This window comes from Solea solea, chromosome 3 (genome assembly GCF_958295425.1).
Source record: "Solea solea chromosome 3, fSolSol10.1, whole genome shotgun sequence".
In the NCBI taxonomy this organism is placed as follows: Eukaryota; Metazoa; Chordata; class Actinopteri; order Pleuronectiformes; family Soleidae; genus Solea; species Solea solea.
This window is the reverse complement of record NC_081136.1, coordinates 31,062,147-31,129,365: the sequence shown is the minus strand read 5'-3', so window position 1 is coordinate 31,129,365 and position 67,219 is coordinate 31,062,147. Positions and strand designations below refer to the sequence as shown.

At 41.1% G+C, this 67,219-nt stretch overlaps 1 protein-coding gene across 1 annotated transcript; it reads right to left on the bottom strand.

Annotated features, from left to right (window-relative positions):
• Positions 1–11,954: 11,954 nt before the first annotated feature.
• gpr37b (G protein-coupled receptor 37b) lies at positions 11,955–31,867 on the bottom strand. The gene is made up of 2 exons (XM_058625900.1): positions 30,109–31,867; positions 11,955–16,868 (listed from the first exon to the last, which is right to left on the bottom strand). Exons 1-2 carry the CDS (start codon positions 31,135–31,137, stop codon positions 16,050–16,052), a joined length of 1,848 nt encoding a protein of 615 aa, XP_058481883.1. The 5' UTR covers positions 31,138–31,867; the 3' UTR covers positions 11,955–16,049.
• Between the last annotated feature and the right edge of the window lie 35,352 nt (positions 31,868–67,219).

Below are 67,219 nucleotides of genomic sequence, written 5' to 3'. Positions count from 1 at the left end.
GAAGGTAGCGGGGAATGATTCAGGGGGAGGTAGAGGGGAGGGGGCAGGCAATTTGCCTGGATCTCAAAGGAAGGGCAATGGGGGGTTGAAGAGGACACGAAGGAGAGGATCACATGGCTCTAATGATCAGTCTGCAGGGTTCATTGTGTGTGTGTGTGTGTGTGTGTGTGTGTTTAGTAGGGTTGCCATGGTAATATTTGTCTTGATTAGAGAGGGCAAGTCAAGTAGGCAGCAGCAGCAGCAGCAGGTGTCTCGGTTAGGGTGACCCTCCTACATACACATAGCTACATATGAATAAACCTGTAAACAGTCACATGATAGATTTTTGAGTTGCTGCTTCTTGTCCATCCTTTTATCTACACGGTTTATATTTTGAGGGTCTTGGAGTGGTTGTCAGCCAATCAGGGTCCTCCAATGGTGTGTTTGAGAAAAAACAATTACATACATACATTACATTTAAAGGAAATGAGGTAGAAGAAAATGTTTTTATGTTGTTGTCTGTATCCTGGTGTCTTTTTTTGTCATGTTTTATTTGTGCTACTGCTGCTTAATTTGGCCAGGTCTCCCTTGAATTTTTGGGTGTTTTTCCACCCTGACTTGCATCCCAGCAGTGTTAGGCCACGGATCACCCCTCTGCTGGATGGGAGAAGACAACACAATGGCAAAAAAAACACAAAATCAAGCAAGCAATGCAAGTAAATGCTAAATAAAGACACTAAAGCCAGAAATAAGGCAAAAATTATAAAAGGGTAATATTGCATACATGCAAATATGTGTAAATAATTCACTTTTAGTTATTATTTAGGAAAATGCTATTTAATTGTTTGCATTCTTACATTTACTTTTGCATTGATACAAACTTTTATTGTTCGAACTGTCAGGAAATGATGAGTGGTACGACTTTAAATGGGACAGGCGACCATAAATCTCCTACATGGCTGCACAGTGGTAGATGCAGATTTTCCTGCTGTGAGAACAGACCCAAGAAAGCTGACTCTCCCTCTTTGGGCTGAAAACATTTTTTTCTGCAAAGTTGCTTTGTGCTGAAAATTAGGTTTGAAATCATGTAAATTCAGCAACATTATCTGCTTTGGGCGAGTGTGTCCTCACACCAAAGCAGGTAGCTGTCACCGTTCGTCAGTGTGTTACAATCATAAATGCACCATGTCAAAGCTCCTCTTAACAAACTGACAGAGGCTGATTTAGCCACAGTCCTGCCATCGCTCACCTCTTTCTCTACGACCTGCAGCCTCACAGTAGGAGTCGGATCCTTTTCTGTGCTTCATTTCATCATCTTTTGGAATTTAAAATGAAGTGACAGAGTTTCTCTACGGAAGTGTATTCAACTCGCTTCAGATTTTAAAAAAAAAAAAGGCTCTGATTTTACAAGATCTTTTTTGTCAGGTCTTCTTTTTTTAATGACTGGGGCACAACGTGTGGCAACAAGATTTGTAATTTCCTACGATGGTCTGTGCATGGAAATGACAAATCTCGTGGCCACGCATTACTATATCGGGGCTCCATAATTGAGCTATCAAGACGGAAATGGAAGCTTCTCAGTTTTCTCATTCATTGAAAAAAAGAAGAAGACATACCTGGAAAAAACATGTCGTAAAAACAGAGCCTTTTTTTATTTATTTTATTTTAAGTGAATGCAATACGTGCCCGTATTTTTCTGTGCGTTTCTGCATTGAGGAAAGACGCCATTTTGGGGCAAAGGTGTCTCATCTACGTTAGCTTGCAAACCACAGGCAGTAGCGCAGGACCAGGTACAGTTACTCATGAGTTACTGACTATATCATTACAGTACAGAGGAGGAGTTATGCTAAATATGGCTCTGGTGTGTCATTAAGCCACATTTTTAAACACGCCTACAACAGAACCCTGGAGAAGTGCTGTTTTTTTTATCTTTATTCCATGATTCTTTACTCCACATCTTTGCATTTGCACTTTAAAAGCCATTGCACATCACTTGCACCTTTTACATATTGCTCTAATAAAGGTGGATTTGCTAGGTACTGAGAGAGAGAGAGCTCTTTTTTTGTGCCAGATGTTTTTGTGACAAACCTCAGAGTTGACACTATAATAGCAAAGTACCTGACAACATGATTTATTTGCCAATACAGTAGCTCAAAAAAAATATATAAATACCAGCCCGCTGTGGTTCTACTGTACTCATTGCAAGTGCAGTGTTGCAAGACTCACACAAAAAAAACAAACAAACTCATTGCTGCAGTTTTTCTGTTTGTTCCATGTTTGTACGAGGAACACAAATGAACACAGAAGTCTGCCCTTTTGTTTGGCAGCCATACGTCCTATTATTTTTGGCAGGCGCCGAGTGGATGGACGAGTTACTTGCTCTGAACTGCACCTGTCAGACCAGCCTTGTTATTTGTCTTAACAGACAAAGCAAATGAGAAGTAACTCCCCGTGTTATTTTGCTGCCAGTTATAGTAAATATTACCAAGTTGTTTTCTTCTTACAGTAATGCCTACCATCAAAAACAACCTTCCATCGTTTTTATTTTGCTCCGTATTAGCCTGTATATGATCGTGTTAGACTGTGCGATATCTAATTTTCAGAGGAGACGTGGAGCAACAGTGAGATCTGGCTGGGGAAAACTGTGTGTATTAACAGCTACGGTATCGCTACAATGCAATTAAAGAACCCTTCAGGACTCATAAACGGTCACATATTGCTGTCGCTGCATTTATCTTAGAACTCCGCAGCATCTACGGCACATCAAAACAAACTTTCCAGACAAACAGCAATTTTTTGACTGCATGTTGATAAAAATATACGGTACATTTTCCTTGAAATAGTTTGTTTTTTTATTAAACCTTACAACAAAGAATAGTTCTTCAACAGCAGAAGCCAAATCCACAGAAATACTGTACCTCCCTCTGAAATAATACTGTTTTGATTTAATAGTCATAGCACAGCAGAAACTCCATGTACGAGCAATAAGTTGCGTTTATAATCAGACGCGGCTGCGTGTAAATCCCGGCTGCAGCCTGGTATGTGACTGAGTTGCGGCGCCGTAAGTAATGAACACAGCAGTTTGTCAAGGTCTGAAGTTTTGTTTTGAGGCTCAACATAAGACGACTGCTGCGTGTAAAGTAATTATTTCTCGGAGATGAGTGCGTCTGACAGTGTTTGTAATTGTGTCTCCTGCGACTCTGAGCTTGTGTGAATGCGCGTTTTGCTTTGTAATCTCGGCGTGCTGTAAAGCGATAGTTCAGGATGTTTGCAGTGTGACACGTGGTCATCACTGAATAGCAATTTAAAAAAAATACTACCCCTATTCTAGTAACACAAAGCTAAATGCTAATCGGTGAAGTATTCCTTTAAGTTTCCAGTTGGTAAGAGGCTCTGTAATGATCATATGAAGGTAGCTGCCGACTCATCAAGTGGAGAGAAAGAAATTAAAGCTATTTTATTTAATTGGGTTTGTTTTCCTTGAGTGTTTGACTGAAATGTAACTGCTCACAGAAGTTCTGTCCAGGTCTCCTCTGCAAAAGACTTTTCAATCTCGAGGGACTTCCTAGTTAAATAAAGTTTGAATGCAATGAAAAATAGACATAATGGGCCCAAAGTGATCAAACGTGTCTCTGCACTCGGCTGTCTTTAACTTTTAAGAGGCTTTCCAGAATCGTTCTCCTTTGTCTGAGATACTTAATGTGCAGCCAAGAGAGCCATTGACATAAAACCTGGAGATATTGGGAGAGTTTCTCTTCTCTGATGTCTTAATCTCGAGTTGGACAGCCTAATTGGAGCTAAGCCCAAACAAAGCTCTCACAGTGCCCGCACCATCTGAGCTAACTAAGAGTAATCTGCAGAAGAAAAGTTTAAGATAATTTGTTTTAGAATTTATTGCGATAGGAATGGCAATAACTGTTTACATAATTAAAATGCCTTTTTGTTTTTTCTCCTCCATGATAAGAATTCATCAAATATGGTTCAAATATTCTGATCGTGTCTGTGCGCTTTGCCAAATTCATTACAGTCTGCTGAAAGATTGCATAAGTAATTTAACTGCCGGCCTTCAGTCATTTGCAGATACATTCAAATGTGGTTTTGTGCCTCGCTGAAGGACTGGAGCACATTTAATTGTCCTAAACTAAAGTAAGTAAATGATCATGCGATAACTAATGCACGGGAGCATGTTTTTATTTAAGATTTTATGAATCAATAACACATATAAACTAAGCAATGCAAGCTACAGCTACATAAATAAATACTAATATGTGACTGTGAGACTTTTCAAAGTCAAACTAAAGCTCTGTATATCCTATAATAAAGTTGATGTAATGCAGTTTGTTTCCTTATAACAAGTAGAAAACATTGAAAATGTGGAGATTAGTGAGCAAAATGAGGCAGGGAAAACACAATCTAAGCCAGAGCTTTCATTTTGTTTTATTATGCTGCCTATATATTATATTTTGCTATTGAATCGTTACGGAATAAGCAAATAAAACAATAAGTATGGAACAGCCAAAGAAATGCACTATCACTGATAAAAAAAAAGAAATCCTCTTTAGATGAACAAACACGTTTGCTGTACAAAAAACCGTTGCACTTTATTCAGATTCTTCTGTCCATCGTTCATTATGGGACTTTTTTAACAGCTCTGAAGTTCTGATATGCTGACATGCTCTTCAGACTTGGCCCCTGAAGGAAGAGGAGGTGTGAGGGGAAAATTGATTCTCATCAGTTGCAGAGCTTTAACAAAGTAGCAGCTCAAAGCACTGAGGTGGAAAGTGACGGCAGGTAAAGAAGGGCCACTTTTTTTGTGGCCCATTTTTTTATTGCACTCAAAGCCGATTTCTTCTCTCTGTGTGGACACACACAAGTGAGCTGACCCGCAGATGTAAAAAAGTGAAGACATAAATGTGAATCTGGGAGATGTGTGTGTGTGTGTGTGTGTGTGTGTGTGTGTGTGTTTGGGTTTCGGAAGAAGAGCCTTTGCTTCACTGCCTCCACTTGCACACACGCCCATGGATCCATGCACTCATGTGGATGGTGATGTGACAATCCTTCGCTGAGCATGTCTCAAGCTCAGCCAAGCATCCACTTCATCCAGTGACCTAGAAATTAATGACAAGCTACACAGACACTGAAATAGCCCACTCCTCTCTTTAATGTTCACAGACTTCAAGCCTAGCATCTACAGTATATGTGTAAAAACATCCATCTGTCCATTTCCTACCGCTTTATCCTCCACATGAGGGTCGCGGGGGGGTTTCTGTGCCAATCTCCTTTGACATGGGATGATAGACGGGGTACACCTACGGCCAATGTTTTTGGACGGGGTACACCTAAGGCCAATGTTTTTGGACGGGGTACACCTACGGCCAATGTTTTTGGACCGTGGGAGGAACCCGGAGAACCCAGAGAAAACCCATGCACGTACACACGGGGAGAACATGCAAACTCCATGCCGAAAGGCCCTTGTTCTGACCGGGTCTCGAGCCTGGCTTTTCTTGCTGCAAAGATAAGAGTTCTTAGGAAAATAAATTTTTCATTCACTCCTTTAAAAGAAGAAGAAAAAAAAGCCTCATGGTAACCACTGGCAACATGGGAAGCCTTATAGAAAATATCATCAATTCAGTACTTGGAGCATGAATGCTTGAAGGTCCAAACTTTGTGTTCCCTGAAGAATTAAACGGATATGTAAGCATGTTTGTGATCTTGTACTGTACTTCACTGTCTTCTTGTGGATGGCGTTATTCAGGTGTTTACACGTTTGTTGATGAGACGGAGTGATAAGACGACCAATGACAAAAAAAAGCCTAATGGGAATAGAAAGGTGACCTATCATTTGAGTGCAAAGCTTGCAACTGTTTACTGAATGTCAGCAAAACTGTGGATCGGCTTGTTGATTTTGGGACTGAGCAACAGAGCAGCAAGAAACTGACATGTTTGGATATGCTCTGTGCACACAGACAGATCGTGCTGCTGCTGATGCTGCTGTGGACAGCATCCTCAGACAGGGCATGTTCTGCTCAACTGAATGTCTTCTATGATGCAATAACCCGCATTCACTTCTTGACTGGTTCTTACTAAAAAGTCCAGTTAAAGCTTACTTTCGGATTAACTTTCACCTTTTTTGTCATTCTTTCCAAAACTAAGCGACAACATCATGTTTGTACTACCGTGCACATGAATCCGTGTATCACTCATTTTTCAAAATAAAAAAGTTGGAAAGATATTCACAGATTCAAACTTCCACGATCAGTAACATTTAAACGCAACATTGCTGAAACCCATGCAAGACAAATGTTGAACAATAGCATTGAGAAAACAAGCTACAACCTCGTTTTCATCAAAAAGAGCCGTCATCCGAGCTGGAGCAGCTACATCAATCTCTATGTGCGGTCATCAGTGAGGCCTGAGCGCAGGGACCGTCTACAATGTGCAACACGCGAAAAAGATATTTAAAAAATATTCAAAAATGTCACCATAATACAGTGTAGTGTCATTTTTGTTGATTTGTAGACATTTTTATCATTGTCCGATAGAAAAAGATAGATAGAAAAATCAAAACTTGATGATTCTGGAAATGCTCGTTTCCTTTTTCATTTTATTTAGAAAAACGAATGAACGAATGATACATGGATTCACATGCCCACATTTTACATATTGACATTTTTAGGCATGTCAGTGCTTAAAAATGTACAGGAAATAGTGAATTTGGACCTGCTTTGTCAGAGTTACTTGAATATATCCTTAAGTGGCATTAGATAAGCACTTCCTTTTGTGTGGAATAGTCTCCATGGCAATGAGAGTAATCAGTAAAAGTAGGTGGTTGCACAAACAAAGGCACTGTGATTATGACTCATCTGTACCGCTCTACATTAATGGCTTTAGCAAAAGGTTTTGTTTCTCCTCAGTTTTTTCTGTTCATCCGGTAATGATGTGACCATTCATTGACCAAGCAGCTGCTGGACAAAATAACTGAACATTCTTTCCCCTTTCAATCCAAAGTATTGACGTGGAAAATGCTCACAAGAAGTTCCAGAACCACTTGAGGAGATAAAAACCACTGCACATTAAGCAAAGTTAAGTCGGGACTGCGTTACCCTTTGAAGTCTGTCTTTCAGCTTAAAAGGACAAGATCTCTTTTAGCTGTACAAAGAAAACAATCAAAAGAAATGGTACGCAGAGCAACGCAACTCGCCCTCACTTTCTAACTTGAATCTGAGTACCATGTTGGCTCACAGAGCCTGGTAATATGCAGGAGATGAGGTTTCATGCCACTGAGTCACATCTCAACTCTTTCTGTCTTTCATGTAAACATAATCAGTGGCAGTTCTCTTTGTGTGTGTTCTCATCTGTGTAAGGCGCTGCTGCTGCTGCTTTGCACACTAAATACTGATGTTTTTCGAAATGTGTTTTGCATGGTGCATTTCTTGGACAGAAATGCAATTATGGATCACATACATAGAAAAATTTAGTGTGTAACTGTCTAAATAACATTGATCAACCCCAGTGTAATTGACTGGAATAAAGGCTTTTTCGTGAGTTACATTAAAATAGAAGCTTTTCAGAAATTTACCTCAAACAAACCAACAGGATGGAGTTCCTTACAGGCGATGGTGGCTCAGTGGTGGAGCGAGTTAAATGTCAATGGGTACGAAAGTAGTTTTAATAGAAATGCACTGTATGAATGGGTGAATGGCAATACTGTAGTGGAGACTAGAAAAGTACTATATAAAGAGCAGAGAATCCCAGAATTCCCTCTCCCCGGGCCACTTCATCCAGCTCTTCCGAGGGAATCCTGAGGTGTTCCCAGGCCAGCAGAGAGACATAGTCTCTCCAGCGAGTCCTGGGTCTTCCCCGCAGCCTCCTCTCGGTGGGACAAGCCCAGAACACCTCACCAGGGAGGCGTCCAGAAGGTTAACCAGATGCCAAAGCCGCCTCATAGGCCTCCTTTCGAGCAGCGGCTCTACTCTGGAAATGCTTAAGATCCTCCAGGAGGACACTGAGGACATGGAAGCATTGACCTCCATATGCTCTGAGAAAACGGATGGATGGATAAATGCTAAATGGCCTGAATTAATATGGCACTTTTCCAGTCTTAACGACCACTCGGAGCGCCTCACACTACAAAGCACGTTCAAACGTTTTCCATCATTTGCTCATCATTCGACTCAGCCATCAAAAAGAAATCATCATTCAGCTCAGCTAGCTGAGGAAATGTGTTTTTTAGGCCCAAGGACACTTGGTTCAGGCAAGTGGACGACTCTCTCGAACCTCCTAAGACGCAGTGTCTATGTTTGAAACACAGCTTGACAGCAGTGTTGTGTGTGCTGCAGTTACCGCTTCAGTACGGCCTTTTCTTCCATCAACCATATGCTCGCTTTTTTTATTTTCCAAAGCAATTTTCTTGCACCTGCCAGATAAATTGTGCACACGAGTCCCGTGGTGAGCTGTCAACCAGCAGTTGGTTCTGTGCTGCGTTTTAAACAAGACCAAAATATGTAATGACTCTTTCAGAAACAGTACTTAAATTAAGCATTGGCAGCCACACACAATTTAGCATCTCATCTCCGACTTAATCCCACTCTATGTTCTGTTCAGAAATTGAAATATTTATCTTATCTTTTCCACAACGCTGAACAGGACTTGTGTTGCTAAATTATGTATTTATTCAACACAAGTGGACGCATTTGAATTAAATTTTTTTCTCTTGACCAGCAGGATCTGCCATTAAAATGTATGAGAGGGCCAGAGCAGTGCTCAGAGAAGATGAGAGATGAATGGATGGTGGAGCAGGAGACAGAAGGGGAATTTTACTGAGCAGTTTCCAGTGAACCATCTCGATCTATCTTTGCACAATCTTTAAAACGAAAAATCCCACTTAGCCAACAGTGGAATGTAATAGTGTCTCTTAAACTGCAGTTTATCGTGTGTGTGTGTACGTCTGACTGCTACTGCTGCTTTTTTTTCCATGATTACATGTTTATATTGCACTGCATAGACAAATACTGAAACTGTACTATATAAGTACTGTACTGTACATATTCGCTGAGACAAGCCTTTCAGCAAAGAGCAGAGTTCAGCTTATTTTTTTTCTCTTTTCTCATAGCATCATGTTAAAAAGTAAACCACTATGTGAAAGATACAAACTTATACACTCGAGCAGCAATTTAATCATGTCATTCACTTCACAAACTTCCACCAAAGCTGCTCCGGTTACCACATTAAAACCAAAAATGTAATAACTCCGTGGATCATGCACCCCAAGAAGGTTTAATATAAATCTTGAGTTATGTATACATATTATCAGGTGTGGTCACCTGTGGTTTGATACACGTTGTTTGACAAACACTTGATGTCTGTTTGTGTGTCTGTTTGACACACCAGGCAGAGAATGTTGTTGAATTTTACATTTGCAACTCTTTGAATCATCTAAGTTTGGTCAGTCAGAAGAGATAAATACACTTTTAGTCTTCTAGCTATTCTGGACACCCCTAACTATAAAAAAGGGAATATCTAAAATAGACAATTGGCTGCAAGTATTACAATCTCTTGGTCTTGATCTATTTTTGAAAGACAAAAGTCACAAAGATGGTAATTAACAGTCTGGTTAGCTCGCAACTATTTGTAATGCACTGCCAGCAAAAGTCGAGCCAGATTGCTTGGCTGGGACTTCCTGTTTTAAATGAAAGCCCAGTTGGACTTGAAAAAGCAGAAAAGGTGGATATGCATCACAACAAACTTAAAAAAAACAAACTGCAGCCTTGGCTTCCCAATTTGATTTTCAGCAGCCGATGCTGACGAGACATTTCTGTTCTCTTTCTTTCCCCCCAGGAAGCAAATCAACATTTCTCTTTGACAGACAAATAAAATGCCCATCAAACATTTAATGTGACACAGCTGTCAGTATAATGGGGAGCGGTGCAGTATGCTGCTTTATATCGACGTGTATTTATATAACCAGGGCCTACTTTAGGGCCTCCAGACCTGAAAATAGCAGCACGATAAATAAGATAAAAAAAGTGCCAAAACTGGATCAGAACTTCTCAGTGTTTGATCATGAAAGGGCTGCATGCTTCAATAGGAAGTTAAACTGGAGAGAGGAAAAAAAAAAGGCTTTTGAAGACAATTGTGAAAGAACAAAAGGACAAACAGCCACAATGCACTGTGGCACACAGCTGGAGCTGCAGACACTTTCGCGAGTATGACGCTGATTGAGCATGAGCGAGTGCTCACGCAGGAGGCCAATGTTTTTTGAGGAAATTAACAGAATGCCTGGCACATCGCCTGTCAGCTTTTTCTGGGATGACACTGTCACACACACACACATTTTCTGAAGACTTACTCTTACTCTAACCTTATTTTACTACTACTTCCTACCAATAACCACGTAATGACCTTAACCTCTGATGGGGCTGAACATTTTGGGACCACAAGACCATATTAACGTGACCCTGTAAAAAGAACTAGCTCCCCACAACGTGGGTAATATCCACACTCGCGCACTCGCACACATGTACCAGGCTTTTGTGTTTGACAGGAGAGAAGAGACAGGGGAGACAACTGATAAATGTGGCACATTTCAAAGCCAACACTTCCTCACCATCAGACGTTTTATAATTAGACTTTTCTCTCTCTCTCTCTCTCTCTCTCTCTGTCTCAATGACAGATCACTGGTGGATTTTATTCACAGCAAGATATGAGCAGATGACTTGACAGTAATGGGGCTAAAAATGTACATAAATGCACTTAAACTCAAGTATAAAGTTTTACTTCCACAACGTTTTTTGTTCCTTAGCAGGATTATGGAAAAAGTACTTGAGAGAGTTTTATTAAACTTTGTCGAGGCATGGTCTATGGGCTGTGGAAACTCATTAAATTTTGGTGTGGATCCAGAACAAGGGTGGCTCTAGGAATTGGCCGGATAACAAGGCTTATTTTTTTTTTTTGCCTTAAATTAAACTATAAAGGTTATAAATTAAGCTATGAGGCATAATTTAAGGGAGCTGCTGGGCCTCGGCGGAACTATGCTTTCTTTTGCCTGCCATTGTGGAAACACGTAGGCGTCTGCTCAGTGTTCCAGAACAACGTTAATTCTGTCACTGGAGGTATAAACAGTTCTGTTCTGCGGCCTCAATGCACACACATTGGCCACTGTCGTCAATGCTGTACAACACTTTCTATGCAACAGACAAAGAAATGAAAGAGAGAGAGAGAGGGATGTGTAGGATGTGTTGGAAGAACGGCACAGTGATACATTGCAGATGAATATTTTAGAGAATTCTCCATTTTGTGAAGAGGAAGAGAAATTACAGCGGTAGTAGGAGGATCTTACGGAAATCAGATCATGAGGACATTCTTTGAGACTTTTTGCAAAGACGGAACGTATTTCAAAGGAAGACAAAAACAACCTTTCATTACAGAACTGTAGTAAAGCCAATGGTGGAGATTAGATGTAGTACTATGCAAGTTGAGCTTGTTGCATCCTGGGGTCATTTTGACTTAAAATCCTTCCTTTATTCAGTTGTTTTTGTTCACATCACGTCTCTCCACATGCACAAAAACTGCTAACCTTCCTTTTTAAAGTCAATCTTCTTAAAAATATATGCTTTCAGGGGCATTTATTAAAATCAGCACAATTTCAGCTTGAGTTGAGAGATTTATCAGGACCTTTTCAACTCTACTGCATCGGTTTTAAACAGTCTCTTTTATCCAAATAAACATTGCTTATAGTATCCACGGTAACGATCCTTTGGCAAGGTGACAAAAGACTGAATTACAGTATCTCTTTGCTTTGGAAAGAATGGGGGGGGGAGTTATGGAATTATGGAGAGTTCTCTTTCAATTGTGTCAAACAATGAAAGATAAATATTGTGCCACTAAAACCTTCCATTTTCCTTTAGCTTACGCTCAACACTCACACACAAAAGTATAAGTGACCCTAATTGACACAAAAATCCACATTACACTCATTGCACATTTAAGCTTTTAATATACAGTTTTCAAGATAAAGTTCTTTGATAAACAAAGGGACAGTTTTGGCTATTATAAAAAGCTATTTAGAAACCAGTGACGAGACACAACAGTGGCCGTGTGCTTACATTTTCAGCAAGTTTTTCCGGTACAGACACATTTTGCTCAGAGTGACGAGGAAGGATACTCACAAGGTTCTGAATAAATGTCTCACGGACTGATTTACAAGAATCACTTCATCAATAGTTTGAACCACGTTACGACACACTGAGCCATTTAGAATGATCTACACTCCCAGAATCATGTGGAAAAAAAAGGATGATTAGGTGAAGGAGGTCAGTTTACAAAAAAAGTGAGAAGTTAGTTATCAGCTAATGGGGTTTAATGAGAAGAAAAATGCTTTTTGTACAAGAACATAAACTAATATTTGTGGACAGGTTTACACGTGGGCCCCTGACAGTGATGCTAATAGAAAGAGTTGTCAAACAGGCTGAAGGGCATTGTGTTACATTGGTTTGTTTCTTGCCCATTTCCTCCGAAGTGCTGCAGGCAGTGCCAACATTTCCAACCAAATCTCTTGAAGCTCATAAACAGGAGTTTATTAGAGGTGGCTGCTGCTCCAAGCTAGGACGAGGCTTCTCGCTCAACTGCATGTATACACTTTATTTTTTGGACTGGCTCTGTGTGGAGTCAAAGCTTTGATGTGTTGTGGTAATGTTGTATTTTCCCTGTACTGATAGAGTCAGTGGTATAGTCTACATGATATGCAGTCTACAAAAGGGCCAGGATTTCTGTATAACCACTTAAAAAACATATCAACACCATTCTTTGACAGAAGTTGCACTGAAACTTTTTGTTTTTGCAAATAAAGGTGGGGATATTGGTCATTTTCATTAGAAAACGTGTTAAATATAATACAATTCATCATGTACTCTCATACAGTGAAGTAGTGGTTAGTGTTGTTGCCTTGCAGCAAGAAGACCTGGCTTCACGACCTGTTCCAAACAAGGTTGGCATTTTCCCCCCGTTCGTTTGAATTGACTGTAGGTGTCTGTTTGTGCAACCTGTCCAGGGTGTGTACAGGTCGCCCTATGTCCAGGGCCTTATGTTGGCTGGGATTGGCTCCTGTGGCCCTGCGACCCTCATGTGGAGGTTTTTTGGACAGGGGTAGAGGATGGACTTGACATGCAGAACCAAGGTGAAATGAAAAAAAACCAAGCAACTCTTTTGTTCAACAGCCTGGATCGGAATCTGTGGCCACTTAAGAGGACAATGAGTCAGTAGAAAATGATAATAAAAACAAGCTGTTAGCCTGATTCTAACATTACTGGTAACTGAAAGTTTCAGACAAGTCAGCAGAAGTTGGGTTTATGTGTAATGATTTTTTTTTTTGCTCTTTTTACTGAAGAGCAGCACATCCAGTGGGGGTGACAACACACTCACTACAGTAGACCACACTATTCCAATGGATAGAGCTGAGGGCAAACTAACCTTCATGCTGAGACACCCAGCGATGGTGTGCTCCTACCACAAGAGCACCAGAGACAGACACAGAGAAGGTGTTTGGCAGTGTAGAATCATACGTAAGATCCCAATATACAGTATACCAATGAACATCACACCTGGGTCATCACAGGGTTCACCGCTATGTTTCATACAAATTACATTTCAACAAATTACTCTTTTTTTTTCTCCTGTAGTACACCTGTTGATATCAGATGTGTGGTCTTTTTTGAGTAATACTGTGGTTTGAATCTTGTTTTGACCCAGGTCTGATGAGTAGGATTAAGAAAACAGATTTACAGTACAATACACTTGTAAATTTATACACTGTGAAAAACATTTCATTGGTTCTCCTTAAAAACGCAGGTAATTAACCGAGCTAAAGCTAGCAGCTAGTTGGCTAATGACGCTAATATTAGCAGTCTCAGAGAGACGTTTTAATCTTTACCCCTGACTCATTTCTTTTCAAAAGGGTCTTAAATGTGGACAAGAGGCCTAGTCTGGTGTGTTTGGTAGGTACTAAGTCGTTAGCTACACGTACTAACGATGACAGCTTATGTGCTCGACTTTGGAACAGATTAGCGCACTGATTAAGCCTACGCTATATGAAAGTAAGTTTTTGGTTTGAAAATGTATAAAAACTCTTACATAAAATTGCAGTTAGAGCCTGTTTCGGCTTCGTTTATAATTGTTGTAAACTATTAGATTGGATAACCACAATTCAGTACACGCTGATATTGTAAATTGTTTCGTGCCATCCATTTGATTTATATAGTTGTGGTATCACCTTGTTTTACAGTTCAGAAATCAAATAAATACTACTCCCGCTACTGTGATGATTGGTACAAATCTATAATTCCACTTATATTTACAGGCCAGTCGTAAAAAGTATTTACATTTTTATCATGCTACATTGGCACTTAAAAATAATAATAATATAACCCTAGTTTGTAGTAAATGATTTCCTACGTTGTATAACCAGTAAGTAGCACTAATTAGATTTTGTTCCAACAAAATAAAAATATGGCAATAATGAAATCTACTCTACAAATATAAATTATGAGTGATAAATAATTTTATTTTTTCATTAGTTAGTCATCTACTACACATAAACGTTCTGTAAAATAAAGTGCTACCATACCTGTAGTGTAGCTGTCAAACAACTATCAGTAAGGTGATCCCTTTAAACTGTCTGTGGATCAGTGAAACTCCACATTGATTTTTTCTTCTTGTCTTTTGCTACTCTATCGTTTAAATTTTCAGGAGTGGCAGACACGGGTAATCTGTCTTCTTGTCCAGAAACATAGTACGCAGCTCAATTACTTGTGCCTCTAAGTCAAACCAATGGATTTGTTGTTTACAGCGCATTCATCATAAGAGCACCAAAAAAGTGTACAGTATATATATACAGCCCAAAGTGTAAGGCATAACATGATACAACAGTTGTAGTGCAGATATCCATTTTCAGTCCACTTTACACTGGGTCCGTCCCCTTCAATAATGATCTACTGTGTTATCTTCCATTACTTTTCACTCTTTTCACCGTCACTTTGTCCAATTTAATCAGTCGTGTTTCATCTGATTCCATTCAACTCTAATGTGATTTGAATTAGTTCTCCGAAAGTGTTTAGTTCCGCTCAAGTCCGAGTCTGCTGTTGTTGTTCTCTGAGACCAGCCCAGTTATGTCTGAGTCAGCTGGATATTTTTCCACATACAGTGTAAAAGTTTTGATTTGGGATTCTCCAACGTCGTCTTTGTGTTTTCCTCTTGCAAACTGTCACGAGACGCACTCTGGTTTATTTTTCAGAAGCCTTGTTCCCGTGTGAGCGTCATTACATCAACATTTGCAGCTGATGTAGTGTATACAGGAAAGCCACATCTTTTCATTTATAGGCAGCTTCTGCCCACCGTATGCTGAGTTTGTGAATTATTGTATGAGGTTTTCTCTGATTAATTAGCTTAGTCGCCCTCACTTCATCAGTGACACATTTAGAAGGTGATTGAAGATTTGCAGTCCACTTTTCCTGTACATAAATAATATTTATGGTGGCCAAACACATTTATCGCCAAAATGCTGTGACAGATTCTGTGCAATAATTTGTAGATTGTACAGCATAAATATTATTAACTTTGCGTCACCAATACCATGAGTACCATGAGCCTGCAGTTTTTTTTCCGCCTCAGTATTAGGATAATTAAAAGAAATTCACTTGATTCAAGCCTCTAGTTCAGACAGATTAAGAGGTGTCCAGAGATATTTAGGCATACAAGGTCAACAGAAGGGAGGTTTGTAAGGTTTCAGGCAGGTTTGCTAAAAATATGACCCTGTTTTTCAGAGCACCACAGGTCATGAATGTAACAAAGGTTTATCTTTTGTTAGCTTTCCTGGGAAATAAGGGTTACACTGTAAATATCCAGTCTTAGTAAACGCTGGGGACATAGGACACTGGCTGAACATGATTATTCAGTGTCTAACTCCCTTCTGTGACTAGACCAGGTAAGGCAAATGTCTCGTAGCCTAGTGTGCGAACCACTATCCACGGGCTAATAGCAGGGTAGTGAAATCCCCAACCCTAATACGGAATGTCACTTTAGCAGTTGGAGCCAGCAGGTGTGTAGTTACTCAGCTCCCTGCGGATGGTACTGAATGGCGACAGCTCCAGCTCGGTGGTGCACTCATGTTCGTTATCGTCACTGCCTGTGGCTGAGGATGGCGCATAGTTACAGCAGCAGCAGCAACAGCAGCAGTCTAGAAAGGCCCTGCCCAGTGGGCGACAGAGGAGAAGCAATAGCGCTGGCGTCACAGCGGCCCGGCAGAAGAGCAGCAGCTGGGAGAGAAGATGGAGTATAGACATGGTGTGCTCGGGAACGCCGGCTGCCATGTAAGCCGACACTATGTTGCAGATGTTTTCAGGCACGACACAAGCACCGTAGACAATTGCCAGCGCCACAACAGTGCAGTTCATCTGGCTCTCCAGCCGGATCTGCTTCTTGTTGCTGCGCACACTCGCCTGCTCCGCACGCCGGATCTTGCGCGCCGTAACCAGTGAGCACCCAATGGTGAAGAGGGTGGGTAAGCAAAAGTAGCAGCCAAAGCACCACCACAGTCGAGCGCCTTCGTAAGTCAGGCCCAGTACGTAGAGCATGTCTGGAAGTGAGGTGGATATCCTGATGATACAGCGTTCCTCGGGGGGCTCGTCTGGAATCCCTGTGTCCTCTGCCACCAGCTGACGAATGAGGAGCTCCGGCAGGGCCAAGAGAAGGGCACCGATCCATATGACGGCCAACTTGGCAGTAGTAGATGTGCAGTTCTCGATCATCTCGTAGTACATCTGGACATTAGTGGCAGCCCGGAAGCGGTCAATGCACAGAGCACACAGGGTAAAGGTGGTCACACCTAAAGACGCCACCTGAGGAGACAAGCAGAAATCATTCATCAGGACTGGTGTCGCTTTAATCAGGAAATCCAATGAGTACACAGGCAAATACTCTTTAAAGATGCACACACACGCAGGTCGTATTATGGTGATGCAAGAAAAACTGGCAAGAGCAACAAATGGAGCGCTCCTCTGGTTATCGTTCCCTTTATCGCTTGCATCAGGTAAACTGCTGTGGCCTATGCCTTCCGGGCAGGATATAAACACTCCTCCACAACCTTATCCATTTATTCATTCTCTGCAAAATGCAAGCTCTGTGTGTCTTGTCCATTAGGGCTGCTGTAGAAACGTGGCTTCACAATAAGACAGCCCCCTGAAAGCAACCCCTTGACTAAAGTACATATGAAAGGTTGATTCCATGGCTAAAAAGGCTAAATAACTTTCCTAAACATTCCGTAGTTCTTTGTCTTGCACATGCAACGGCTCACTATCTGCACTACCTTTATGCTCTTATGTGTATAAACTCTTCAAACTCTTCTTCACCATCTGGCATATCTTTTTTAGGACGGCAAAATATGCCAGGGAGCTGGAGTGTGTGTGTATGTGCACCTCAGTTCTTACATGAACCAGAAAATCTGCCAAACTGAAACCGCCACTCATCCCTCCTCATTCAACATCATCAAATCTTGCTCTTCATCCCTTCCTCTATCACTTGTCATCTCCTCCTCTCTTATTTTTCCTCCCTATACATATCCTTCTATTTCCCCTTTGTACACCACCCCCTCCTTCCCACCCTCTCCCTCCCTTTAGTTTAAATTTAATTAAAGCCAGCTTTCCAGATGGCCACAGTGAGCTGGGGCTTTAGTTGCTCTAAACACATACTTCCTGGACAGATATAGATGCACACACACACGCACACTCTAACATTAATGAAGGGTGACCAAACAGAACAGTGAGGGTGTAAGTGGAGCAGATACACCACCCACAGACTCCAGCAATGAATCGTAATCGTGATCAATCCGACTGCATCTCAAACCAGTAGGGTTTACTACCTGCCATCATGTCACAAATTTGCAATTTAATTGATTGCGTAGGGTTTGAAATCCGGACTAAAATAGGAAATCATTTGTAATTAGTTATTTAAGTGATGTATTTTTTGTCACCGGTAGACTCGATTTACGTTAATCACGTTTGTGTGAGCGGTTTCTTCATACTCTTCAGATAAAATGACTTGAGCTGAATGAGTGATATGTGTTATCACAGCATTACAAATGCCAGCCACCAATTGAGCACAGCTTATTTTCATCAATGTATACAGGTGTTGTTTCTAGTATGAAAAATGTTTGAAAAATGTTGTTATGACTGAAATACAGGAGTACATACTGGATACTTTTTTCAAGTAACACATTTAACATATAACGTGTTGCTGAAATAGACAAAAGAGCAACTCTGTTCACATCAGTCTCTGCCTCATGTGTCAGTATGAATACCATTTATTTCTCTATCATACATAAACCACAATTTCCGCACTTAAATGCCGCATATTTAATTTTAATGCTGAATGCCTGACAGACTTGATCAAAATTGAGAATAAATGTCTCCATTTGCTCTTTGTATTAACTTTCAATCTCTTATTTTGTTATGGTTTAAAGCCTCAAAACAGGCTCCATGTGTGACCCACTTTCTCCATGCACACCGAGCACACCTGCGCTCACACATGCGGCGACTGTACATGTACAGCAAACAACACACAGAAACTGTCAGTGCACATGGATGCTTGAACGTGGTGAATATTTCATGGCTCGAACAACACAAGCCTGGAATGGCTTTAAAGGCTGTCATGGAGGACTAGGAATACCCGGCTTTGATCAGCTTGCCGGGGCGGAGAGCAGGGGCAGGGCGAACAAGCATAGCTTTGTACTAGAGGGGAGATGAGAGAGAGAGAGTGCAGGAGTCAGGCAGGGTGGGGTGATGAGGATTCGAGTGTGTGTTTGAGGAAGGTGGTTATGAATCTGACGTACGGTATGAGAAACAGGGACAGAATGGAAAAGGGAAAAGAATAGGTAATGAGTTAGTGGGAGAAACAAAGAATTGAGGCTTGTGTCTGGATTTTGTGAGGTCGCTTGCAATATTTTGCGTTCTGCCTTGTGTCCTTAATGTCTCGCGTCCTGTCTTGTGTCTTTTTAACCACTGCTGCAAACCATATTTCCCCCTTGAGGGACAATAAAGCTCTGAACTGAACGGAAGGCGAACAGACAGTGAAGTGGAGAAAGACCAAACTTAGACTTGACTAGTTAAGAATTGTTATGACTGTAAGTAGCCATGAATGACCCTGCCATGTTTGTTTTTTAAAAAAGCTGGAAACTGCTCGTCTTGACACTGAGAATTTACTACTCTTTGAAAATAGTAATACAATGATCCGAGAAACTTCTCTTCAAGAGAGGAAAATAACCAACAGCACTTCCATGTTTAAATCTGTAATAAACGTAAATAAAGGTAAAAGCCCAGTGTAACATTTAGAAATAGAATCAACTACCCATAATTAACTGTTTGTAAAAGTGGAATGATATTTATTTTTGGGCCCTAACATAAATAAGAGAGAATCAACAGTCCTTGTATAGCCTTAGGTGTTGTGTATTATCTGTTCATTTTGAATGCTAATATCTCAATTATTCACATTGACCTTCTGAAGTTATTCAAGTAAAATGAGAAGAAATGCATATATTAATGTAGTCCACCTCATTATACCAAATTCTTCTCAACCTTGGACCTCAAGGTCTCAGAGAGACGAAATCGCCTTTTATCCATAACACGTGTTTTTCAGGGTCTTGGCCGATCTGCAGCAGCAGGTGAGAAAGACATTTTCCCCCGGTGCTGTTTTTTTAATAACGGCCCATTAACTTCCTGATTAAAGGTCCTGCGAGCTGCTGGCACACAGACCTCCATTTATTAATTGGGTTTTAACAGGTTCTAGTGGAGCCTGTGCAGCTGTACTGTGACGACAGCCACTGTCAGGGATAATGGCTGTTATCTGGTGATGAATGGGCCAAAGAGGAGACACAACAACACAAACCCACACATCGTCTTTGTCGTAATGAGCCAGGGAGACAAAGGGTTACTCCTGCTGCTGTAGTCCCTTCTTCTGGGTTGAGTGTGCGCCCCAGTGCAGGCTCCTGCAGACCATAATTCTAGGCAAAGAGACCGCGCCGGTGACAGCCGCCATCCGTCTCACAGCTAAGCTTTGCTGCGTGTCTGAGAGAGTCGCCGTGCACACCCATATGTGAGCATGCTGCATTTATGCCAGTGCATGTGCACATTTTTGCAGCATTATAATGTTGTGGATGTTGCTTGTGGCTGGCGTGTGTGTGTGTGTCTGTGCGTGGGGTTATGGCGGATGGAATCTTTCATCTGCAGATCCATGTGGGAGGAGGAAGATTCTTCTCTAGTGATGGGAACGCACAGAAAAGGCCACGGCCAACATCTCTGTGTGGCAGCATCCCGTGCTATATGTGGTATAATCTTCTATTTTAAATGGACAAAAATACTTTTTTTAACACAGGACTTGTTCCGTTGAAACCAAAACCTATTCTATTCGATTTGATTCTACTCTAGGCATGCAACAGCTGTTTATGTGGATAGTTCAACATAAAATCATGGAAAAATATACCCCTGGAGCCAACACCAACTTTTATGAGCACAAAGACCAGAAAGCAGAACCTCTAAAATCAATAATTATCATATTATGTCTTTATTGAGCTTTGTAAAAAAAAAAAAAGGAAAGAATATCTACTGTTTCCAAGGAGACGACAATACAGTCTTTTCCATTTTATGACCAAAAAAGAGGAAGAAACGAGCTACAGAAATTGGGCGAGCACTCGTAATTTTTTTGTGTCTTGCTCTTGTAATTTAATTAAATTAAATTAAACAACAATCAATCACACAATTCTTTCCTCCATCCTGTTGCTTTCTGTCTCAGTCCTTTACGGTGTTTCTGAGGCAGTTAATTCCGGACAATAAATTCCTCTTCCATTAAATTATAACCTGACCTGTAGAGTGTACAATGGCCGCTGGGAAATCTTATTCCGGGGTCGTTGGTTCCTGCCTATGGAAGTGTTAAGTTGGCGGCAACACAGTGCAATATCTTTTATATCAATCCTTTTGTTTTTCAATCTATTAAGGCGGATCGAAAAGTGACACAGCATTATTCTTTATTTCACCAACATATCTAATTCATACCGTCAATCTATGAATATTTCATATTTCCATGGATAATCACCAATTTGCTTAATTGCAGCCAACAGCAGCCGCTCATCTCCGACTCATACAAAACACGATCAACTCATCCACAGACAAAGCGCTGACTTGTCGTTGTGCAATATGTAGAGCCACTAATTATATACCTTTAAAACATTTACATATCTACCAATTAGCTCTCATTCGCATGCCTGGTAGACAACAATGAGGGGCACAAGGTCCCGTGTGTGAGTTGATGTGCTGCCGCAGTGTGTGCACTCTAAATGTGGGTATGTGCATACGCCAAAGATTTCATATTGTAAGTGTGTGTGTGTCGCCCCTTAAGGCTCCCCTCTAATCACAGATAGCTGATGCAGAGAGAGAGAGAGAGGGAGAGAGAGAGAGAGTGAGAGCCGTGGGCAGTGATCAGTGGAGAGAAGGCCATCCCACCCATCTGGAAGATCAGCACAACCTACTGCTTTCATGCACGGTAGCAAGTTAACTGAATATATAGACAGAGAGACAGTCTGTGGGTGTATGCACCTATATGCAAATTGACTACTAAAAAAGTGTTGAATTGTAAAATGAGAAAACAAAACTTATTTTTACTTGAATAAACCAAAACAGACCAGTGATTGTTCCACACACGGTCACAGGCACATCCACAGCTCGTCTGTGACTCAGTGTGTGTGCACTGCGCTCACACAGTGCTTCCCTGTGTGTGTCCGACTCTCCGAGTTGTGCATTTCTTTCTCAGAAAGTATTTATGTTCATGACAGAAAGTCAGTAAATTTGTCGCTGTTCGTGACTTTAATTTTGAAGAAAAAAAAGTGGCCGGGCGTCTGTAAAGTCGCTAAATATGCACAAGGAAATGGCACGAAAAAGCAAATGTAAACAAACAGACATCACTTCCCTTTCTTTCCCCTGGCTTTCTGGCATTCTGTCTCCATTTCTGTTGTTATATCTGTGTGTGGCACCATTGTGTCACGCGAGCGATGAGACTTGACATCTTTCCTCTGATTTTAGAATGTTTACTTAAAAAACTTGGAAGTAAATTTACAATTTAATGATTTGTTTGTGACCTGTCATGGACAAAAAAAGTAGCACATTTTAATTGGTTTATAAGACGAAAGTCTGGTGTAGGGCTGAACAATTATGATATGATTTATTTATATTTATTTATTATTTTTATTTATTTATTTAAATTAAAAAAATGATTCCTGTGTGATATTTGTGCAGAACCGTGAAAGAACAACGGTGTTTTCTTCAGTCTGTAGCATAAGATGTGTATAGGTCAGGACAATATTGAATCTAAAATGGTAATTTGACAAGCATTTATTGCGATTCGAAAATTGCAGATTTGGATTAAATTTCGATCAATTGTTCAGCCCTAGTCTGGAGTATACATATACATATAACCTGTTGGTCCCCTGAAAAGTATAGAAACACACACGTAAAAACGAGTGTCGCACATTGTTCAAATAAAATAAGATATCAAACTCATTAATCCAGGGGTGATTTTTTTGTCAGTTAGTTATAGTCATTGATAATTTGATATTCTTATTTTGCAGTGTGAAATCCTATAAATAAAAGTGTGGACTGGGCTCTCAGCTACATTTTCTAACCCTGATTGTTCCTTGAAAGTGTGTGCATGTGCGCATGTGCAAGTTGAATCACTGAATGTGAACGTGTCGGGGTTGATGTATGTGCTGCCATTACCACCAATTTCAACACAATACATGAGTCTTCCACTGGCCCACTGTGGCTCCATGCAGCCCCGTGTGCCCCTCTTCATCCTCTTTCTCTGTTTCCTCCTATCTTCCTGTCATTTTGCCTCCTCCCTGAGCTTCTTCGCTGCTCTGCGCTTCCTCTCTCTCTTTCTGCCTGCTGAAGCCCACTCTACCACAGCAGAGACGGCACAGCTTTTGCCTTCAGGGGATTGTGTAGCACAGTAGAGACACAAATTAAAGAGATTCATACACCGAAATAGTTCAGGGTTGAGTTGAGTGACAGTTGTAAAATAATGCAAAGGTGTGCCAACCACATACATGCATATTAAGTTTTGTGCAGCAGTTTCTGTTGGTGGGATTGTACAATATGACACTGAATAAGAAAATGTGTCTTTAGGGAGTCGCTAATGTCCCAAGATGATGATTGGCATTAAGCTGTAAATCTGATTTATAAAAGTGTGAACACGGCCATGTGTGCTCACTGATGGGAGTGGTCATTAGGCGTCCTTAATGAGAGAAAAACAGGTTTTTACGGGGATCTGTTGAGCTGTTGAGGCGGAAAAACAGATCCACAGAAACTTCATAACCTGTGAATTCGCTGTAATCCTAACTTTTTGGATTATACACCAGCACAGGATCACCACAAAGGCAGAGTTACAAAGCACAGAAGCCATAATTAAGAAGGCACTGCGACGTCAGCACATCCTCGGTGAACTGAGATGATCCAGTGTGTGAAAACATCACATTTGATAGAAAATATAGTGCATTTCTTGCACTGCATTTTTACAAAAACAGAAAAACCTGTTCTGAAATCTGTGGCGTGCCTTGCTGGAGCCTAACCTCATTTGATCGGCGCAGGTCTGGGTGTAGCTCATGACATCACCGAGGACATTAACCATGCTGCCTCACAGAGCATCGTTCACAGTTCAAGAGGACTGGACTTTGCTCTATGAAATATTAAAATGCCTTGGACTATTTCTCTGTTCCTCCATTAATCATTTCAATTTCAATCTTCTTTATTTCAATCAACTCAAACAGTATATACAGTCGTTCCACAGCTTTTGCCTTTCCGTCTGTTTTCTTTCGCCAGTACGATTTGATATAGTTGCGTTTACTGATCGTATACAATAACTGTTGGATTATGTACAACAGCCTTGTGACAATGACATTAGGAGTTCATCTTGTTCTTTCTTTTTTCGTCGTTGTTTAGGGTTTAATGAGACAATTTCTTCAAATCGCCGCTTTACAGCGGTAAAGCTTGTTAAAATGACTCGCTTCCCTATTACAAAATAAGCATACGAAACGCTTACTGCGCTGGTTATTTGTAATTCCAGCCTACTCATCCAATCAACTGCCAGGTACGGAAAACACAATTATTGCCCATTAGTTTTGCTTGAATTTGCTGCTCTGTGCACCACCGCCTGGAGAGACCGTCTGCAGCGACAGCACCAAGAAAACGGCAGCACGTCTGAAATAACACAGCCTCCCATTTTATTTTGTGCAGCAGTTTCCTTACAATATTTTTTCCCCCTGCCACTTTAGCTTGCATGTCATACCTTCAATTGCCCTCTCATCGAGGTTAGGAAAATTCCACACTCTGCTAAATCCAGAGTAATACAAGGTTTAGTGAAGACAGCACCATGGGTGCTACTCTCCCTCTGCACACAGCCATACACTGAAGATTTGATCATGTATGCACACACACACACACACACACACACACACACACACACACACACACACACACACACAGTGAAGTTGGCTGTGTGTTGCATATGGAACTGAACGTTGATGCCTCACTGTGACTGAATTTGAATTAGGAGCCACTGCATAGGGTGAACACATACTTGTATCTGTTGCCTTTAGGACATTTTCTGACGTAAACACTGACCTTGTCAAGACCAGTTTTCTGGGGAAGTGGTTATCTTTTGGGGTTAAGATTTGACTGATATGGTTAACCCCTTAATGCCTGAATATATTTCAAATTATATATATGTATATACATATATATGTATATATGTATATATATATATATATTTATATATATATATATATAAAAACAATAATTATGTGTGTTTTTGCTGTCTAGCTAAATTATGTGGAGATTGTTGTTGTTTCAACCCTTACTGCTCACACGACATGGATTTGTGCCGCAGGCGTACTCTTGGTAAATTGCTGTGGGAATAATGCACAACTCCTTATATGGATGTCCTGGGGGAGTGTGTTTATAGGTCACATCTTCAGGCTTTACAAAATGTTGTGATTTATTTTTTTTGGTCTTCTAATGTGTTGTCAAAGTTATGATTAATTTTATATCACTTTTTTTTTTTTTTAACTTGGAGTAGCGGTAATTGTGCAGAAATCACAAAATAGATAGATTTTGTAATTTCTTTGATCTGTGACGGATTTCCAAATTTCAATATATTGCACGTTCTCTATATTGCCTCTGTATATACATTTTAACATAGTAATGGAAAAAAACAGCCTAATCGCGACATTTAAGGAATCCCCTCTGTCCTCTCCACTACCCGAGCAAGGCACTCCTCTGCTGGACACAAGTGCCCCATGCAACCCCACCCTCCCTGGAGCTCCACCATGCTTCAGGGAGCTCTGTGCTCTTCCACAATTTTCGTCACATACATTCTATTCTAGTAAATCAGCAGAAGAAGCAAAAACACTCCGACCACTAGATGGCGTGCTTCCAAATACACATTAACCGGCATTAGTGGGATACATACGCTACCTCAGCTGCGTTCATACCGGAAATGGTTTGAGGCGAATTCGGGGGATGAGACTTTGAGCAGGATGTATGGACGTAAATGCAATGTCCTAAGAAGAATGGCTGTGCAGACCTGTGTGTGTGTGTGTGTGTTTTTCACTGAATGCTCCACATGGAGAAAGTGATCCCCAGGCTGCATTATTCACAGCCTGATACATGCATGCGCGTGCACACACACACACACACACACAGAACCTAGTACTCAGATCCTAAAAAACTAAAAATGCATAGTCATAAGCTATCACGAATGCTCAGAGACAAGTGAATGCAAATCCTAAACACACACACACACACACACTAGAGCTCCTCAATAAATCATTTTGCAATTATTTCAACATGTATTGCAATTGTGGTATGATTCATAATCGGTGTGACTGATCATTTTTACAACTTAACTGTGAAAGTTATGAGAAAAAAAAAAGAAAGAAATTGCAGCTGTGTTTGTTGACTGTGTTACTGTCAACAAACACAACTTATGTCCTCATTTGAAAAGCAAGATTTTTGTTTTGTTTTGTAGTTTATTTCCTGGAGCACTGCATGATTTCATCATAATGCTGCTTTGTCACATGCTGCTTTTATCTTTCTCGAATAACTACACTATATTTCGAGTGGGATGTTGCACTTGGTTGTGTTGCAATTTTGATTATTTCTTAAGCCTTTAACACCGAGCGTATCCAAGACGGCACGTTTGCGCAGGCACACTTAGCATTACTGAAATTACACAACGGTTTGTGCTATTGGAAAAATTCCACCGGTTTCTGAAAGCTGAGAAGTTGCAAGTTGGTTATTACCGTAATTTCACTTGCGCTGTTGCAGGAAGGAAGCTGGCGAATCAGCATCTTTCTCACCAGAGAGGAGAGAGTTGGAAAAATGTCTATACTTAGTTTCCATTTTTTGTGTGTTTTTCCGAAATAAAACTTTTTGTTTTTCTTCATTTTAAATTCTTAATATACTATTATAACATGCAGTTAATTGTAAATATCCGGAAAAATGGGCGTTCTGGCCGTTTTATGGTTAAAATAAGCAAATAGACTTAGGTTAATCAAACTGTGTGTGTGTGTTAGGGCTGCACAACTATATTATAGCACACACACAGTCTTTGCAGAAGAGGTTTGCTATTAAAATTTATTTAATAACATCCTGTGGTTGTTGAGTAGTTCATATGCAAAAACACAAGAAGGAGGTCTGTTTCCTCTTTAATCCTCGATAATTAAAACATATGCACTCACAAGGTGTTGCTAACACACACTGTGCGACAGACAAATGGTAATGCATGGTTCCAGCGCGTGATCAATGAGGCAGGTGCGGGACAATATACTCTATGAGCTATGTAATTATCAATCTAAATGATAAGCATCAAACAAATGAAACTCGGAGAATCAGCGGTTTCACCGCAGGCTTAGTTGTAGAACACAGTTATTGGTTGGCTTTGAGAAATGTATCTAAAACTAAAGCAGTTTTTTTTGTTTTTGTACATAGCGGGACTATTTGGAGAGACAGTTTGAGCATTTGGCTGGGGTATCGCCCACCCATGTCTACGTCCATGTCAGATAACATGTGTCGTTGCCAGCTGTTTTCATCATTTCTAATTCTATGTCAGTTCTGATTATTGAGCCAGGCCTGTACCTAGGGACAGCTGTGCAGGCTTTTCATTCTTTGTTTTTTTTTTGGGATCATTTTGTATTCATGCATATGTCCTGAATTTTGGCAAAATTGTGTATTTTTATGTTGACCTTGTTATTTCCAGCTCAGCTCCTACAGTGAGGCTCAAATACGCTGTCCACAAACAAAGTGTTACACTCATAGCGTTGAGTGCAAAAAATGTCCCATTGAAATCCATTCAAACTGCAATGTTTGCGCTCACTTTCATAACAGTATAATACACGCATTTGATTATATCTGAGTGTAAATCCGGGCTTTTGATAATTTTTTTTAACTCTCCACCAGAAGGCGTCATTTTGGCCATATTCAGCTTAGTTGCTACTAATCATTCACATATCCCAGGCTGTAATAATTCAAAATAGAATAATCTACTTTGGTGATTTTGGTGAAAACATGGTGGCATCGTGACAAAAATCTGGCATTTGATATAGAATATAATAATGTATATTTGTCACAGCTTGCTTTTAAAAAGCACATTTTTTGTACTTAGCGGTATGAGTGTGACTAATATTAGAACTGGCACTAAGGGTTCTCTTGACCCCTTCAAAAGAACAAAACATCAACTAAAACAGTTTCTCTCACAGGTTGACACGAGCTGATACAATACTGAATCTTGTCAAAATCACCGGATTAGATATCAAAAAAGAAAAAATATGAAATCTCATATTAATCACAAACCCAAGATGTGACATACATGCTTCACTTAGCACAGTCTGTCAAACAAAGGTGAACATGTTCTCCTCAGTCAAAGCCTCTAATGCTATTTGTGCGTTTGTGCTCGACAAAGCTCGGCAACCACAGCATGGAAACTCATCACAGAGGCAGTTTGAGGACAATAGCTTAGTGTCGACCTGCTCAGATTACCACCTCATTATGTGACGGCCCTCCCTGTCTGTCTGTGGGCTTCTCTGGAAAATGGGATCAAAGTTGAAATCACCTGTTCTGGCGTCTTGCCCGTTTACAGAGGCTGGAGAAAGTCAAACTCATCCTCCTCTCGTATTTATGTCTAGTCTGGGTCTGGTTACATTTGTTTTTCTCTGCCACACCGCACGGTAAATCTCTCTTATCGACCACTCACTCATGCGCCTCAGATACCAAGCATTTCTTTCACTTTAGACTGATGTAATCTAATTTATGCATTAATCGGGCCCCTCCTTGTATTTTCTTTCTTTCTTTGTGCAAAGATTTGACAAAGACCATTCCGTACAAGCTTAAGACCCCAGAGCTTGAAATCCCTGCTCTATATAAAAGACCCTTTTTGGGGCGAATGTGACACTGGTGTTATTGCAGTAAGGGCACAGAATGAAGGTATTAACCTGGTGTTAACTTGTCAAGCATCCCTTCACTGCTATGTGAAAGATGGGTGTGTATGTGTGTGTGTGTGTGTGTTGTTTGTTATCAGTCAGAGTGAAAGTGAGATGGTGAGCATGGTCTTACATCCTGGTGTTAATGTGTGTCCTGTTCACATGCCTTGAGGGTGGGGTGAGGTTGTCTGTCTCCAGTAGCAGCAGGTGTACAGGTTACAAACTGAGTGTACTGGTTGAGGCGACACTATCTGATGAACCAGTGCTTTGAAACTCTTAATTTAAAGCTGCAGCGTGTAACTTTTAGGGATCTTCGTTGTTGTTGTTGATGTTGAATTCCTTTGTACACTGCTTCCTTCATCATCTCTGAGCAGTAGAATTTAATACTTAAACTTTTCGTGGGCACTGCTTTGTGTTTTCAGTCCTATGCCAACCTGTCTTGATTATAGACTGCGTCTAAAAATAAAACAAACTCTCTTTCTGAGGCATTGAGATTCACAAGGCCTCAGTGACCAGTGCAATGACCAGAAATTTACAGATACTGCAACCATTTACCATGGGATGACATCTATTCTTGAACGCATCGCGTTTCAGACGTGGGCCATTCTGAACAAATTCACAAATGTCCAAATTCCGATTCCTTAAATGTTAAATAGTGTAAAAGAGACGGTACAAAAAGGCGGAACTCCGAAGTGCAGTGCACAGTCCCACGGACGCATTATGGGGAGCACATACAACAAAGAAGCATGAAGCCGAGATACAGCGGCTTTCACTAACACATCGATCACGACACTCGACAACAAAACCAAAACAGAAGTCATGGCCTCACGGATGAAAGGGGGTAGGATAGATATGACATGTGATGCTTGGACGTCTGTTGCCACCGTATCGTACGTCACTATAATTGCGCAGTGCGCACATTATCATTCAAGATGTTACTTTTTACTATGCAGTTGTAACTTTCCAGTTTAGACATTTCCTTTAGTTTAATAAATGATAATGGAAATGAATTAAACTCTTCTTTCTCATTACAAATGCACTGTTGTTAAACATAGCGGTGGGTAAGTCTAAGACTTTCAAAAGAGAATCATTTCATAATGGAATTGTGGCCCCTAAATCGTAATCGTTATCGAATCGTGAGGCACATAAAGCAAACTCCTACTAACATCCTGCTTCCTTGGATTCAATTTTCAAACCGCAATGTCCATTTTTACGTACAGTTTAAGCTCCTGGCATGAAATGAATCTCCTCCTGTGTACATTTTAACCCAAGACGATCTAAAAACTGTTATGTGCAAAATACAGTGAGAGTTGTGTGGAGGTGACGGGCTTATTCAGCTTTGTGTGAACTTATTTGACGCACGACAGTTATGAATTTTAACATCCATTCACAGCAGGAGTGTGAAAGCTCATTTTCTAAGTGCAACAGATGTCACTGCTGGGTGATGACATTCAGAGAAAACAGGTTGAACCACATTAATCACCCGGCATCAAAACATCCCAATACAAAAACGACTGCCAATGTGACCTTCAGAGCAGCGTGACACAACACAAACACACCATTACCTCCACATAGGGCACCACTTTGCAGGTGAACTCCCCCAGCAGCCAGGACTTGGTCAGCTCGTGGAAAACCACCATTGGCAGGCAGAAAAGGATGAGCACAAAATCCCACACAGCCAAATTAGCCAGCAGAGAGTTGGAGATGCTCTTCATGTAATAGTTCTGGCACACGATGCACAGGATGGCAATGTTGCCCGCTATGCCCACAAGGAAAATGACCCCGGACACGCACGTGATCGCATAAGCGCCGTAGGTCTCGCTTGTCACGGGGTAAAAGGGGTTCTTGATCTCGTTGCCGAAATCCTGCGGGCTGGGTGGCGTGATCGGTGTGGCGTCCCAGGGGTTCTCCTCCCTGAAAGTGAAGAACTCGGGCCTCCTGGTGAAAAGGTCAAAGGGCAAGTCGGTGGAGGTGAGAGCCGCTGGTTTGGGGATGGGTTCCCACGGCGACTCGTGGGGTTGAGTTAGAGGTACTGCGCTTTTGTTCAGCCGGTTTCTCCCCCTCCTCCAGGCTTTCTTCTGCTCGTCTTTTGTGCCTCTCTTGAGCCTGTCACCCTCTTCGGGGCCCCCTCCCCCGTCTCCCCGGCCCATTGATGAGGACTTAGCCGCATTGTAGTGTCCACCTGCTGGCGTCCTCATCGTACTAAGACCGCCAATCAACTTTATCCTCCTATTATGGTGGCGCGTCGCGTCCCAATGTGAGACAGCGTTGGGATCCTCCATGGATGTCACGGTCCTGTTGAAGTTGTGTCCAACTCGCCTCGTTTCACCTGCAGTGATTCGTTTCCAATGGTGAGTGAAGTTGAAAGTCCCTCTGGAACCGGTCGACGACGCACCTGTGGCGTATCCCGGCGAGAGCGCACGGTCCCTGGCTTTGTTTTGGTGACTCTCGCGGAGTGACGCATGGAAACTCCTGGCAGAGTGCGCGTCAGTGTTGCCCTCCTCGTGAGTTCGCACTCCAACATCATTCCTGAGTGACAATAAGACATGTGCGTGTGCAAGTAACACAAACAACGTCCCAGGCTGCAGAATCATGGTCCTGGAAATATTAAAAAAGAAAAGAAGAAGAGATTTAAATCCTCACAAGTGCATCCTCGTTGCTTCTGTCGGCAGCGCGGGGAGACTCTTCCATTCAGTCAACACCCATGTTGGTTGCAAAAACAGCACAGAGTGAAGCGCCACACTCAGGGAGGGAGCTCTGCAGACTTGTAAGTTATAAAAAATGTAGCCCAGTTTCACGTGTGTGCTGCAGCTGCACAAATATCCAAGCACAGTCCGAAATCTGTATGCATTACCGAGCAGGACGCACCGTCAGGCTGCACCGAGAGAGAGAGAAGGAGAGAGAGCAAACAGGGAGAATTGTTGCATATCCACGCTCACACACACAATCCGTGCAGCATCCAGTTTCCAGCTGTAATTAACAGCATCCGACAGGAGTGTGTTTGAAGACTGGGTTGGGTCGATCTGCAGCAGCAGCAGCGGCAATGCAGTGCAGTCCGGGGTAAAGCGCAGCGCACTGTAGGCTGTGATGCGCGGGAGTATAGCGGAGGGAGAGAGAGAGAGAGAGTGTGTCAGAGAAAGAGGAGGGGTGGAAACCTCTCTCCTCTATCTCTTCCTCGTCCTCTGCTTTCTCCTCGGGTATGTAGGTCCGCGCGCTAGAAGAAATTGGACTCCCCTGGCGGCTAACCCCGATCTGTCATTCCTCATCCATCACGGAGCATCATCCACAGCAGACTCCAGCTCCGCCAACAACAGCCGAGAGGAGCCAGCCACGCCCTACAAGACGTGCTAATAAATACATCACACAGTTTTAATTTGTGCGCACAGGCGGCGCTGTGATATCGATACAGTACTGTACTTATACAAAGAATTTCACACACTCTACTCAGATGCAATATTAATAGTGCTTAGGGCCACAAATGTTATCAGATACTAACATTTTCAAGTCAGACATATTGATATTTATGGTGATAAATGTCAAATTAGGATGAGTTTTTGTACATTTCAAACTTGGTAATGGGCAGAAAATGATACAAACAAGAACAATTATGTTATGTTTCAAAGTGTTAGTACAGGCCAAGTACATTATATCAATATGAACTGAACTTCTCTGGTATTGATATTGGAGAAATTTACATTGTGGAGTCTATCACTGGTATACTATCTATACTGCTGCAAAATACAGTAGAAGTACATTTTACAGTACTTTATGTTTTAAAAGTTTCTTTTGTGAGGACAGTACAGACACATTTAGTAGGGACTTTTTTGTGACCGATACTGATATCAAAACTTGTGCCGAGTCATTTCAAAGACATAATTCCCCAACCGTGTATCAAATATTGTTCTTCCAAAAACGAAGAAATAAACAGCCCGAACGCTGTGCATAGTGAAGCATGCAATATATATATATATATGCCCCGTCAATGGCGTGTGGAGATATCTGACCATAAAATGTGTTAATCACAGTTCAGGAATATGTGGCTATACTGTGATTAATCACACAGGAGTAAGACGCTAAACCCACAACCTGTGACTAAACTACTGTAAGTCCGGTTGCCTGATCAATAATTCAAGAGGCTCCCATGACTAAATGAATTGAGCATGTTATTTCTTAAGTGCTCTGTAGCGCTATACTGTCAGCAGGCCCTTCATGCTGCTGACACAGTACTGCTCACACTGTAGCCTCTACTTTCAATCATGTGAAGTTTTTTTTTTTCTTTTTTTAACACCTGCTCATGAACAAACAAGTATGCATGCAGAACAATTTTAAAGTACACGTTTCTACACGTGTGCAAGACTCAAGCATGTGGTTATGAACAGACGTGTGTGTGTGTGTACCCGACATGCAGGTACTGGAAGCGTCTGACAGAGGACAGAGGGAATTGGCAGACACAACAGACGTCTCTAGCTGGTGACCTTCTACATCAAATAGGTGAATGGAGCCAATTCCAGCCAGGGGAGCACACACAAACAACCACACACACACACACACACACATCATATCTCCACAATATTCCCACACAGCCAAGATTCACCACAGGAGTAGAGTGCTGATGATAGATTAAGTTGAGTTGCTGTTGCCAATATCTTCATCCGACCTTGATCCTGACTTTAAAGAGAAGTTCTACATGTAAAGTATTCATTCATTCATTCATTCATTCATTCATTCATTCATTGGCTACCGCTTTAATCCTCCACATGAGGGTTGCCGGGGCCGCTAGTGCCAATCCCAGCTGACATAGGGCGAAAGCCAGACTCCTCTGTTAAATGATGAGATTTTAGACCTTTCCTTGGTAATTGATGGAGATTAACACACATTTTTTGGATTGTTAAGTCTTTTTAACTGATCTACAGGTCGACATTGCCTCTTCCTGTGACAGCACTCCGTGGCCGTGCTGTGCCGTGCCGTGCAGAGGCGAGGCATGTCACACTAGTGGAAAAGGACCTAAAGAGTGTCCAATTAACCTCTGCATGTTTTTGGACAAATTTGGATAAATTACACTTTCAGAGCAATGGTGGCATGGAGAAGTTGCTGAAGGAGAACAGAGGATTATTAATTCACTCGTTCTCCTTTGCTTCCTGCACATGTCCAGCGAGTCATCTTAGGAATTAATCAAAACATTTGACTTCTCCCCTCAGCACCACGTAGTGGGTCCTAAAGCAAATCCTGGCAAAGCTAATCACTCGGTAAACATTCAGAGTCTGTCAGGCTTCACAAGTTCAAATTACCACCGTGTGAATATATGACCTTGAAAATGCCACCGCAGCAACCCCTGGTGCTATTTTTTTAATCAGCTAGGAGGCGCAGAGCAACACTTCACATGTAATTATCATGTCTTTTGTATGTGCAGTCCAGAGAGACTGTGCTGGTTGGTGCGTGTGTGGGTGGAGATAAAGGAAAGAGGTTCTCTCACTGATGTAGGCACGCATGGAAACACTCCACGGTTCAGACACATCAAGGGCATAAACTATGCGTGTGTGTTTGTACATGTGATGGCTGCACAGCTACACACACAATCACAGGGCAGAAGCCTGAGTTCATTAGTGCGCAAAGAGTCTGCGGGAAGAACGTGTTAGGGCCATGAAGATTTCATGGAATTGCTGAGTGGAAAGTTAACATGTGTGCACACATACATATGCACATGCTAACCTACAAAAGAGAAATATGCAAAGACGGAAGCAAAATACGTTGCAAATTGTAACCACATTTTCAGATTTGGTAAAAGAAACTGCACATTTATCTGTGCTTCCATTAGTTCACCTTGATAAGCAGTAGGCGTCACTTCGGAAGGATCACAAGCTGTGACTGGATGATGGAATTAAGGAGTGCTTGATGTGTGGTCACGTTTTGTTGACGCGATAGGGACATTTCAGTCGCATGGTTTATAATAAACATTATTTGGATCCACCAACTTTTCCACCAAATTTTTTCCTTCTTCATATCTATACCTGATTTGTTTATTCTCACTCTGCTGCCCTTAAAGCATTTATTGCACTTTTTTGTATTTTTTTTGGTAGATCAATTATTAAATTGTTATTTTTGATTTATGTTTCTACATAGTTTTTTTTTGTCATTTCCACTAACTAATATTTGTATAAACTAAGCTTCATTTAAACAAAAACAAACATAAAAAACCCTTTTTTGAATTATGACATCACTTCCTGTTCCAGCCTATTTATTGTGCTGCCACTTCCTGTTTGGGCACAAACAAGGCAGCCATGAGACATGCTCTCCACAAATGTTTGTTCTGGTGAAATATCATAGAAGCAGTGCCGTAAATTGATGAATTAAATGTTAGAAAAGTGATATTAAGATTAATTACTCTTGATTCAAAATGTTGTTAATTTAAGAGATTTATTTACAATTCATGTCTAAGTGTCTTTAAGTTGAAAAAAACAATGGTAACAATCACACCAACAGCTAATTACACTGATTATTATTTATAAATGACTTTACTTGTTTTTCCATCATAGTACAGTTTGGAATACTGACAGCGAGATACTGTACATAGTGTGACGTTGTACAACACAACTGACAACAAAGGAGGACATCCATTAGCTTGTTTTTATTTCTGCACAATTTGTGGTTGTTTGTCTCAACAAGATGTCAAACTTTGTATGATAATAGACTGCGGAGTGTTGAAACACCGGTGAGTGACGCTTCTCGCCCAATCAGCTGACTGTCTTGGGTCTAGCTCCACCCATACCGTACTGTACCATTACTCTGGTACCCCAAGGGAAGGGTACAGAGAAATGGAACGGTTGGGGACGGTTATTTTGGTACTTTTCCTAATGGAAATGCAAACCTAATCTGATACTGGTTTTGCATTGTTTGTTTGTTCAGTTTTCGCCTCATGCTTCAGCCCTGTATGATGAAGTCTTCGTCGGCTAAGGCTTTTTTTCTCAGAGTTCTTACACCCTGCATGAGAACACTGTGTGCACAAATCCAGGCATACAGGCAGATGGAAATTCACCTAGATACAAGCGAACCCAGTGACTTCACACATGCTAAACAAAACAGGCAGCAGACCCACTCACACAGTCGAGGCCACATCATTGAATTATAGATGCATTCCTTTTGATTAAAGAGAAGGAAGCTGCAGTGGGGAAAATAGGTTTGGTTCTAAGTCATTCACTCCTCCATCTGCCCGTCTGTTTTCTTATCAAATCATTGACAAATGAGTATTTTCATGGCACTAAGTTCAGAGCTGTAATCCTTTGCATCATTTCACTCTAAAACAGAGGTGTCAAACTGGCGGCCTGTGGGCCACATGTGGCCCCCCTAATCGATTGCATGTGGCCTACCACTATAATAATATCACATTGCAGTGAAAACACTGCGTGTTGGCTGAGACACAGCTGCCAGGGAGGTGATACTACATATATTTGTAATAAGTAATAATAAAATGATAAGATGCTTTTATTGTGAAGTATACACCCTCCCATTATCCAAAAAAAAAAATCACTTTTACTTTGGAGTTGTGTGAAATCTCCTCATGATTGGAATAATGTGTTATATTGTGTCATTGTGTCCCCCAGGTCGTTTGAGTTTGACACCCCTGCTCTGACGTTATCTGTCATATTACAATGCAAGATCGACATTACAGGAATATCTGAGACTGAAAGAGCGGTTTTTCCTCTTATCTGTGTTATCAGCGCGCCACTGTGTCCCTTCTATCGTTCAGTCTCGCACAATATTGCCGTGGCTCTGAGTGCTTCTCACCAAATGCACTGTCATCCTTTCAGCTCCAACACCTTATGATGAATTACATTATCTTTCAATGGTGTCAGCACATCCTTAGGAGGCTCTCGCTGTGCATCTCTGTGAAGCACATCCTGCTGCTGCCATCTGATGGTGGCTGACGGAGACGCAGGAACATAAGAGTTGTAAGGGAAGAGCAGAGACGTATGCAGGGATTGGACTTAGTCTCTTGTGATTTTCCTCAAAATATTAACTCATTTACTAAAATATTAATAACTTATGTTTTTAAAGTTTTCCCCCTCAAGCTACAGAAACTGAATACGGAGAAAGTGGATGATTTATTTTGTAGCACACCCAAAATATTGCTTTTATCACTGTAGTTACATATTTTTCTTAATAAAAGGAAAAATCAATGCATCTGCTACACTTTCACGAACCCAGGCTTCAAATTACAAATTTATGTTGCGTTGAATTCCTTGTCTCGCAGTAATCTAATATTTGGTCTCTTCGGTGGTTACACTCCTTACCTTAAATTTATATTCTCTGAGGAGTTGGCATACATTGTTTTCAGAAAACCATCTCCTCTTGTCCTAACTTATCCCTCCTGTGAACGAGAGTATAATTTATACATTAATCTGAGATGGAAACATGATATAATTTAATATTCTCATGGAGCTCGAGAGAGAGAGGGGAGATCCATCCATCTTGATTATTCTTTTTTGGGCAGCCTACACTCACCGGTCAGTTTATTAGGTACACCTGTTTAATAAGACGGGTTGCTGAAGTTCAAACCTGTAGGCTTTGCTAATGGAATGGTTGCTACTGTATTTCAGAAACTGCTGATCTCTAGTTTGTTTTTTGTTTTTTTTTACAGTGAATGGTCCTAATAAGAGAAAATATCCAGTCTGCACACACACAGTAGGAAGAACATGGATCTTGTTTCATACGGCTGTTTGCAGAAACGACCACATTAGTTGCGTGATTGCAGTACATTGCCGCACAGTTACGTTAGAGTGTCTCATCTCCATGCTACAGATCACGATATTACGCATTAAGTGGATGAATGAGTCCCATTGAAAGTGGAGCCGCCGCGGAAACACTTAAATTTTGACCCTGACATTTAATCAGGCGGCAGTGTATTTACAGCCATGCACTGGAGGTCGAACAGACTGCGGGCCATTCATTATTGCATAAATAGACAGATATGCACATTTATGGTGTGAAGTCCCCCGAAAAATTGGTAGGCACAGCTCGGTAGAGTTGTGATGTTTGGAGGTTTGAAGCTGCTGCGTGTATTTTAAGATTTATGGACTGTTCATAAAAAAAAGTGGATGTGGGTGTTGCAAAAAGAATTCCTGTTGTAAAGCCTTGATATTTTATTGTATTGTATTGTAATTTACTTCTGTAGAAGAGCTGGAACTTGTGACTGAGAGCATTTACCCAGCAGTGGGGTGATAGTTTGGTGGTGTGAGTCAATATGGAGTTGCTTTGTGAAGTTTAAGTTGAGTGGAGATCTTAGCAGTAGTACTAAGTCCAGGTTCAGTCACAGCATCCAGTCTTGTTTGAAGGAATACGTGAAGTATCTTAGGAGAAAATGGTGTTGTTCGACTTTTTTTAATAATATTACTTAAGTAAAAGTCTTAAAGTATATGACATTTACTGTACTAAAGTATCAAAAGTCATTTTCTGATATAAAATGTACTTAAGTTTTAAAAGTAAAAAGTGAGCAGTAAGGATTGGGCCATGGTAGCTCAGTGGCAGGGCGAGTTGTCCTTCAACTGGAAGGTTGTGGGTGCAATTCCTGGCTCTGCTAGTCTATATGTGCCCTTGAGCAAGACACTTAACCCCATGTTGAAGCGTTTGAATGGGTGTAAAGCAGCTCATAAAGACTCGAAAGCACAGGCCATTACCAACTCTTCTGCAACAAAGATAGTTAGAGGAAATGTAGTGCAGTAAAAGTTGCTAGAAATATAAATAAGTTAAGGTACAGCTACGTGAATGTTGTGCTTAAGTACAGTAACATAGTATTTGTACTTTGTGACATGACAACACTGATGGCTTACAGATAAAGAAACCAACTTGGAAAAAGAAAGTCATTTTGAGAGAAGTGAGAGATTGGCATTTGAGGAGGGTCAGGTGTGAAGGCTGATGGTCGCGATAGTCATCTCTGGAGAGAGCTCAAAGAAACGAGCTGAGTTCACAGCTCTGGCCCGAACAACAAACCCGTTTCGGTGGTTGAAAGTGCATCGCCAACAGGTTGAGCTGTGCTACGGGAAAGTGCTGACAAGTTTCAAGTGCTTTAAGGAGCCTCTTAATCATCTGATGGCACCGAGAGCGCAGAGGAAATCAATAAAAAGTGGCCTGTTAAAGAGAAGAGTGTTGAAGTGTGGCGTGAGTGAACGTGGGAGACAGACTAATGCATCATCTCTGCCAGTTTTGTTCTCCTGTGAGTAAACCGGAGTGTTTTCCAGCGCTTAGCGACAGAAAGTCGAATTATGTTAGAAAGTGCATTTAATGGTAACTTGATAATAACTCAGTTTTCTTCCTTTGTTTACTCCTGTAACTCAGATTATGGCAATGGTGACATGTTATCACTCTCAAGCACATGGAGACCAAAGCGATGCATAAAGAAACTGAAGAGTGAAGATTTATGGCATCACTGAGTTAATGGATTATTTAGCTGTTGCTGTTAATTTAATGACATTTGAAGAGTCTATTCAGGAAAGCTATTTTCTGGCAAACCAAGATGTTTTTTTTCCTCGAACATTAATATTCTTTTGAAATCTCTTTTTATTGAAGTGTTTGTTTGTTTGTTTCCCCCTGCAGATTGTGTCTGTCAGTAAGAATGAGTGTGCAATATGCAACATTATTGGAATCATGCGTGTGATTCCTCAGCCGGTCAGCAGATGTCACTACATCCCAAAGAGAGACAGACAGACAGAGAGAGAGAGAGAGAGAGAGGGAGGAATGTGGGCTGTGGGGGTGGATTCTTATTTTTAACAGCTTCATCTATTTTCTACATAATCATTGCAAAATGTCAGTGATCAGGATGATGCACCCTGCACTCTGGCATATGTTTTTAATGATATTTGCTGATTTACAGTCATCCCTACACACGCACAGAAACTGAAGCCAGGGCTGCAGTGGATATCATTTAGGTGTTTATGGTTAAAGTGATTCTGGTGGTTACTGTTTACAGGATAATGTGTTTGGTCTATGCATATACCATATAGTATAATTCAATTCTGGCCTACAGTATCTGTGTGTGTGCTCCCCATAGTTCCATCATTACCAGCACTGGGGCTTAAAGAAAGGAAACCAAATATCACTGATTTGACTGACGTGGTCATAGGAGTTCAGCTAATAAGCACCCACACACTATACATACTGTGCTGTGACTGTGCACGATTGAAAAGCCAAGTAAGAGGGGGGCAAAAATATGGAACGAGAACACCATCTACACCCACTATCTGTAATATAAATCAAAATGTCCGACTCCAAAAATACTGTCACTTTTACTCTTTTGTGTATTATTATTATTATTGCCTTCACCTCAATCTGTCTTGATAACAGAAGGGGTAAACAAGTGAGGGTACAGGCCACAGACTGGCAGAGAAACAACACAGCAGCAGAGTCGGACACACATGTGCAGCCCTAACACAAATAAATGGAAAGGGTAGAAAGAGCTGCTGTGGCTCTGTGTGGCCTTGTTTGCTGCTTCATTAATCCTGTCGCCAAAGGACTGCGCCTCATCATGACGGGGCACACAAACACGTGCGCACTGTGTCTGCGTTGTTGTTTTGTAGCACCTACGAATAAAACAGGCAAATTCATGGATTGTACCTTGTCCTTAGACATCAGAGGGTGTGTGTGTGTGTGTGTGTGTCTGTGTGTGTGTGTAGTTGGTGCCATCTCTGCAGCTCATTACAGACCACATTGTGAGTCCTGTGGCCTTCAGCTAGTGAGTAGGAGGAGGAGGGAGGGAAGTCTGGGAGCCAGACATTAAGGAAGGTGCTGGGATGCAGGAGCTTACTCAGCCTGCATCAGGCTCTGCAGCAGACTGTCTGTGACCTGACAGCTTTTAATTGCGAACTCAACACTTCTAACAAACTTTGAGTTCAGGTAGGAACAGCTGCATGGACGGATCCTTGTCTTGTGGCGGCAGGAACCGGGTAATTAAGTTACATTTTATCAAGTTTTCATGTAACCCCCACGCGACAACAACAACAACAAAAAAAACCCCACAACAGAATAGACCGTACTGGTATTCTACAATAATAATGTACTTTTTTTAGTACGTGGGAGTGTACATTTTATGAGTTGTGATTTTGCATGTAATGCCCTCATTTTGAGTTGTGCTGGCCTTTTTAAGTGTATTCCAATGAGTACAAAGGACTGGGTGAGGTATAATCTGCCAAATACAGTATTAGCCTCATGAATGAAACCAAGTGATTTTGAAGAAGAACAAAAGAAGAACAATAAAACCTTTAGGTCACAAGGTCACAGCTACAATCACTTTTTGGCGAGTGGGTAATGTCCATTTTATGAGTTGTGATTTTGCATGTAATGTCCTCATTTTGAGAATCAACACGATACAGAAAAATATTTCAGCGACCATAGCAGTACATTTACCTCATCATAGCGCATCTGCAATACCACAGGCATAAAAGTGATCCCATGATGTCTTAAAATAAATAATTCAACGATCTGCCTAAGTTTCTCGGGGTGGCGTACTTTTCCAAAGTCTAAGAATCAATCGGGTATGATCTCCTAACAGGCACCAGCCTCGGTGACGCACATGCCGCCAGGGTCCTGTAGTATCTCACTTCCCTATCGGGTGGCGGTACAAGTCTGGACACAGGGAATAGGACGCGTTCCTACCAAAAAAAGAAGAGAACAATGCTACAGCTCCCCCGGACACGTCTAGTTCGAGCGGCTCACAGCTGAAAGGCCCATCAGACCGGGGAGTTGTGGTTTCAGCCTAAACTCCAACTACCGGTGAGGCGTAAATTCAGTTTGCACATGTGCTGTCCACGCATGCCCAATGCTCTCTTTGTACACGGTTCCAAAATCTGTGCTGCTTTAAAATCCATCCATGAATGTAATTACATGGAATAACCCATACATCTTTTATAATTATGATGTACTGTAAGAGCTGCATAGTAGTAGCAGCTGTTGTGACACCAAACTATGCCAAGCTCACTTAGTCTCTCCGTATATAACAGTAAGGCACAAGGATGCAATAATGTCTCACGTACAGTATACCCCACTTTGTCAGACTCGTCTCGTCTCGCTTCTCGTTAGCGCAGGCGTCTAATTAGCCAATCACATGGCAGCAACTCGACGCATCGAGTTCAATCTGTGCATCAGACAGGAGAAGAGAAGTGATTTAAGAGGCCGTGTGTGTGCGCGAGTTTTTCAGAAACTGCTGATCTAGTGGGATTTTCACACACAAACATCACTAGGATTTACAGAGAATAGTCAAGAAAGGGAGAATATCTATTGAGCAGCAGTTTGCAGTTCAAAAATGCGTGACGCCAGAGGTCAGAGGGGAAACACCAATCTGGTTTGAGATGACAGAAAAGCATTTGTTTGATATTTTCAAGTACAAGCATTAGCTCTAAAGGAAAGAGGGTGACGCGAAAGTGTATACTTGGTATAAACTGTTCCTCCCTTTCATAATGGAGCTGATGCCATTTTCCAGGACAATGAAAGACCTCGTTTTTCACCCGTTTTGATGACGAGGAGCTGGTTTTAAGCACAGTGTGATCGATGTTTCCGTCGTCAAACGTGCTTTTATTCAAGTAAGATTATCGTTTGCTTTTATTTGAAAAGTAAAAGTGCCGGCCGAGCAGATATCAGACATTTTTACTTCTATTCAGATGTGTGCAATGGCATCACTTACAGTAAACTGTTTCCTATTTGGAGAAATTGCCTTTACACTGACTTTTTATAATAGCATTTCTACCCCACAAAAAAAATACAGAATATGTCTGGTGGGCCAATTTTGTATTTAAAAATAATAATCCTCACTACATTTTAAACTATGGTAAGATGTAGTGTACTATCTAGTTAATTTGTAACTGCGAGGGATAAAACAAATGAAATGTGTATATATATATACTTAATTATACAGTATACATTTATCAATTAGTCTTTACTTAGCTCTCTGTAGTTGAGTATAGATGTTAATGGGACTGTTTTCCTTCTGTTGAATAAACACAATATAGTCCTTATAGAGTCATTTCCTATGGTCATTTTATAGCCTCAGGTGTGTCTTCGTTGATTAAACCACATTAGGAGTTTCATGAAAGTGGTGATTAGTCATTTTATTTGTTCAGAAGCTTAGACGACACAAGGCTTCGAGGCAATAAGATAAAAAAAAAAAGATAATAGTTTTGCTTTAGAGAAGTTACAATATCAATCAGATTAGACCAAATCCTGGAGGAAATTTAATCAACGATTCAATGTTTTGAGCTTGTTGAAATGTGGACTGAGCAGTTAGGGATCAGGCAGCTTTTGCATATTAATTCTTCCAATATTTATTTCTTCTTTAGCACATAAATATCTTCATAGCCTGGTTCTAAAATTACAAAAATACAATTACAGTTTTTACAAGGTCACCTCATTGCATCAGGTTTGTGGAAGTGTATGAAATTCCCTCAGGTGTAAAAAGTAACTCAAATAACTGCGCTGGTGTTCATTTGTGTTAAAGTGGGGAAATAGCGTGCGTGTGTGTGATTTAGGTGTATGGCAGTTTTGTGACAACCTTCATCGCATTGTGAAAACAAGCATTTGTATGCTATGAGAAAATGAGCGAAACTACGGCGCAGATATTAAATTTTGGAGTGAAACAACATTGTGGTTTCATGAGTGCTCACATGAGTGCTCACGGATGATACGACACACATACACACACACACAGAGAGCAAAAACATGGATATGAGGCTGGAATCATTTTGGCTGCCACAACAACAACCCTACTACTGCTTGGTATTATGTGAGAACTATTATCAGATTTCTATAATGGGGTCTCAAGAATGGATTCATACTGAGCTGAAAGATCCCCAAATTGCTCTTCATCTCTCTCTAAGCACAAGAGCGAGAGGTGAAGAAGGGGGAAAAAAAAGGCAAATAACACTCCAATATTTCAGCTGCTTCTGTAATGAAACCAACAAACAAACATATATAATTCAACCAGCCAGTCACTTCTGCATTGATTGGTGGGAGAAAAAAAAACCCAACAGACCGATAATTAGTGCTGCGGGAAAATGATAAAGTACCCCACTCAGACCTAAAGGGTCTTATTTACACTCATTCATTAGGAGCAATTCAGGAGGGGAAACACTTGTGCTGTGTGTGTGTGTGTGCGCTGTGCAGTGACAATAACGGTGTTTTCTGCCGATCTGAAAGTGTTTGTGTCATTTTTTTGGGAGGTAATGAACAGAGTGTAGTTTGCAATTAAGAGATGGGAGTAGTGATGATGTCACAACAGGAAGTGCATGCGAGGACGGGCCGTTCACTGTGGGAAAACGAGTAACGTAACCGTCATATTTCATCTCTGAAATATGATGAAAAATGGAAGAAAGGAAGACGGCAAAAGATGAAAAGAAATGGCAAAAAATTAATAAATAAATGCAAGAGTAAAATAAACCAAACTTGTGAGCAGGGGAGCGTAGATGACAAAAAAAAGATGAAGAAAGAGAGCGACAATTAAAGACGAGGAAGCGGGCGGCGACATGAATTATGCATCCGTGTGACTCGAGGGCAGGGGGAAACCAATCTGGAGGGGAGGAGACGGGCAGGCTGATACAAGCGATACACTTATCGCTACAGTGACCTTCTCTACTTCTCCGACTCCTCTGCTAATGCTGATCGTCCAAGTGCAGACGAAAACAGAGGTGCGGGAGCGCATGACTGCTTAAAATATGTCAACGTGTGAAAGGAAGGATACAAATACAGAGAGAGAGAGAGAGAAAGAGAGTGTGACTGAATATGTCAAACGACAAGAAGCTTTGACTGTAGAGGTGACGGTGAAGTCGATTGGAATTATTCTGCGTTTGACATTTCACCTGAAAACATTACCAACGACTTCATGGAATTGTGACGTCGCGATAATGAAATCAAGAACATCCACACAGTCCTGAAGAGGTAGATTACAGGATGTAACAGTATGTCATTTCTGATACTATACGGTCTCTAAATTAAAACAATAATAAAAGATCTAGTTTAATGATGTTGGAAAGCAGCGTGGCATCATGGGAATTATTGTCTTGTTGTTTCCTGATTTGATTCCCCTGTGTGTTTGGGCTTTACGGGAGAGACGTGATAAAAACAGAAAAGATGACGTCATTAATAGGTGACCAAAATGAAAGGGTTCACTTACTTTAATAGAAATTCTGTTTCTATGGATCTCAAGAGTGTCGAACATGTTTTGGCCGACGTAAGCGTGACCAGAGGTGGAAAGAGTTCTGAAATAATCTACTCAAGTAAAAAATACCACTATTTTTGATAGGATTTGACTAAAGTACAAGTAAAAGTACTGGTCTAAAAATGTACTCATGTTAAAGAGCCAAAAAGTAGCTTGTATAAAATGTACTGAGAGTAAAAGTTACTTTTTTTAATGTAAAATCGTGCAAAAAAATCTCACATGAATTGTTTTTAATTAAAGTGCCGACAAAATAAAATATGTACACGCATAATGTGTCAGTCAAAAAGGTCATAAATGCTGTAACTTTCTCACTCACTCAGGGACCTTAATTAACGCCAACATTACAAGGTACAGTACTTCCAAAAACACATACTTAAGTAAAAGTAAAATTACAAATTGTAAGTACACAAAAAACCTACTCAATGACAGTAAAGCGAGTAAACGTAATTCATTACTTTCCACCTCTGCACACTATTTTATCTAGTAGATAAATAACAACTTGACTTATCTTTCACCAGATCCAAGAAAAAGAGGCTGTTTCAGCTTTTAGAAAAACATCACCTTACACAATGACAATAAGTCTTAACAGCTTGTTTTTGCTGCTCCCAAGTGGCCAAAAATAAATCTAAAAACACTTTTAAATATCTAAATGAACCATTTACCATTGTGTCTCTGTGATTCAGTTCACCCCATAAAAATGTAATAGAAAACCGGGCGCTTGTTAAACACATAACACTCTTATGGAGAACTTATGGAAGAAAAAAGTTCTGCCAGCTGCCGCTTTGTCAAAATTTGAACTGCAGTCGACCCGGGACAGAACCAAATTTCATGGCAAGAAGAAGTGTGGCTGGTAATGGAATAAGAACACTGGCAATCTGCCTGGATGTCAGCGACCTCTGGCGGGAAACGGCTTGGCGTCAGTCAGGTCACTCACTGTGTGATCCGATCAACTGAGCTGGAAGATCATGACTCGGCAGCCTTATCGCGGTGGCTTCGCGTCCTTCTCCAGCTCAACGACAAAACCAGTCCTGCAAGACGAGTCAGCCGGTGGCTCGCGCGGTTAGATTTATATCCAGTCCGTCACTCTGTCGACAAAGCAGACAGTCAATCTGCCCGTCACTCTCTCTGAAAAGTAGCCCGTCATTCAGCTGTACATAAATCAGTCAGATAGGCAAATAGTCAGCAAATCACTCAGCTGTTCACTCACACTGTCAGCTTTGTCACAGCACAACATTTCCTGAGTGACACGGGGAGAAGGCAGTTTTTCAAACTGGCGCCGACCATGTCAGTTTGACAAAAATGTTTTTAAACTAATGAATTGGAAAAAAAGAAACAGCTAGATGGTTGACATAAGTCACCAATTTTATTTAATGCCATTAGACACTTGGAGACTTGGAGAATTAAAAATAGTTAACCAGTTTCTTGCGTCTTGTCACTATCCAAAAAGAAAAAAGAAAAAACGTGCTTTATGAAAAAGGAAATACAGATATGAACAGTTTTTAAACATAACCCTGTACAAAATTAAACATACACAAGTATTTAGAGCATAAAGATGTGACGTGTGAAAAGAAGCCCTGTAATAATAATAATTGTAATAATAATAATAACAACAATAATAATAATAATAATAAACTGCAATGTAGATATTTTACCCAAATTGTAAAATCAATTGAGTTGTCAAAGAACTTTAAATGTTGAACTGGCTATTCGACAGTTTATCCTCATCAACAGTAATCTTGGCCCGAGAACTGTAATATTAGACAATTTAGCAAAAGAAAATTATTTCTATTTTCTTTTCAAATGCGGAAGCAGTAACAAGGGGTTAGGAAAATAATGTCAGGGCAAGCAGACTTTTATGGCTTTATAGTGTTATTAAGTCACATTTCAAGTTTTGAAGTTTTGTATATTGTGCAACTGCAGCGTCAAGGCAACTTTGTGATTCAAGGACACATACAAGTGCATAACTTTTTAAAGTCTAATAAACATTGAAACTACTGTCAGATGAGTTCACATAAAGCTGATAAAGCCTCTCTCTGTGTTTCTCCGTACCAGTGTTTTGGATCCGGTGTCGCAAGGTGTCATTCCCTCGCTGCAATGAGAAGTGGCTTGTGTTACGTCAAGACAGACACATCAAACAGGTCAGAGTATCACTGACAACACAAAGAAGTGCCCTTAATAAGTTCTGGAAAGATGCCACTGTATACACACAAATGCCCCCCTCAGTCAGGTCTGGTAGTATTGCTTGACAGAGCCTGTTTTCACATAAAGGACGCAGCATACATTGTAAATAAATGGAGGCAAATATCACCGAGTTACACACTGTAACATCGGTTTGACAGAAACTTCATAAGCTGAAAAAAATAAAAGACACAACTTGACCGTGAAACCTCCTGGATTGGATTTGTGCATGCTGATACCACAGACTTCCAACTCACCAAAGCCCTCGCCCATCTGACTTTTCCCCCACCCTCTTTGATCCTTTATATTGTTGGCTGTCTCCAGCTTCTCTCCTTATCTCCATCTATCTATCTTCCTCTTTTGCTTTGGCTGCAGACCTGTTTGGCCTGCCCTCGCTCTCCTCCTCTCTGAGATCTCTGCGGAAATCAACATGTGTTGATGTTGCTTCCATGGCAGACAAATGACCAAACAGTATTCCTGTGTTTACACTGTGGCCTGTGTCAACTTCCACATCATAGTGACATCTAATCTTTCATTTATCTCAGTAATGATCGATATTCCTATCCTGATGACATTTTTTAACAACACGCAACATTATGGTGATCTTGTGTGTGTATTTCTGGCCCATCCATTAGTCATGTGTGCACTGATGAGAACAGGAGGTGTGATGAATGAGAGGTCAATCTGCCCTCAACTCACACTCCCCCTCGTACCGCTGCCCTACGCCGTCTGCGTACCTGAAAACATAGGGTTACACACGTGCATGTGTAAAAAGGACACACTCCTTGTGTGAGACACAGAGACACCTGGTTTTTAATCATCAGGAGAAAATTATAGTCCCAGAGCAAGCTTGTGTTAATCTCACAAAGTGCCGTTTTGCGTTAATTTTGACAGCCCTATTTTTTTTTATTTTAGCCATGATTGCTAGACCACCTTTAACTATCCGGAGTGAAATACATTATCACCTATCAAATTTGATATCCATGGTGCTTAGAGGAAGAATTGTAATTACTATAACCACTGAGCTTGGTATAGACTCACACTCTTAAAGGTAGGGTTGGAGACTTTTTGAATTAAAAAGTTTTCCAGTGAAGTTTTTTGGATACTTGGATGAAAAACAACAAATACTCTCAAAAGATCACAAAGACATAAAGTTAACCTACCGGTCCAGTAGAAACAGAGCCACCATGTCATCAATTGGCAGCCCTTTCTGGGCTTTCAGTTGTCACCACTATTCAAACGCAGCACCGATGTTCACTCTGGTCTTGGATCACTCTGCATCAGCCATTTTCTTGGCGGTAGCTTTCCCAAAAAACGTCTTTTTGATTGCGACCAGCACCTTTTGCTGCAACTCTCTCATTGGATTGGATTTTTACTGCCTTAATTCATTGGTTACAATCAAGTTGTGAAGAGCAATACAGTAAAAAAAATGCTCCAGAAAATGATCTCCCACCTTACCTTTAAGTGACATTTGCTCATGCATGTGAGAAATCTCTTGTCAGATAGTTTGCAGTTTGCCAGAGGAGGTTCAACAGAAGGGAATGTTGTCTCACGGCCAATTTCCATCAATTTGGGTGTTTCCAGCTTGCCGTCGCCTCAAAGGTCAGAGCTGTCGAAACAGCTCGCCCTCATCACAGGTGTGATTTTGTATGTCAGGGTTCACCATAGTTCGCACATATTAGTTTGTCCGTCCTCCATTCCATTCTCTCATTAAGAAATTCCCCTTTTTGAACCTTGTTTTTTTGTTGTGTGTTGCTTTTTGGTTTGTTAGCGACTCTCTCGATCTGCTTGCAAAAGACAAAAAAACGCTCATTAGTGCATCTGCACTATACAATCTCAAAGAGAAAGAAGGAAGTTAGTTATTTTATTAATAATAATAATAATAATAATAATAATAATAACAGTTCAAGCTGCCGCTTTTCAAATATTTATTAAGACGAAACACCAGGTACTTTGTCGCACTGTTGACCAGCCTTCAACCAGCCAGCACACACAGTAGTCAGAGAAACTGAAAAATGTGCCTCAGCTCTGGGAAACCTTCTCTCCTCTGTGGAGCATCTGTTACTGCATTGCAGAGGCTGGGTTCCCCCCCCCCCTCTAACTGAAAGTTATTTAGTTGAGGTAAAGTGTGAAAAGGTGTGGGAGCCCTGACAGGCAGGAGGTGCCGGGGTCAGAGTCTGAGGACAGGAATCTTTAAAGTATCAATGAAGAAAGATGGAAAGGGAAAGAGACACCTGAAGAACTGCAGTGTAAGCTGAACTGCAGAAAAACTGAGAGGATGAGATAAGGAGCGGGAGGAGGGAGGTGAAGCCGCACATTTACAATTAAGGTTTGCATCCAAATGAGGAAACAAGCATCTTGGAAAGGAAGAATAAAAAGGAAAGAGTGGAGGAAAGACAGAAGGTTGAAGTGCTTTTATGGCCACATGATATTGTTTCATAAACTGAAAACGAGTGAAAAAGAGAAAAAGAGTGTCACTTCCGTTGCGACCTTCTGGAAAGTCTGCTTTGTTTGTGAAACACACAATGGAGCTGATTCACCGTCTGCGTTTATCAATTTAGATTTAGCGGTAACTGTCCTGACACACTCAGTTTGCCTTGGTGGTTCTCTACAATCTGTAAATGATTCATCCACAGACACTGATTAAAATGAAATTTCCCCTTATATGATGCTTAATTCTTTATTATTAATTCAAGCGATTCAAAATTTGCGAATCTTAAAGGTAGGGTACCTTTAAATAACGTTAGGTATAATTCTAGAACCACAGCTACCACACTGAATGGTAGCTGTGGAAGGCAACACTGACATCAGTTCATGGCAAATTATAAAACCAAAAACTTTTGATTTGAGTATAAAACTTGGATTCTTAAAGCAGTAGAATTCTGCTCGATGATTCATATTAATGTATAAGTTTTATGTCCCATCTGCATGGCGGAGTGTCATAAAACACCGCGGTGCTTAAAGCCATCCTCTACTGCTGGAGAATGCTGATTATGTTGTTGATGTCCTAGCAGTGTATTCTGGGAAATATAGTCGTCAGCGCTGAAATGCTGAATATCAATAGTTGATACGAGTTTGGCTGATGATTCTATTCCAGTGTAAATTTGGCAGATTTCTGCTTTGATTGGAAGCTAAATTGTGGTTATATAGATTACACACCCAAGGAGATCAATATATGTGAGATCGATAGAAGACAAGATAGTAAATGTCAGACTAAGCAACTTTCTCCACCCCACCGTTTTTGAAGAAAGCGTCACCTAACAATTGGGCGTCGGTAATATGAACAGGAGCGCTTGAGGCACTAGAATGACTGAGAGAAGAGGAAGACAAGGACGGCATAAAAAGGATCAGGTGGACGCGAGATAACGCGAGGGATGGAGTGTGAATGAGAACATCACAGCCAGAAATGACAAAAGGAACACAGGTGGTGATAAAGACATGAAAGTGGAGGGGAAAAAAGGAAAATGTGAGAGCGGAGTGTCACGTCTGGAGCGGGTTGTCTTCTAAAAGGTCAGATTTGGTGGGTATTTAGGGATAAGTGCAAGCCGAGGTCTTTGCTGCCTTCAGGTGCTTCGCGAAAGGCGTTTGTCATCCAACATTTATTCCTGCCACGGAGACAATGAAGCGTGTCACCGAAACAAGCATATGGCTTTTTTACGGCACATCAGCATTTGTCATTCCTCACAAAGCATCCATAATAGATGGGAGGACGTTGCCAGCGGTGTGAGTGACTCAGATCCTCCCCAGAGCGCGTCGTATGTGGGAGGCCAACGTGCGCCAATCGGGCCTAAGTAGTCATCACACTGAGCACTTGTCCTTCGTCTCTCTGTTGCCGTGCCTCTCACCTGCGGGAGGAGTTCTGTGCGTGGCATTTACTTCCCCTCTGGAAATGGCTCATCAGGAATGGATCACGAGTGTTGATGCGGATATCATTGGTCCACATAGTGGTTGTGTGTGTGTGTGTGCAGCAGCTGCATGACAATTAAGTACAAGTGATCATCATGTTGAGTGCGCTCTCTAATTCATCCACTTTACAGGTCTGTTGTTGTTTTTTTTCATGTTAATGCTGTTTACACCGTGAAACTTCCAAATGGTCGAGTGTACTTACGTGCGTGAAAATAACTTCTTATTTACCTGATATAATATTTACCAGGTTTACAGTATAACCTGGGGAGGTGTACCCACAATTACAGCAGCAGCAGTCAGTGCCAGTTGTATCCATGAGTGGTGTCGGGACACAATGTGATTGGCTGCATCCTCCTCATCTCCCAATGAGGCAGCCAAAGGCTGTTTAGCGGGTTAAGTGGTAATTATGTGGTGTTAAACAGACACGCCATTTTCCAAACATTAGTGTCGGACGGCGGCGCATGTTTCCGTTCCAGTGATTTCCAGCACAACATTCAATAACCAAAGTTTGACGCTCTCCAAACTGCTCTGTTGTTGTTGTTGTTTTTTTCATGTTTATGTACACACCTCTTCTGTGGTTATGGCTGCTGCACACAAAAGGCTGTTTGGGCCACTTCACACCAGGCTTGTTGATCTAATACAGCTGGAGGACAAATCCCTGATCACGCGGCGAGTGATGGGCAGCATATTGTCCCGTGGTAATTACTGCTTATGGCTGTTATCTAGCGCTGTGGTGAGGCTGGAGTCTGGCCACTCATACACACTGAAAAGTTCCCCGCAGTGTCTTTATTTTAGCCATTTATTCTCGACGAGGAAGTTTGTGTGGGCAGCTCGAGCAGATACTCGTCTGCTTGTGAGTCGATGTGTTTAGCTGAGAGCTTGGAACAAAAATGTTATCTGTTCTTTAACGTATAACACTGCGGTTTTAATGCTGTGTGTTTGCTTGTAGCTCTTACCATCATAGGCCAGTTATAGACCAGTGTTTCCCAAGCTTTCTACATGGAGACCCACTTTTTAAAGTTTATTCAGTGTCTTAATGCAACAAAGTACAAATTCTTTGCTGCTGTACTCAAGTACAAAATTCACATATCTGTACTTTACTTTGTTATTTGTATTTCAAGCAACTTTTACTCCACTGTGTTGGTATTATGGTCTGTATTTATAAAGAGCTTCTTTAGTCTTGGTGAGCGGCTTTACACTATATTTTTGCCATTCACACGTCTTTCATGCCCAGTCACACGCTGCAACATGAGGTTAAGTGTCTTGCTCAAGGACACATAGACTAGCAGAGGCAGGAATTGAACCCACAACCTTCCAGTTCAAAGACAACTCACCCTACCACTGAGCTACCATGGCTGAACTCTTAAAATACTCAACTCAATCAACTACTTGTACTTATCCCTTTTAGGTACTTTTTACAAGACTGTCGGTTTTGAATTGGTAAACAAATGTTTTCCGAGTTAAAATTTCCTTTTATGCGTGTTATTTGAAACATATACACATACATCTGTCCTAAAAAGTTGGGAAAATTCTGCTGATTTATAGTGTTTGAGGACCCAAAAATCTCCATCGCATCTCCTCCGACCCATCTGTGGGTCCCAAACCCAGTGTTTGGAAACCATTGTTTTAGACAGTATAATCAGGGGCTTATATGCTAGTTATACTGTGTGATGCAAAGTAAAAATCTGGGAAATTGAGTGTGTTGCATTGATGCAGTGTTTTCAAAAGGAATATTCCATCTCCTAATGTGTCAGAACTGTGTGTGTGTGTGTGTGTGCGCGTGCACGCCTGTGAGATGGGGATAAACTAAAGATGTTGGCCTTTCATGATGCAGTCTTGTGACCGTATGACATTTGGAAGAAGAAAAAACTATTAGTGCCTGTGGGACTCGCATGAGTCGACGCTCACACGCGTGCCCTTGTGCAGCCACGTGCACACGCACATGCTTGCAGAGGCCTAGTCTCACTCAAATGAGACATGTTATTTGAACTTGGCTTGTCTTTCCTAGAGTAAAACGCGGGGCGCTACCTGTAACAACAGCTTCAGAGTTTGTATAATGCATAAAGCGACTATCAATAATTAATCATTTCACTGGGACTCAGCGGTAAAAGTTTTAATAACTGAAGCCTCACTGAAATGGTGTTGGTGGATAAAACAGCCTCTGTGATTGCTCACTGGAAATGGCTGAGAAAACTTCAGAAATGAAAAACGCACTTCCACTTCTGCTGTGATTTCAGATTTCAGAGTGACGTTGAATCCTTGAAGTTGAGTCGCGAACACAAGTGCAAAATGTGCCAAGCAGATTTCAATAATCCTGTTTCTTCCAGCCTGGGTGCTTAGATGCTTCTACTCTCTTGGGAGAAATCATCTGAAAAGAAGGGACGCGGCGGTCATGGGTCTGTGGGTTGGTGGGTGTAGCTCCTATTTAAGTGTCGAGGACATTCTGAGTGCCTCTGCCTTGCCTGATAATAAGAAAAGGAGGGAACTGCATTGCACTGCATCTGATTAATCAACTGAAATCAACTGGGTGCAAATGTTCAACTCATTCTCCTACAGCTATAGTCTGCATTTTCTGTATTTGTGTATGGTTATGTTCGTACGTTTGTTGTGATTTGTTTGTGAATTTTTGCACCAAGGCCTCAGTGATCTCTGTTAGGCATTTGTTTGCTGTGCAAGAAAGAGTAAAAATGCAATAAAGGCGAGATGGGATAAAGAAAACAGTGGCAGATTGAATCATTGTTAAATTCAGGGTGTGATTAACTTAACAGTTTAAACGGCGATGTGGAAGAAAATACATGGAAGGCAGCTCGGTCGAAATGAAAGAAAGAGAGAGAAAACGAGCACTTGCAATGTCACAGCGATATCATGTAGCGATTTTCTCTTAAACCATATTATGAGGCGTTACTTTGATATGAAACAATGCTGATATCTGTACGTTGTTCAGTTCCCTGATTCGGTTTTTAGCCTGAGCCCGTAGTGACGTGGTAAAACAAAGTCAAATGGAAACAGTTACTTTTGTAAATAATGTTTTTGATAGACGTTGTGAACAGTGGCGGAAATTGACTCTAAGGGATACGAGACAGAATTTATTCTTTCACTCTTGTTCTCACAGTTTTTTCTTTGTCAGAAACCTCACCTGCAGGCACACCTTCCACATCAAAGTGCTGCTTTTATTGTATTGGTTTATTTAGTTTACATTGTTTCATATCCCGTCTATTTCATGTATTTTTTGCGATGTACAGCACTTTGGTTTACCCATTAACACCTAAGCTTCAAAAATGTCTGTCTGGACTTTTTTGCTTGTCCTGTGAGTCCAGAATAACCAATTTTACAATTTACTGCATGTTAAAATAGTGTATTAACAATTTAAAATCAAGAAAACATAAGGTTTTATCGAGAAGTAACGCTGTAGTTGTACAAGAACACCAGATTGGGTGTTAAATTTGAAATTTGAACAGTATAAAACATATTTAAAATAACATTTGTTTGAGTTTTTGTCTCAATGTCCAAAAAATGGAAACTGTACAGGCGTTTTTCCAACTCCTTCCTCTCTGGCGACAAAGACGCTGATTCACCGGCTTCCTGCAACAGCGCAAGTGAAATTACCGTAATAACCACACATTGGCTTTGATGTGCAACTTCTCAGCTGTCAGAAACTGTTGGAATTTTACCGATGGCACAAATCGTCGCGAAATGTACGGTAATGCAGAGTGCACTTGCGCAAACGTGTCAACGGTGGTTAGGGTTAAAGGGTTAAATGTGCTATAGAAATAAAATTGGATTGGATTGGACCAAGCGAAACAAGCTCTTAGACATTTGAGGCAAATACACACAGCTGTTGTTCGTGAAGTTGATAGAAATGTGTAATGAAGGCATCATCATTCTTTACATCACTCAGTGTTTCACTTAGTTTAGCTGGCACGTCGTCCCTTCTGAAATGGGAAAACAAGACGTTGTGGATTAACAAGCAGGCAGCTGTACAATTTGGAAGGATTTCCTGTCCGTCCAGCAGCGAGTTCAGCCTCGGTGGCTGCACACAGTCTCTGTGTAAGCCTCATATTAGCTGCTCGCCTCACACGCCCTCCGGCAGGGAACCGAACAGGTGACTCATAATTTCGTGTGCACCCATGGCTAATGGCCAAGATCACACTGCATGTGAGTAACACAACTTTAAAACTGCACTTCTCTCAGAGGATGACTGCAACGTTCAAGGACAGGTTTCCTTTATGTGCTTTATGCCACATGAGAACCGCAGTGTTCACCATGGTCGCTGCTATTTTGATGGACACGCACAGACAACCCTGTCTCTGTCCCCTGATAAATCCTTCATGCTGTCGCCGCCTCGGGCAGCTGGGAATAAGATGGAGAGATAAATGATGGAAGGATGAAGATTAGAGCGAGGGGGAGGACGGTGGTCAGGAGCAGGAAATGAGAGAACGGGAATTGAATTTGGAAAAGAGAGAGAGCGTAGGAATGAGAGACGGTGTGTGTGGTGACAGAAAATCGGCCAATGTGTTGGAAGCAAAACTAGAATCTAATGAAGGTGGATAAAGGAAGAAATGTGGCCTCAACATGGAAAAAATAGCAATAAATGCTTTAATAACACTTTTTTTTTTGCACACCATTATCCTGTTCATCCTCCCACAGCTCTGTTTCCTCTCTGTTCAGATGTTCTAAAGTACAGTTGGGGAAACGTGGAAACTAAAGCTTCATTTCATAATAACAAGCAAACTGCTACAAGATGAATCACTAACCCTCAGTAACCTCTTGTAATGTTAAATAGTAATGTACTATCACTTAAGGATGACTCACTCGTGCTCAGTGGAGGCGTCTTATGAAAGGAGCGGCGTCGAGAGTTGTCGAAGCATGCGGCAGCCTTTGAGAAATGTTTTTTTTTTCATGTTTTTTGACGCGTTTTTGCATTTATCTTAAACACCAAGTTCTCCAAACAGAGATCTCGTACAAGGCTGCTCGCACACACACACGCAGCAACAAGTTGTCAGAGTTTTAAAGTTTCCCTTTAAACTAATTTGAGCTGGGATTGGGCAACACAGTCGGTGTAGTGGTTAGCGGTTCGTGACCCGATCGTAACAAGGGCCTTTCTGCGTGGAGTTTACATGTTCTCCCTGCGTGTGCATGGCTTTTCTCCAGGTTCTCCGGCTTCCTTCCACAGTCCAAAAACATCCAATATGGGGATTAGGACACTCTAAATTGACCGTAGGTGAGAGTGGATTGTTGTTTGTGGCCCCTGTGTTGGACAGATCGCCAGTCCAGAGTGTGACCCCGTCAATCGTGGACGATAAAGCGGTAGATGATGAATGAAGACTTTAACTTCTCCAGTACATTTACTGGAGGATTTCAACACTTTATACAGGATCATGATATAAGTAGGTCACACAGTGGTGGGAAGCATCGTCGCCTCATAGCAACATGGTCTTGGCTCAAATCCCAGTTCTACCAAGGGTTTTTCTGCATGTTCTCTGGGTTGCTCCCTCAGACATGCAGTTTGAATAATTGGGTACTCCAAATTGCCCACAGGTGAAATCGGTTGCTGTCTTGGTGTGCTGGCGCTGTGACTGGCTGCCAACCTGTCCTGGTTGTGTTTCATTTTCTGCCAGTGTCAGCCAGGACTGGTGCCAGCTTCCCTCAACAAAGGAGTTGGAAAAGCTTGACCTCAACAGTGTCTATATATCTAAAGATGAGATTTAAGGCAAAAAGTGGGGAGCCTGACCAAGCATTAGTGTGAAATAGATGTATCGGTTAAAAGTAGAGATTGTCTGAAACGCTCTATTTATTCTTAGACTCAGTGTTTCCAGGGGTATCCTATACTATAGCTTATGCAAAGCTGTAGAATATTAATTAAGTCAATAATATAGCGCAGACGATGTATATAAACCTGTTAAGCCAAGTTAAAGGGATTATCCAAATGGCTAGGAGGAGACGGGGTTTAGTGCCACTCAACAGGGAGGACTTAACCACATTTTCTCCTCTGGGTTCAAGGTTCCGGTGCTGCAATCTGCTGGTTCTGCCTCTCACGGCCAACAGATGGTGCTGTGGTACCACAGTAGCAACGGTGTCACTGGCGCTTGTCATCAGCCTTATGCGAGCCGGAGCACCGTCAGATGATCTAATTCACAGACAAAGGCATGCTTTTACATCTAAAAGCAATGTTTATGCAACTGAGAGACTGGATTACGTAACGAAGGCATCCTCTGCCTGTCTGTTCTCTGTCATGTCAAGACGGGGAGGGTGTGTGTATAAGGCATTTTTTAAAAAAAAGTGTGTTTGAATTTCTTCTCCTCACTCTCACTCTGTTCTCGCTGTTTCTCTTTTGTCATTTCTATTCAAGATAGTACACGTTTGATATTTTAGCGCTCTGTTTCTCCCCCCTCCTCCTCCCGCTCTCCATATCCATGTATATTTCTTTCTTTTTTTTTACGTTCGCTATCTCCCTCTATTTTTCTACCCTCTCATGTTTTTCAGGGAATAATCACTTCTTCTCAGTTATATCTCAGCCTCAGCCTGTGTTCCAGTGCCACCATCTTTTTTCTCTGCCAAAACAGAGTGCACAGCATGCCAACAAATGCAAAGGTGCCGGTTTCTGTATCAATTTGACTTTCTTTATATTTCCATTTACCACCAACATTAGCAAGTATCTAATGTAACAGGGTCTCGTAAAACATGCTGCACTGTCTCACGTTAAAGTGTCGGATTTGTAAGAGTTTTGACGGGTTGCTCACTCGATTTACTCACAAGTACATGTTTACGTGATACTTTTCAACCTACTTTAACAAAGTAAATTTGCTGGTCCACCAACAACACAACACAGGGCATTGTCACGCGTAATTGCCATATCGATGGCGGCATTATTTTATCTAGACACTTTACATCAGTCTCAATTTAGTCTCAATCCTATGACAATGACATTGGGGCCACCAAGTCTGGCCAGAAGGGGGCCCAGTCATGTGAAAAACAAGTAAAAAAAAATGAAGCAAAATATCTATTACTCATGCATGGATAACTCCATTATAACTTGACATTAAGTGGCCGGCCACATGAAGTTGGTTTGATGGCCACATGTGGCCTGCGGGCCATGAGTTGGAGACCTCACAGCCACACATGTCAGAATAGCTATATTGTTTTCTTTGCTCTATGTATGTGTGTGTGTGTGTGTGTTTCCCTAGTAAACAGAAAATCCATGAATGACTTCCATAAAAAGAATAACTTGGCATCCGCTCAAGAATTTGAGTTATTCACCCTCCACAGTGCCGCGGATGTGTCCTCGCTGCTTTTTGGACACAGGGCTTCTGTGTTCGGATTCTTTGTTAACCGTGCGGAGAACTGACAAACGGGGAGAAAAAATATACACTATACTCCTCCTCTCTCTCTAACCCTTTAATAAAAGATCTACGAAACATCACAGAACTGCATAAAAGCCACTTTGGAATTCAAAAGGACCCATATCCCTTCAAATCCCCCCACACAAACTAGATCACCAATATTTTCCCCTGTGCGTGTCATTTATTTCTGCAGCACACGAAGAGACACTGAGGAATCTTCTTCTGCCACTGAGTGGGGGTTGATACACACTCTCACATGTGACACTGGACTTCTACTGACAAAACTACTAGGTGACGTGATAACGTGTGTCATCACCATCCAGATGCAGGATTATGCTCCTCTTGTTGCTCTTGCGCTGCAGTATCCGATCAGTCCCCCTTGTTGCCTTTGTCTCCGTTAATTTTCCTTATTAATTAATTACCCCTATCTCTTTACTCTTTAATATGCAGGAAGCCATTTAGCTCAGAATAATCAATACAACTGACCAACTGCTCTACAGGTACAGGCACAGCTTTGCCTTTCCGAATATCCTCCCTGTAATTCCGAGGGAAGGCACGGTGCACTCCAACACGAGATGTGGAACGAAACTGATTCTTTATGAAGCCGAACTGCGCAGCTCATTGAACATGATGACATGAAATCCAAACCCTCGGGGGAATACATGTGTCCTTGTTCACAGTACACACAAGACGTGTGTGTGTGTGTGTGCCACTTGCACTTGGCGGAGCAAACATCGAGAGTGTGTGTGGTTTTTTGAAAGTATGGTATAATGATATGAAAGGCTACGACATTGAAATCTGAACTACTATTTTTGAAGCCTAGAGATTTGTAATTTGCGCATGTTTAGGTTTCATCACCTGGTAACTATTGGAGAAGCTGTCAGTCACACTGGTGTCCACTCATATGTCCAATACCCTGTTTTGTCAGCCATTTTCTCCTAATTATGAACATGAATTACAAAATGAACATCAACAAGACCGGTAACATGTCAGAAAAAGTAGAACATACAGATTTTAAAATGTAAATACAGAGGCTATAAGAATGTGTGCAATATAGAGCGTCTTCTATCCTTTCTGCTTTCAGCACAACCAAGGCTATCTGATGAAATTATTTATTTTTTTCATTTTCACCAACTATATAAACACCGCTGAGCAAATGGGACAGTTTTTTTTTATTTTTTATAAATCGGTTTGAATTTGTCTGATTTAGTACGGAAGAGTATTTGCGATCTGACTTTAAACTCAGAATTCTGACTGAGTCAGAATTTTAGCCCTAGCTCACTATCGCGACAAAAAAGACAAAAACAAAAACAGACATCAAACTTTAGCAAAAAATGATATTTCAAAAAACGTTTATATTACAACGGTGTCTAAAAACCAAATTAAATGTACAGAAAAATCTAAGTTCCAACTAAGTTCTTTTTGCAACCAGCAAAGTAGCCTCCTGGTGGCCATTCAATATAATTTAATTTCCTCTGGCCAAACTGAACGGACTGTGTCCCTTCTTTAAGTCTGTGATTATGAAAAAAGTGTGTCCTTGCTTGTTAAACAGAGCAGAAGAAACCGCAGTGATGCCTGCGTGTGCTGGTTCGTAAAGAGAAGAGTAAATGATGGGAAACAAAATGACGGTGACAAATGAGCGTGGCATCAATATCCCACTTTGGGTTAGTATTGCCCCAAGACAAAAAGAATCATAATGTGAACAACTTGTTTGCTTGGCCAATCCCTTGTTGAATTAGACAGGCTGTTTGTCTAGTAGCCTCGGGCAAACAAAAAAAAATGGACTAATCAACACCATTCCCCAAATCATCATTTGTATTTACAGTGACACGCCTCATCTCTGCTCTGGCAGATATAACGGGGACCGCAGCGGTGTCACAGTGGAAGCCTTTAGAAGTCGCATTATTGCACTGAATGAAATTAACTCTATTCGGGGCTCGACTGCGGTGTAACCAACAGATCTAAATGCTCGCTCTGAGGCAGAATGTGAATTATGCACAAATCTGACATCACAGTGTTCATAAAAGATTTAACCCCCCCCGAGTTCCCTCGTGTCGAATCATGTCGAGATGTGACTGATGCCACTGCACAGTGATGCTGGGCAAAGAAATTGCTTTCCTTACACATAAGGGAGATTTTTCATGTTAACATGCAGCAGTATGTTTAAATACAAACTATAGTTGTTACAAACGAGCTGAAAAGGACTGATGAGGCCAGCGTTTAACTGGAGCGTAATCTAGTTTGGACTGACGGAGCGGTTTACGTGTGTGAAGCCGCGCAGGAGGACAATTTTCAACTGTAATTTCTGGCCTTTTCACAATAAAGAAAATGGGAAATCCCCTCTTTTTACATACTAAAGCACTAAATCACGCATTCTTTGCTTGTCTGCATTAATCTTCCCGGCTCAGTCAGGGGCTAGAAAATCCACTCTGCTTATATAGTGCTCTGTTAGATAATATAGGTAAGCACAGCATGAATATGTATTGTGTTTATGACAAACAGGTGGCTGTGCGGTGTGACTGATAGGGTCAGGATAAAGCTTCACAATCCCTATATTAGCTCCGCTTACATGGACCAGTGTTCGCTCTAAAAAGCCCCGAGCCCAGTTGAAAATCTGTGGCCCTGTGTGGATACTTTTCCTAAGTGGGTGAATGCGTCTGTGCAGAGAACAACAACAATGACCGAAACCCCATCTTCCAGTCAGCAGTCTCCGGGCAGAACTTTAATCATTTTTTTTTTTTTACACTGCCCCTTTTTATAGCAGCCATTTTGACAGAAAGTCACAGGTGTTGATAATCAAACTAACGACGGCTCGGCTCCACTTAGCGTCCTCAAATTGAGAGTGCAAGCTGGTTCCGCTGTCACAGTCGTGCCGTTTTCCGTGGCGCGACAGCGACTCACTGCACATGATGACAATGGCCTGGGCGACAGAGAACCTTCACGGACGTTGTTCAAGGTAGAGTACGCGGCAATTAGTGGGCTTGTGTTTGTAAACAACGCCGAGGCAAAGTCGTCTCCCCTGCTCACTGCCATTAGCGCCGAGCTAATGCGCCGAGCTAAAGTAAAATTGGAGCAAAATAGCGGCACTTTTACTTAAGCACAAGTAAAAGTACTGGTCTAAAAATTTACTCAAGTTAAAGTAAAACAGTAGTTTATTTAAAATGTACTCTTAATTAGTATATTTACTTACTTTAGTTACTTTTACTTTTTTTTAACAAGGTTCTTGTGTGATGCAAAAAAAAGGACAAGGGGGACACAAATCTCACATTAATTGTTTTTAATTAAAGGCAAAACTTTACAAATTAAAGTGCTGACAAAATAAAATATCAGTAATAGTCAAAATAGGTGAAGGGTCACAAATGCTTTAACTTTCTCAATTACTCAGGGACCTTAATTAATGGCAATTCACCTGTCCTCACCTCAGAGAAGCACAGTGAGCTGGCTTTTATTTTGGAAGTTCTGAGAAATATTGTCACAACTGTCATACAGTAACAGATGGAATATTTGGGTCAAATTTTAACCCTCCATGACTGTTTTTTTTTTTTTTTTCGCTTCCCCCCGCCCACATGACCGACCCCCTCCTGACCAGAATAGGTGTTCAGTGGTCCCCAGGTCACCTGAGTTTGAGACCCCCTGCATTAGCACTTCTACCTGTCTAAAAGCAAAAAAAGCTGTCACCTCTGCTTTACCACTTTTGCCAGCTCAGCATTTTACCCCACTAAAGTAGCATTATTTCTTATGTGCCACGTCTGCCATTAATGCAGCTCCTGAAACCCTGCTTGTGACCTGGGTGACCCACGTATACCCTCCCTTGCTGTTATTGACTGGTGGATATAAGCACGCGAGCCAAACCCAGAGAAATACAATGAAAAAATGTGTAAATATTATACAACACATTACACTTCTATCTTTAATACAATCAGAAACACATATTTCTTTTACTCAGAGGTGGAAAGTAATGAATTACATTTACTCGCGTCACTGTAATGGAGAAGAATAAAACCACACACCACAAATTGGTGTTAAATAGGGTCCCAGAGTGAGTAAGTAAGTTAAAGCATTTGTGACCTTTGACCCATTTTGATTGATACATTATGTTTTTATACATATTTTATTTTGTCAGTACTTTAATTTGTAAAGTTTTTTTCACTTTAACTTGATTACATTTTTGGACCAGTACTTTTACTTGTACTTAAGTAAATGTTCTCAAAGTAGTGGTACTTTTACTGGAGTAGAATATGTCATTACTCTTTCCACCTCTGCTTTTACTGCTTAAACATGTCAAAATGGCTGCTGTGTTGACTTGACTCGAGCCGAATGGTTTCCTGCTTTTTGGAGCTTGTGTTTAAAAGGGAAACTTTGTTCCTGAAACTCTTTTTCTTGTGGATTTCCAGGGCTGATCAAGATGTCAACGCGCAACGTACGGACTCGCCGTTTATTCCTCACTTCACGGGAACACTTGTAAGTTCAATTTTATTTAACTACTGCTTGTGGATTTTTCTTATTGCCATTTCCTTTGTTTTATCGGTCGGATGCATCACGTTTGTGAGTGCAACATTTTGATAATAGGTGCTTTGTAAAAAAGAAAAAGCTAGCGACTTCATGCGATGCCCGCAGCCTGATATGCAGCTGTTCCAATATTTATGCTCTGGGATCAGCTCAGTGGTTCGGCATCAGGGCCACAATAGTCGCTGCTGGTTGCTGAACCATGATGGATGGGCAGATTCACTGCAGCAACAGAAGAGACCTCGTTCTTTGTTGCACTAAATGCATTTTTGGATTGACTGACTGGTTTAGGCTGTGTTTGTATTGCATTCTGTAGCCCAATGCTCTCCACCCTGCTTCAGGCTGAGCGAGAGATAGAAGGTGATTGAGAGAGAAAGAGAGAGAGAGTCTTGAATTAAAATGGTTTTGTCCCCCCGTGAGAGCTGAATCATGCCGAGTGAACGTCTCATGAGCAGCACTGCACATGTAATATATATATATGGACATTACATGATAGAACCATGGTTATTGTTGCCTTGGTGGTCAATTCACTAACTTCTTTCCTTAGCCTCAAGAGAATTTAAAACTGAAATGGTGCTTATTGTTAGACACAGTTTTGTTAACACTGCTGGGAAATGGAAACACGAATATATATCCAATCGGGTATTTCCAGCTGGCTCAGACTTTATTTTTCTGGTTTTATTGCCTAGTAAAAAAAAAAAAGAAATACAACAAAAAAGCAGCAGTGGCTGGAAGGAAACTGACAGCAGCCAAATATCAGATAGTTCCTTTGTCAGCCGTAATATAAGGGTGTGTCACTAGTACTGTATTTTGCATGTCACTCACATGCCACCGTGATTATGTGGAAACATGGACGTACAGTAGATTCTCTGTGCTGTTTCAGCGAGGACCCGCTGCTGCGGCTTCAGCCCTTTCACGACGGGGGCAACACTCGCAACAGTACTGGGTGCCACACTCCGTATTGTTGTTTCCCCTTAAGCTTCAAGTTAATTGCAAAGGTCAGAGGTGCACGGCAGATACATGTGTGCTCAGTGTTTTTCCAGTAGAAAAGTGGAACAGTGTTTTTGCATTAAGTAGTAAAGGTTTAAAATGACACATTGGTAACACAATATGGTAATTTTCTTATAGTGAAGTCATACCAGTCATCAGAAATAGGTATAATGTGCGCATGAAATGATTAATATTAATAAAATTCCCATGAATTACCGGGAGAGCTGCACAAGTAAAGCGAGTGAAGAGGGCTGATTGAGTGTGATTTTAGGTCGGGAAAGAGTTACAAATATATTCTCAAAAGCCTGGCATTGCGAGAGGCATTAAACAGAATATTAAGAGCCAGGTTACTTTAGAAAAATGAGTAGTGCATAAAGAACATTACCAATTATGTTTGCCAACGATTTTTAAGATAATAATAAAACAAAACTGATGGTAGCTTATAGAATTCTCATTATCATGGATCTCACTTGTTATTCCTGTCATATTATCTCCATTTTACCTCATTCTAAGCTGGAAATTGCATTACAAATATTTTGTGTTTTACAACACACAAATTCTGTAGTTCTATGTTGTCTGATCGCAGTGGTGCGCCCCCTAGTGTCATAGCAACTGTGTACAAAATTGACTTCCATTGCATTTTGAGGTGTGAGGCTAAATAGCGAGCACATCTCTGCTCTCGGAGTAGATTTTTGCATGACACAATTTTTGAGCGACATTTTCAATTTACAATTCGGTGAAATTGTGCGGTGGTCTCCATGGTAACAAAACGCCCCCAGCTGGCTCGTGTACATACATTATGTCATCCTGATGGACAAATCCTCCTGCCCGCTTCCTTTTTTGCATTTATATTTGTTTTGTGGAATTGGTAAAACTGCAGTTTCGGGTACATACATATAACGAGAGAACAACAGGAAGAATATTTGCACAGCAAAATACGAGAATGCAAAAATCGTGTTTGAACATGAACATATTTCTTCAAATATATGACCCAAAATAAGCTCAATGTTCAACAACTGTGTAAGAAAGACAAAGGAGGTTCACACTATGTCTTTAAAGATATAAGAGCCACTGGGCAAACGTGGTCCCACTCATCTCAGTGGGTAATTGGGCTGTCACAGCGCAAGTGGTGGCTCCTTATGGCTCATAATGACTATGCTTACCAATACTTTGACCTTGTGCACTAGCAGTGATGAAGGAGGGTAATCTCAATGGAGTGGGAGGCCACTGTGATGCATGGCATCATTTTTTTTTTTTTTTTTTTTTAAGCCCACTCTCAAATGCACATGGGACATTTTGTGTGTCGCTAAAGGTCAATTTCGAAAGGGCACAGGCTGATGGAATACACAAATATCCCTAAATATTGCCCGTGGGAGCAGTTTTATGACGTGGAATAAAACACATGCATGCATTTTCGCACACAGGAAAGTTACAAAAACCCGTCTCTGCGCGGCTCACCGTTCACCGTTTCATGTTTTTCCTCCACTTCAAAGTTCACACCAAACGCTCTCAGCCAATACGGTTTCTGGCAGATGCTGATATCTGTGATGACTTATTTTAGTTCTCCACAATTCACCACAGAGGGAGAGTGCGGGCATAATCCGCAGCTTAATTAGGGATTATTAGTAGGATTTCCCCCAAGAGTGAGATGGAGAGATAAAGATTGAGATTGAGACGGAGATGGAAAGAGAGCAGATAAGTGGGAGTCAGGGAGAACGTGGGGAGTGATAATAGTAAGTGGAGACTTGGAAGGAGATGAAGAAACTGAGATGAATAAACACTTATTATTTATTTATTATTAGCCAAGTGTGTGTGGTTTATGGACTTTGTCATGTACAATAGAAAATTAGATTAGTTTTTGCGTCCTCATTGTCTCATTCGTCATTGCCAGAACTCTTATTGACACTGAACCACACTAAATAAAAACAACCTAAACCTCTAGGTGGCTTTCATTTAGGAGGGAGTCAGAGAAATGTTCACAGTGTGACTTTTAAAATATTACATTTCTATTGACTTTGGTGCTTTTAGACCTCTGCAGGAAGTGAAGCACCCTGGAAGTGATTCCTATACATTAATATATGTACCAATTATCATTTTATAATACATATATATATTTTTCTTGTGTTTCTTTCCATGAACCTGCTTCTATTTTAACAGTTTATGAAGATGACAGATGAAAGAGTTGGAACTTTTGTTAACTGTAGCTCCATATGATATATTATCACTTGAATATCGGCAGCAGCCTCTGACGTCTAATATGGAATGCGCTCAGATGCATATTTTGAATGGTAACGCTTCAAGGTTAGAAAATGAAATGGGCAAGAAGGAAACAGATGGATATGAATATGAAGCAAAGGATATAAAAACCGAGAAGCAGAGAACCAAAATGACTAAAAAGTGAGCGAAAAGAGATGAAGTGCTCCTCATGGGAGAAGCAGGACGGGGCGCAGTAAAAACGTGAATAAACAAATATACACTCGCCATCAAAATTTCACTGCTTCTTAGTTTAACGTCCTCTGAAAGAGCTCCACGCGGCTGCATAAAGCCTGCTCCTTTGCATTTCCTCCCATGAAACAATAGATGCAAAGCAAACAGTAAAATAAGGATAGGCCAAGTGGAATAGAGGACGAGGAAGAGAGAGGTGATGACGTAGCAGAGAGTTAAAAGAAGGCTCTGCAGCTCTGCTATGACTTTTAATACACCTGCTATCTCGCACGCAAGCGCGAGCAGATACTGTCACAACTAAGCCTGAATAGTTTGTATCCAGAGAGACAGAATAATTGACTCTGTCTCACTGCATGTCATGCTTGACTGCACACAGACGCACACACACACACACACACACATGCAAATAAATAAATGAATAAATAAAAAAATGATGTGATTTTCTCTTACAAACAGCTCAGAAAGAAAACAAGGACCAGGTGCTTAGAATGTCTCGAGACTGACCACAGGCCGAGCTGCATGAAAAATCAGTTTTTTTGTTGTTTTTTTTTATTGTAAGAAAGAGAGAAAGACGCCAACCTCCCCTAACAGAGTTATATAGTTAAGTATTATTCTCCCTTCTCGGTGCAACCGTTCTTTAAATTGCTCCTCTCTACGACTTTCAAGGATGCACTTTACCAAAAAAAAAAAAACATCCTCCAATTCCTCTAAGGGTGTTCTTATGTTTGGCTTTTGTTAAATGACCCCTAAGAGAAGAGGAAGCAGCGGCGGATTCTTGCAGAGAACTCCAGCACAATAGCTCTGTAACACTGGCTGAAGCATAAGAGTTTTTACTGTCATGATGTTAAGTGGATCCATCAGGAGTTTATGTATACATCGCCAAGTGAACGGCGATTGGTAGTTGAGTCAAATCCCTGGAAGAAAATAGTGTTTTTTAAACTGATTAACACAATCTGTGGACTCATTTTTGAATTTTGTGTGTTTTTGTTGTGTCACCTTTGTAGCGTACAATAACCGGATGCCTCCCTCCCTGTATCAAGGATATTTTTAAGGATTTTAATCAACTATTTAAATACTCCTCTCAAACTATAGTGCACATCGGGGCATCAATATTAAATG

Bases quoted from the DNA above. Each gene is read 5' to 3' on its own strand.
- gpr37b (XM_058625900.1), bottom strand. From the start codon at position 31,137: ATGATTCTGCAGCCTGGGACGTTGTTTGTGTTACTTGCACACGCACAT. The intron at 16,869-30,108 runs GTAATGGTGTGT...TTGTCTCCTCAG, and splicing joins AAGTGGTGCCCTATGTGGAG to GTGGCGTCTTTAGGTGTGAC.